The 72,089-nt window shown below is 39.8% G+C and overlaps 5 protein-coding genes across 5 annotated transcripts; 3 read left to right on the top strand and 2 right to left on the bottom strand.

Moving 5' to 3' along the window:
* The first annotated feature begins 7,566 nt into the window (after positions 1 to 7,566).
* LOC138868720 (uncharacterized) lies at positions 7,567 to 8,481 on the top strand. The gene has a single exon (XM_070146287.1). The coding sequence runs from the start codon at positions 7,567 to 7,569 to the stop codon at positions 8,479 to 8,481; it is 915 nt and encodes a 304-aa protein (XP_070002388.1).
* A 2,282-nt stretch (positions 8,482 to 10,763) lies between these two features.
* LOC138868721 (uncharacterized) lies at positions 10,764 to 11,144 on the top strand. Its single transcript, XM_070146288.1, has one exon. The coding sequence runs from the start codon at positions 10,764 to 10,766 to the stop codon at positions 11,142 to 11,144; it is 381 nt and encodes a 126-aa protein (XP_070002389.1).
* An 8,686-nt stretch (positions 11,145 to 19,830) lies between these two features.
* LOC138868722 (uncharacterized) lies at positions 19,831 to 20,406 on the bottom strand. The gene has a single exon (XM_070146289.1). It carries the CDS (start codon positions 20,404 to 20,406, stop codon positions 19,831 to 19,833), a length of 576 nt encoding a protein of 191 aa, XP_070002390.1.
* A 15,940-nt stretch (positions 20,407 to 36,346) lies between these two features.
* Positions 36,347 to 37,781, bottom strand: LOC104239032 (embryo-specific protein ATS3A-like). The gene is made up of 3 exons (XM_009793569.2): positions 37,395 to 37,781; positions 37,176 to 37,292; positions 36,347 to 36,718 (listed from the first exon to the last, which is right to left on the bottom strand). Exons 1-3 carry the CDS (start codon positions 37,536 to 37,538, stop codon positions 36,455 to 36,457), a joined length of 525 nt encoding a protein of 174 aa, XP_009791871.1. The 5' UTR covers positions 37,539 to 37,781; the 3' UTR covers positions 36,347 to 36,454.
* A 1,677-nt stretch (positions 37,782 to 39,458) lies between these two features.
* Positions 39,459 to 40,010, top strand: LOC138868723 (uncharacterized). Its single transcript, XM_070146290.1, has one exon. The coding sequence runs from the start codon at positions 39,459 to 39,461 to the stop codon at positions 40,008 to 40,010; it is 552 nt and encodes a 183-aa protein (XP_070002391.1).
* Positions 40,011 to 72,089: the final 32,079 nt, after the last annotated feature.

Consider the following 72,089-nt stretch of genomic DNA (forward strand, 5'->3'; position numbering starts at 1 on the left):
CTTGAAATTGTGTGATGTATGCTATGATTCATTGTTAGTGTTCTCCATTGAGACAAGATGGATTATTATATGGATCATTCTATCCTTGGCTAGGTGAGTAGTGTAGCCACTATAGAGTCGAAAATCCTTTTTAAAATATTTTTCTCAAAACTCAAAAGTTTTAAAATTGTTGTCTTGTCCTTAATTAACATTGGCGTCCAAGTGGGAGAATGTTAGAATTTGGATTTGCGTTAATTGGTTATAGCCTGAAAGGATAGTGACATGGCCCAAGTGGTGGATAAATAAAAGGCCTAATATTAAATACTATGTGTGTGGATAAGTGATGTCCAATAATAATTGGCCTGTGACTTTATAAATAGAGGCCAACTCCCCTTCCCTAACTATTAGAAAACCCTAGCGTATTCTACCTCTTGAATACGTGGTAAAGGTAGATGTCTCATCGATCAAGTTCTCCGGGCTGTGAGAGCGCGTAGCTAGTGGATCATGGAAGTTGGTCTCAGGCTTACTCGTTGTTTGCTATCGCTGCTAATCGATAGATTTGAACGGTATGCTTCCTTAAACTCTGACTCTAGATTGATTGCATAATTATTTCTTAATCTTTGTTATGGATGCGAATTAATTATATTTTAGATCCCACAAAGCTTTTGCCCCTTATGCTTTTAAGACCACATGTCTCAAAAGTCATTTTTTCTTAAATTTTGTGTCAAGTCAAATAATATCATTTAAATTAAAACAAAGGGAGTAATACTTTAAATTACTTATGATTACAAAAGAAGTTATAATACCAAACCAACATTATCCAAATCCTTCAAGGAGATCATCTAAGAATATTTGATACCTTTATGAAGATGGTTACTGAGTTTATGGTGGTAACGATTTCTTATGGTCGCCTTAGCAAGTTATATCCTTTTAGGAATAGAATGATCCCACATCATAAATTATTACTTTATAGCCGCCCTTAATAATCTATATAAGGTTGTGTTCTCTTCAATTTGCATGATCACAAGTATTATTTCCATGTGCCACATGGATGCTTCAGTGTTATTTGACCCTGATTCCACTTATTCATATCTTTCATCATACTTTGCTCATTATTTGGATATGCCTCATGATTTATTAGATATACCTATTCATGTATCTATATCGGTAGGTGATTCTACTATGGTCGATTGTGTTTATTGGTCGTGTGTGGTTACCATTGGGGGTTGCAAGACAAGAGTTGATCTTTTATTGCTCAGCATGGTTGACTTTTAGGTGATATTGGGTATGGATTGGCTATTTACATATCATGCTATTTTTGATTGTCATGCTAAGACCGTGAAGTTGGCGATACAGGGGTTGCCTAGGGTGGAGTGGAGAGGTTTGGTTGGTCACACTCGCAGTAGAGTGATTCATACTTGAAGGCTCAATGGATGGTTGAGAAGGGGTGTTTGGCATATTTGTCCTTCATGAGGGGTGTTAGTGTTGATACTCCTACTGTTGAGTCAGTTCCAATAATGAGGGAGTTCTCAAATGTGTTTACTGCAGACCTGTTGGGTATGCCACCCGACAGGGATATTGATTTTGGTATTGATTTGGTGTCGGGAACTCAGCCTATCTCTATTTCACCATATCATACGACACTAGTAGAGTTGATGGAATTGAAGGAACAACTTCAAGAATGATTTAGGGTGACCTGTGTTTTTTAGGAAGACGAAAGATGATTTTATGAGGATGTGCATTGACTACACGTAGTTGAACAAGGTTACTATCAGGAGAAAGTATCCACTACCCCGTATTGATGATTAATTTGACCAGCATCAGGGTGCTAGGGTATTCTCGAAGATTGATTTGAGATCGGGGTATCATTAGTTGAAGATCAGAGATTTAGATATTTCTAAGACGACTTTCAGGACCCGTTATAGCCATGATGAGTTCTTGTCATGTCTTTTAGGCTGACCAATACCCTATCAGCTTTCATGCACTTGATGAACAATGTGTTTCAACCTTATCTTGGTTCTTTTGTTATTGTGTTTATTGATAATATATTGGTGTATTCTCGTAGCCGGGAGGATCATGAGCAGCATTTGAGGATCGTGCTCTAGAATTTGAGAGAGATGAAGCTATATGATAAATTCTCCAAGTGCAAGTTTTGATTCGACACAGTGGCCTTCTTGGGTCATGTGGTGTCCAATGAGGGGATTAAGGTGTATCCAAAGAAGATTGAGGTAGTTTAGAGTTGGCCGACACCTTCTACTACTATAGAGATCCGGAGTTTCCTTGGTTGGCTGAGTATTATTGCCATTTTGTGGAGGGATTTTCCTCTATAGAATCCCTATTGGCTAGATTGATGTAGAATAGTGCCCCATTATGGTGGTCTAATAAGTGTGAGGAGAGTTTTTAGAAGCTCAAGACTGCCTTGACTAAAACTCCAGTTTTAGTTTTGCCTTCAGGATCGGGTTCTTATACAATCTACTATGATGCTTCACGGGTTGGCATGGGTGTGTATTAAAGTTGGATGGTAGGGTGATTGCTTATGCTTGGCGTCAGTTAAAGCCCCGTGAGAAAAAACTATCTAGTGTATGATTTGGAACTAGCAGAGATTTGGAGGAACTATTGTTATTGCGTGTCTTGTGAGGTGTACACGGATCATCGGAGTCTCTAGCAACTATTCAAGAAAAGGTATTTGAACTTGAGGCAACAAAGGTGGTTAGAGCTACTAAAAGACTATGTTATCACCATTCTTTATCATCCTGGGAAGGTCAATATGGTGGCTGTGGCTGACGCTTTGAGTAGGAAGGCCAAGAGCATGGGTAGTCCTGCTTGTGTTGGGAGAGAGACCATTAACTTTGGATGTGCAGGCTTTGGACAACAGGTTCGTGAGGTTGGATATTTCGGATCCTAGTAGGGTTCTTGCTTGTGTTGTATCACCGTCATCCTTGTCTTAGCGCATCAAGGTGCATCAGTATAATGATCTCACTTACTTGTCCTTAAGGACACAGTGCAGTATGGTGATGCTAAAAAAGCTACTATTGTAGATGATGGGGTATTAAGGCTTTAGGGTTGGATATGTGTTCTGAATATGGATGGGTTGCGAGAGTTGATTCTTGAGGAGGCCCATAATTTGTGGTATTCCATTCATCCAGGTGCCATGAAGATGTACCATGATTTGAGGCAACACTATTGGTAGCAAAAGATGAAGAAGGATATTGTTAAGTATGTCAATTGGTGTTTGAACTGTCAGTAGGTAAAGTACGAACATCAGAGACTGGGTGGTTTGCCACAAAGGCTTGATATTTTGGAGTGGAAGCAGAAGCATATCACTATGGATTTTGTAGTTGGGCTTCCACAGACCTTGAGGAGATTTGATGCGGTGTGGGTTGTCACGCCCCCTTTTTCCTCGCGGAGTCTGGGTTTCGACATTTTGGGACAACTCCTTTCCTTTTGGGAATTGGGTAAGAAATTTGAAGAGTCGCCATCTAACGGATAGAGAAAATAACTCGTGAACTAGTTTACATTACCAGAGATTGGGTAAGGGCTCGAAATTATCTTAAGGGGAAGGTGTTAGGCACCCCTTGAGGTCCACAATGGTAGGTCCCGACCAAACTCGATTTAAGCAAAGTAGTCTTATAATGAAATAAAGCAATTTAAACAAATAGACATTACTTTTAAAACAAGGAGTAAAGGGGGTCCTAGGTTTTTTAACCTGTAGTATCACTTCTGTGCAATACTTGGTAATCGTCCCCAAGTTGGGGTACTACACATAGCATTAGAGCACAGGTCATCATTTCCTTTTACTACCCAATTACCCCCCCCCCCCTTCAATTATTACCTAGGTGTTCTAACAACATCTAGTACGTACCTTATGCGTGCACTACTCGTCCCTTACCTATGGCCTTGGAGGTGTTTAGGACCTCTATTTAAGGCGGTTCTAGACTCACCTATGTTGTTTAAAAGGAGAAAACTTCGCGTCAAACAAAAGTCAAATATGACTATCACATAAGGAAGCAATTAAATGAGCTCAAGTTAACCTCCAAAATAGACAAACAAATGCACAATGTTCAAACAATAAATTTTAAATGATTTTTAGGATCCTATAGACAGGATATCTAAATGAACACAAACAAAATATGCAGCAGTTTTATTAATGCGAGCGGATGAGTACTGATAATAGGCTATATAGTTGTTATTTAAACCATAATTGACCATGCTTTGTTGTTGTTTTATAATGTAAGTTGCCAATAAAATGCTTTAATTAATGCTATTTGGTTTCTCAGGGAATATAAGATGTGAGGAAGCAACATGAAGTGTTTAGAGGCAATAACGTGAAGAAAACACCCACTCAAGAAGTACCCAAACACAAAAGAGCAAAAAGAGAAGGAACGCGGAGACAAAAAGGCCCAGCACACGCACCGCGGTTGCCACCGCGGTCCGCGCCGCGGTTGGAGGCAGTGTTCTCCGCGGTTAGCACCGCGGTCAAGCCGCGGCCGCGGCGGCATGTTCACAACCCAGAATTTTAGGGGCCAAAGTGTCAAGTCGGGAAAACTTTTATAAAACCCTTATAAGATGTAGGAAACTCGCCCAAGAAGGGAGAGCTGATTTTGAGATTATTTTGGAAAGAAGAACAAGTGTGAGAGATCACCCAAAACATCATAGTTCTTATTCTCTTTTAATTTTCTTGCAATTTTTCCATTATGAATATTTTTGTAGTTTATTCTTACGTTGTCATGAGTAGCTAAATACTTTAATCTAAGGTTTTGGTGAAACCCGTTGGGGATGACTTGGTTGCTATATTAATATAGTTTGAATTGGTTGTTAATCTCTATTTGTTCATCTACGTTTTGATTGTGGTTAGTTGAAAGGGCCCTCAATTATCCGTTCCTATTTATTATGTATCTTCTTGAGAGGAGAGTGCATATTTAGGTAGTTATTTGAACAACATCACTCCCGGAGTATAGACGAGAGTCATAACCGAGGGTTTAGAGATTGGATTAGAGATAACGATATCTCGGGTGCAATCTAAAAGAATGGTAATGTGAATCTAGCTAGCGTAGCTTGAGAGAGTGCGTCTAGTAAATTATCATAATTGCTTGAGAGAGATTTATGATAGTCGGAGAGTTCTTGATTGATAGAGACAACTAAGGCATCGCTATAAGAAACGTACAACCAAGGAAATTACCAACGGGAGAAACCATTACCTTAGACCTTATTCCAACTGTTTATACATCAAGCATAGTTAATTTTCAGCTGTTAATTATTTTCGGACTTTAGTTGTCAGAAATATTATCAATTGTGAATTACAAAGTTTGGGGAAAATTGATTCTGTGAATTTAGTAAATCAGTCAAAAGTATTTGATAGGTTAATTCTCTGTGGTTCGACTCTGGGCAGAATTACTCAGATTATATTTGCTACGTCCGTGTGTGTCTTTGTATAAGGCATAGTTTGGCGTTATTAAATTTTGGCGCCGTTACCGGAGAATTAACGGTGTTATCAGTTACAATTGAGAGAAGTACAAAAATTTTAAGTGTAGTCAGTTTTTTTTATACCCAATCTTTTCATTGAAATTCTAACATTTGAACTCTTGTGGAAAGCAGGTGTATGCCTAGAAGTTCTTCAAGGATTGGAGAACTACTAGAAGGACTCTCAGACCCCGAGAAAACATTCAGGGCATTGAACTGTGCCAACAAAAGACTTCAACAATCTCAACAATCACACCAACTCGATTTTGACATGGGTGACGTAGATAACGTCAACGGAAATGTCAGGAATGAGCTAGTTGACTTAAATGTCAGAAGGGTGGCATCTCTTGCGCCTGAAGCTGCACTTTATGACTGGGCACAGCCCACAGCTGATAATCTGGCTACTGCCATCGTTGTGCCCACAATTCAAGAAGACATTCCAGATCACCAACAACATGCTGCATCTGGTGCAGAATAAAGGACTGTTCTCTAGGTCACACATTGAACACCCGCAACAACACTTGAAGAATTTTCTGTCAATTTGTATGACTCAAAGGCAGCCAAATGCAACTCCAGAAGCTATCAAGCTGCTACTGTTTCCATTCTCGGTAACCGGGGAAGCTCAGACTTAGCTAAATTCACTCCCTATCAACTCTATCACTACCTGGGAGGAATTAGTCAAGCAGTTCCTATACAAGTTCTATCCACCTAACAAGACTGCAAAACAGATTCATGACATATTGCAGTATAGGCAGCTGCCCTCTGAGTCCTTGCAATAAACTTGGGAAAGGTTTAAAGGGATGTTAGTGAAGTGTCCTCACCATGGCATTCCAGACCAGATGCTTGGCCAGAGATTCTACATGGGGCTAGCTGACAATTTGAAAGCAAATGTGGATGCGTCAACTGGAGGTGCATTTTTAAGTAAAACATTCACTGAGTGCAAAATCCTTCTCGATAAGATGTCACAAAATTCGGGGTGGATGACTAGAGGTACAACACTGGCACCCATAGTGCATTCAGTTCCTCTTGACCCAAATAATTCGCATGCAGAGAACATGGCCACACTCATGACCCAGATAAGCATATTGACAAAGAAGATTGATGAGATGGGTACAAAACAGGTGCACATTGTTGATACAACAAATGGTGGATTATGTACACCTTGTATTAATCAGTTTTATGTGTGTTCATGGAGCGGAGAAGGTGAAAATCAAGAGGCAAGGGAAGATATGAATTATGTCAAGAACTATGGGGGTCAGAGGCAAGGAGCACAGTAGTGGATACCGCAGCAAAATCAGCAGTATAAGTCTAATATGCAGTAGCCTGGGGGTATGTACCCTCAAAACCAATTGGTGTCAGTACCATATCAGAAACCACAGGGCTATCCACAACAAAATCAAATTGACATACCAACCACCCCCTCCGCAGCAAGATAACAATATGGTGGAAATCAGGGGTATGCTTCAACAACTCATTGGGACAAATAATAAAGTGCAGGAAAAATTGGCAGTGCATGATTCAGCCATAAAGATTATTTAAACGCAGCTGGGTCAGCTGTCCATGGCTTTGAACAACCGTCCTCAGGGAACTTTGCCTGCAAACACAAACATAAACCCCAAGGACCAAAACCCGAATCTGCTGATGGCAGTAAGTCTCTGGAATGGGAGAGATTTAGACAGAGAGCAGGAAATTGCATAAGCCAGAAAGGACACTACACCAGCCACTCCAGTTCAATTAGAGGTAGAGGAGCCAACAGAACTTACTGAAGTGGTAGTTGAGCAGAGTCAGGAGGAAAAAGGCAAAGATAAGATGAATGAGCAAGTTGCAGAATAGGTGGTACCTCTTGTGCCAGAAAATTCTAATAGAGAGAAGCCAGCAAGCAATGCACAAAGGGTGATACCTGCACCCTTCCCTCAGAGACTGGTCAAACAAAATAAGGCACACCAATATAAGAAATTCATGGAGATACGGCGTCAAATTCAGTTGAATATTCCTTTGATGGATGCCTTGAGGGAGATGCCCGGCTATGCTAAGATGATGAAAGATCTATTGTCATGGAAGTTTGATTTTCAGGATCTATCCACTGTAACTTTGACATAGACCTGCAGCGCAGTGGTGGCAAAACCGATGGCTCAAAAGAGGTCGGACCCAGGTAGCTTCACTATTCCATGCACAATTGGAAGTTATGCCTTTGCAAAGGCGTTGTGTGATTTGGGAGCCAGCATAAATCTGATGTCGCTAGCTGTGTACACCAAACTGGGTATTGGTAGAGATAGGCCAACTTCGATGCTGCTACAGCTGGCTGACTGCACAGTGAAGAGGCCTACTGGTATTCTTGATGATATGTTGGTACAAGTGGGGAAGTTCGTGTTCCCTGTAGACTTTGTAATCTTAGATTGTCAGGTGGATGAGGAGATACCCTTTATTTTAGGGAGACAATTTTTAGCCACGGGGAGAGCACTAATCGACTGTGAAACTGGGGAATTAAAAATGAGATTGAACGATGAAGAAGTCATATTCAATGTTCAGCAATCTATGAGGAGACCCAGTGAATATGCTAATTGCTCTCTAGTCGAAGCAGTGGATGTAATCCTGCAAGAAAATGATATGACCCTAACTGTAAAAGATCCATTGGAGGCATGTCTGACGAATTTAGAAGAAATGGATGGTGAAGGGTTAGCTGAATGGGTCATGGCACTGGAAGGCCGAGGATTTTGGTCAAGGGAACCTCAGTTTGAGTCCCTTGAGCTAGAAAAAAGGGCAACTCCTCCAGCAAAGCCATCAATAGAGGAACCACCCAAGTTGGAACTGAAGCCACTCCCAAATCACCTCAAGTATGTGTTCTTAGGCCCTGATTCGACCTTGCCAGTTATCATATCATCCGGTTTGTTAGATGTGCAGGTAGAACGGCTCGTACAGGTACTGCAGGAAAACAAGACTGCCATTGGCTGGACCATGGCAGACATAAAGGGTATCAGCCCAGCCTTCTGTATGCATAAGATTCTCCTGGAAGAGGGACACAGACCTTCCAGGGAACACTAGCGAAGGCTAAACCCAAACATGAAAGAGGTTGTAAAGAAAGAAGTAATCAAATGGTTAGATGCGGGAATCATTTTCCCCATCTCTGATAGTAATAGGGTCAGCCCTGTCCAATGTGTGCCAAAAAAGGGGGGATGACTGTTGTAAAAAATGAGAACAATGAGTTGATCTCAACTCATACAGTCACAAGGTGGCGTATCTGCATGGATTATAGAAAATTGAACACAGCCACTCAGAAGGACCATTTCCCCCTACCTTTCATTGACCAAATGTTGGACAGGCTGGCTGGGCGATCGCACTTCTGTTTCTTGGATGGATATTCGGGGTACAATCAGATATCAATAGCCCCCGAAGATAGAGAGAAAACATCTTTCACCTGTCCGTATGGCATCTTTGCCTTTCAGAGAATGCCTTTTGGGCTTTGCAATGCACCCGCGACTTTTCAACGGTGCATGTTAGCCATCTTCACATACATGGTGGAGGATATTATGGAGGTCTTTATGGATGATTTCTCCGTGTTGGGAGATTCATTCGAAGACTATCTTCACAACTTAAGGATAGTGCTTAAAAGATGTGTGGAGACAAACTTAGTGCTAAACTGGGAGAAGTGCCATTTTATGGTACAAGAAGGTATAGTCCTGGGGCATCGTGTGTCCAGTAAAGGAATTGAGGTCAACCATGATAAGGTTGACATGATTGAGAAGTTACCAATGCCCACTTCATTCAAGGCGGTGAGAAGTTTTCTTGGACACGCTGGATTCTACCGGCGTTTCATAAAAGATTTTTCCAAAATTGCTAACCCATTATGCAAACTCCTTGAAAAGGATCAGCCCTTTGTGTTTTCTAATGATTGCAAGTTGGCATTTGAGGAACTGAAGAAGAGATTGATCACTGCACCCATCATTGTTGCACCCAACTGGGAGCAATCATTTGAGCTCATGTGTGATGCCAGCGACTATGCTATATGAGCAGTCTTCGGGCAGCGAAAAGATAAACTGATGCACCCGATTTATTACGCAAGCAGAACGCTAAGCAGTGCACAACTCAATTACACAGTGACGGAGAAGGAGATGTTGGCGGTGGTGTTTGCGTTTGACAAGTTCTGATCATATCTGATTGGTTCCAAGGTAATTGTATACACTGACCATGCAGCGCTCAAGTACCTAATTGAGAAAAAGGAGTCTAAGCCGCACCTGATTCATTGGGTGCTACTGTTGCAAGAATTCGACCTCCAAATTTGTGACCGTAAGGACATAGAAAATCAAGTCGCTGATCATCTATCGTGACTTGAAGGAGCTGAAAAATCAGTCGAAGTCGAAGAGATCCTGGAAACCTTTCCAGACGAGCAGTTGCTCGCAGCCAGTCTTGAGGAGGCGGCATGGTATGCAGATTTTGCAAACTACCTGGCCTGCGGTATTGTTCCCTATGACCTTTCATCTATCCAAAAGAAAACATTTTATCGTGATTGCCGCATGTATTATTTGGATGAGCCTTATTTGTTTAGAATCTGTGTTGATAATATGATTCGTAGGTGTGTCCTCGAGATAGAACAATCTTCTATTTTGCAGGCTTGTCACGCATCAACATATGGAGGACATTTTGGAAGAGCCAGGACAGCTGCGAAAGTGCTAGAGGCCGGGTTCTTTTGGCCAACAGTGTTTAGAGATACACACCTATGGGTGAAGGGCTGCGACGAATGTCAGCGAACCGGGAACATTTCCCGTCGCCACGAGATACCCATGAACCCGATTCAAGAGGTAGAGGTGTTTGATGTTTGGGGGATTGACTTCATGGGCCCCTTCGTCAGCTCATTTGGCAATAAATACATACTTGTTGCTGTGGATTACGTGCCTAAATGGGTGGAAGCTGCAATGTTTCCCACTAATGATGCAAGAGTGGTGATAGGTTTTGTGAAAAAGAATATATTCACCCTATTTGGGATACCAGGAGCGATCATCAGTGATGGAGGCACTCACTTCTATAACAGAGCCTTCGAGAAATTGCTTGCAAAGTATGATGTATGCCACAAGGAGGCTACCCCTTACCATCCACAAACCAGTGGACAGGTTGAAGTGTCCAACAGGGAGATAAAAATTGTACTAACCAAGGCAGTGAATGCCACACAAACTGATTGGGCAAAGAAGCTTGATGATGCACTCTAGACCTATAGAACTGCGTTCAAAATACCAATAGGTATGTCACCATACAAGTTGGTATTTGGGAAGGCCTGTCACCTGCCTGTGGAGCTAGAACATAGAGCTTGGTGGCCACTGAAACAATTGAACATGGATCCCCAAGCAGCTGGACAAAATCGACTGACAGAGTTGCATGAGCTGGAAGAATTTAGATATCAAGCCTTTGAGATCATGAGGCTCTACAAGAACAGAATGAAGAAGATACATGATAAGCACATTGTGGACAGAAATTTCAAACCCGGTGACAAGGTATTATTGTACAATTCAAGGTTGAGATTGTTTCCGGGTAAGCTAAAGTCTCGATGGTCAGGACCATTTAGAGTGGTGCAAATGTTCGCAAGTGGATCTATCGAGATTGAGTCAAAAGATGGGACAAACAAGTTCTCAGTAAATGGGCAAAGGTTGAAACATTACCTTGGAATAGCTGAAGAAAAAGGGAATACAGTGGTGATCAATTTGAAAGAACCCTAGTACGCGAATGAGGAGTGAAGGCTCAACCACTTGCATCGTGTCGCGACGTTAAATCAGGCATTGCGTGGGAGGCAACCCACGAATGTGTTGTAAGTGTAGTATGTAACTTCGTGTAAAAAACAAAACAAAACAAAAATGTTTGCCAGCTGCGACCGCGGCCAGGACCGCGGACCGTGGCGTCGACCGCAGAAATCACTGGACGATTCAGTTTTTCACCGCGGCCACGGCTTGAACCACGGCAACGACCGCGGGAGACTCTGTCTCCGACCGCGGCGACGTCCGCTGAATTGTAATTTTTTTTCTTTTCCCACTATTCTTTTTAATTTTAAAACCCTTCCCTATATCAAAATAAACAATCCCCACTTCTCTCTCTCTCTCTCTCTAACCCTCCCCTCCATACTCTCTTCTTTTTCTTCCTCCTTCACAACACCCCTCATCTTCTTCCCCCTAAGGTATGTTTCTGACCCCCCTTATCATTTTCTTCTATTGTTTTTGTTGTATTATGCTAGTTCATGTTGTTCTAATGTAGTATTAGTAATAATATTTTGTTTTGTTTCATTCTTCTTCTTCTTTTTAGTGTAATTTCGTTTTTAGTATATGTCTGGTGAAGGGGTTGTGTTTTGAATGTTTGGAATGGTATTATTGGTGGGTGATGGTTAACAAAGAGTGTGGAATGTGTGGGTGTAGTAGATAGTTGAATTGAGAAAGTTTTCTTGATTCCCTTGGGGCCATGAATATGAAGATAATGCCTTGCCCACAATGTGTTTGAGAAATTGCCTCAATGGTGATATAAGGAGATGTTATGACATGGTTGTGGTGAAGTCTGAGTAACCACCCATAGTCACACATTTTAGGCTCATCCTAATACGTGTTTATCTATTTTGACAAATATTATGAGTTCAGCCCGTAAGAGACAAAACACCGGGTCCTCTGCTAGTGGCGCAGGAGGCTCCTCACGAGATAGGGGCCAAACCAGTGCACCACGGTTTGATAGCACTCGGTTCATCTCTGTAGAAGCAGAGGCAAGGTACAATCAGAAACTTGCCAGGAAGTTACTCCATGAGGTCTATATCGACAGGAAGGCTTTGGTGAGGGAATGCCCCAATATGTTTGATGAGCTACGGAGGTGTCAGCTGGACATCTTCTTTGAGGCTCCCGAGGAAGAAAATATTCAGCTAGTGAGGGAATTCTATGCAAACCTGCCAGAACACGAGGATAAGGTTGTGACTGTGCACAACACCCCGGTTAATGCTGCTATAGAGGTCATCCGCAGAGTGTATCGCCTCCCTGTATTCACGGGTGATGATCATTACATCATGACTAGTCGCTCGATGGTTGACTGGGATAGAATTCTGGAGGTCATCTGTATATCGGGCAGACAGCCCAAATAGGTAGCACAACCGACGACTCTGCATTCCAAGTCTCTTACTTGGGAGGCCAAATGTTGGCTCACTGTCATCACCACTCGGTTCCTACCATCCAGCAATACCACCGATGTAAATGGGCCACAGGCCGCTATGATCTACTGCTTCATGACTCACCAAGGGTTTGATGTCGCCCGAGTCCTTTCTGAAGAAATGTTCATCTGATCTCCCGAACTAAGCAAAGGCCACTACTTCCCTTCGCTTGTCACCCGTATATGCCGCCTTGCTAATGTTCCTGAGAACTCCCAAGTTGATGGGAAATTACCTATAAAAACCCCTTTCCGGGCGAGAAAAATTGGGCAAGAGGGATGAGAGCCAGTACGACACAATGATGACTCGTCTGATGAGTCTGAGTCTGAGGATGATTCTGATGCTGTTGAAGCTGTTGAGATCACAGCCCCTCCTAGAGGGGACGAGGCAGGATCTTCACAGCCACGCCGGAGCACTCGGATGGATGCTTTGGAGCGGGAAATGACTGGACTGCGGACCTCCGTCACTGACTTGGGATCCCGCATGGATGTTGTGGCTGACCGACAGGTGAAGTCGGAAAAGAAATTCATGGGTTGGTTGAGAGCACTGGGTCGCGCTTGCAACGTTAACCCAGACACAGTTTCAGATCAAGAGTGACCCTTTAGGGAAGTTTCTTTACCTCAGTGCTCTTTATACTGTCAAGCCATGGGGACATGTCTTAATTTTAAGTGTGGGGTGGGGGAAACTTCGTTGTATGTTGTACTTGTGAATATTATCTGTTTGTTTTTGTTTTGTGTTAGTTGCTTGAGAAATAGAGTAATAGTTTTTTAGGAAGTTAAAATAGAAGCGACTTGTCCCGACGTTGGATCTCTTTCGGCGGGGTTCTTGAGGGACTAAGTCGAGAAAAAAAAATTGAAATATAAAGACTCTTCCTAATGACGGATTCTTTAGACAAATTTTCTTGAGGGAAGCTAGTCTATAGAAAATACCAAAAAGATTTTTTATTTCTTAGGTAGTGTAGTAACTCCCCCTTGGTTTTTCTTTGGGCCACGGTTCTTTTCCAAGGGTTTAGCTTGAACCGGGTATAGGTAGATTTTTTTTTTATTTTAGGTTAGGATTAATGGGTGACGAGCTTAAAATTGAAGAAGAAAAACCCTTAGCATTCTTACACCCGAACACGATAGACGCTAGAGTGTAGCGCTTAGCTTCAAGGGTTGAATCTTATTTAAGTGCCTTAAAAATTGTATGTTTGTACCTAACTTTAACACTCAAAAGAGAATGTTTTGATAAACTAATCCGGAGTGAGTCATGTGCCATGTGGGTGTGAGTATCATTGTATTCCATGTTATACATTTGATGCCTAGAACTTGCCATGTGTGTTTGCAAAGCGAAATAGTAGCTTCATTCAGTTTTAGAAGTGATATGGGCATTTCTTTGTTGAGACAGACATATAAAGTGAACCCACCTGAATGCATTACATCTTAGTTAACCTCGTTGAGCCTATAAGACTGTTTCTTTGGCAACCACAATGTGAATCTTAACCATTTGTTTTAATAGCCTGCTGTTTGAACCAATTTTCCTCCCTCTCACTAAGCACTAGATTGGTATTGAGATTATGTGAAAACAAAAGTGTGGGTTGGTGGTTTGGTTTTTGAAGTGGAACCATGGAAATAGAGAAAAGGTGCAGAATGTGAAGTGTAAAAAGAAAAACACCACGAAAAAAAAAGTTCATATATATTTTGTAGTGATTAATAAGTGGTAGCTTGTACAAATTGCACCTAATGCATGGGGATGTTTAAATAAATGTGGGGGAGTGTTGGCTTACAAAATGATCATTTTTAAATTCAATGTAATTGTACTAAAAGTGCTTAGGGAGGTTAGTCACTATATCCAAATGTATCCTACCCGTCTCTTAGCCTACATTACAACCAAAAAAAGTCCTATTGATCTTAGACTAAGTGGGGCTCGATTAGTCGAGTACTACACTAGGGGAAAGCCATGGTGCATCTTTGTGGCATGTGAATGTTCTTTTTGGTGAGTGAGTGAATTCTGTCTATTTGAGTTCCTAATTGTTATCACTATCATTATATATATGGAACTACTCTCTTGTGTGATGTTAGGGCATGTGATTCACAAAGGAAAGGTGCATCTTGACTATTGTGTAGAGTGGTTTGAGTAAGTGAAAATGTTACAGGATACGAAAAACTTGATTCTTGAGGTAAAAGTAGTTCACTACTAGGTGTAACTCTTGTGAAATATTCATCGCGTGAGTCATTGAGGGAAAAGCATAGGAAATGTATTTTTATGGAGTGTGGTGAATTGCTCGAGGACTAGCAATAATTTAAGTGTGGGGTGTTGATAATAGGTTGTATAGTTGTTATTTACACTATAATTGCCCATGCTTTATTGTTGTTTTATAATGTAAGTTGCCAATAAAATGCTTTAATTAATGATATGTGGTTTCGCAAGGAATATAAGATGTGAGGAAGCAACATGAAGTGTTTAGAGGCAATAACGTGAAGAAAACACCCACTCAAGAAGTACCCAAACACAAAAGAGCAAAAAGAGAAGGAACGCGAAGACAAAAAGGCCCAGCACACGCACCGCGGTCCGCGCCGCGGTTGGAGGCAGTGTTCTCCGCGGTTAGCGCTGCGTCCGCGACGGCATGTTCACAGCCCAGAATTTAAGGGGCCAAAGTGTCAAGTCGGGAAAACTTTTGTAAAACCCTTATAAGATGTAGGAAACTCGCCCAAGAAGGGAGAGCTGATTTTGAGATTATTTTGGCAAGAAGAACAAGTGTGAGAGATCACCCAAAACATCATAGTTCTTATTCTCTTCTAATTTTCTTGCAATTTTTCCATTATGAATATTTTCGTAGTTTATTCTTACGCTGTCATGAGTAGCTAAATACTTTAATCTAATGTTTTAGTGAAACCAGTTGGGGATTACTTGGTTGTTATATTAATATAGTTTGAATTGGTTGTTAATCTATATTTTTTCATCTACATTTTGATTGTGGTTAGTTGAAAGGGCCCTCAATTATCCGTTCCTATTTATTATGTATCTCCTTGAGAGAGAGTGCATATTTAGGTAGTTATTTGAACAATATCACTCCTAGAGTATAGACGAGAGTCATAACCGAGGGTTTAGAGATTAGATTAGAGATAACGATATCTCGGGTGCAATCTAAAAGAACGGTAATGTGAATCAAGCTAGCGTAGCTTGAGAGAGTGCGTCTAGTAAATTATCATAATTGCCTTAGAGAGATTTATGATAGCCGGAGAGTTCTTGATTGATAGAGACAACTAAGGCATTGCTATAAGAAACGTACAACCAAGGAAATTACCAAGGAGAAACCATTGCCTTAGACTTTATTCCAACTGTTTACACATCAAGCATAGTTAATTTTCAACTGTAAATTATTTTCGGACTTTAGTTGTTAGAAATATCATCAATTGTGAATTACAAAGTTTGGGGAAAATTGATTCTATGAATTTAGTAAATCAGTCAAAAGTAATTGATAGGTTAATTCTCTGTGGTTCGACTCTGGGCAGAATTACTCAGATTATATTTGCTACGTCCGTGTGTGTCTTTGTATAAGGCATAGTTTGAAGTTATCAAGTACCTATCAGTTTGCCTACTGATTTTGTTAATACTCTGAATCCGGGCATATTTCAAACAAGCAACCACAGTTTTAGACCCAGAATTTTAGTTAACCATAGGCTTGCCTAAGTGATAGTCAGGCAGAACCCTATAGACATGGTATCTAAGCTCTAAATCAACTACTAATTTTAAAAGGTAGATTTTATCTTTAAATCCTATAGGCATGCTTTCTAAGTGCTGATTTGAAATCTTATATGCATGATTTCTAAATGCAAAAACTGATTTTGAAATCCTATAGGCATGGTATCTACAATTGTAAACCTATAGGCATGATTCCTATTAATCACAGGTGGGCAGAATTCTTAAGCACATCTCCAGAAAATTTTTTTAATCAAACAGACCGAACCTTATGGACATGGTCACTAGTGCACGCTGACCTGAAAATACATGTAAATCCTACAAGCAGGATTTCTACTGCACAGAATTAAACATAAAGTTCTATAAGCAAGGTTTCTGACATGCATATGTGGAGCACAGAATCAAACAATCATAAAAAACCTACAGGCAGGATCATAGTATAGTATCCACATAGTGCAATCAGTCGTAGTTAAGTCCTATAGACAGGATTTCTACCCAATTTTAACAAAAGATATGAGAATAGACCCCCCTCCCCCAGCTTTTACTAATAACCCCATATTTGTTTATTACAGAGATTATTACAGGCCAATAAGAATAAATTACACAATAAGAATCATTATACTATAGGGAGCCTTAGCAGGGCCAATATAAACCTGAGAGCCAAGCCTTCAGCACAACAGTCTTGAGACAGTAGTAGGGATCCATTCATAGCACATTAAACCAAGCTTCTAGTGTGTCAATGTTCCCAAAGAGCCTCAGGGACCCGAGCAACGCTCACACAAGAACCATGTATTCAACACAGAATTCATAAAGGGTCGGAAATCCAACCCAATGTGTCAGAGTTCAAAGGAGTCTCAGGGACCCTAGGCAGTGCTCACACTGGGGGTGGTAGGAACCTAAAGGACTAATCGTAGCAATTTAAAAATCAGTACATAGAAGGTAAATGGGACAGTTTTAGAAAATAGTTTAGTTTTAAAAGCAAATAGATTCCGACTACAAGGTTGTAAATAGAGTTGTACAGACAGAATCTATACTCAGCACATGATTCAGGAAGAGTGTTTTTTGTTTAGACTAGATACTTATATCAGTGATAACAGAAAATAAGGACACTTGAATTAATAGATAGAGTTAGCCTCATTACATGTTCGCAGTATCCATCCATGTTCAGAAAAGGGAACATACAACTGATTTAGACAGGGTTTCACATAACTTAGTTTATTAACAATCACTATGTAGACTCAGATAAACATATATTGAATAGAAGCATGCTGGAGTTTGGGTATCAACAGCTGCCCCTCTTTACCCAGGAAGGATGAAAGAGTTTTCGGGTAAAGAAATGATAACCGATTTTAACTGAATGGGATGTTTTGAAAAATAGATGCCTCACCTTAGTCTATGAGCTGCTTACATATCCCTGGTTTTACAAGAATTAGGCCATGTGTAGTTCTGGACCCAACAGTGAATAAGGTCAATGGATTTGTTATAGGAATGGTAGCAAGTTTCAGAAAAGGTTCTTTTGTGAAGGATAGTATCAGATGGGTTTGTGCGGAGTTATGAAGGCGAATCTAAATTGTAACGGGTGTGCCATAAGGCAGGTATCTGAATGGTCATAAAGTAAAGGTGGGTAATTGATGGGAGTTGGTTCCATTTGTAATAATGGTAAGGCACAAATGGTATGGTGGAAACCGGAGCAAAAGTTGCTCTTGTTTGAAGAACGGTTACTTCCTGGATTTCCTGCAAAACTTAAAACACAATGCATGCAAGTATATATATTATTGTGAGAATTTAACATGATGCAAATTCCCTTTAGACCATGAAGGTTGTCATTGGATAGAGAGGATGAAGTCTTTAGACCATGACATCCTGGGCCATTAATCATGAGATAAGAGATTCACAAGCCATGAAATGATGTTCTCGGACCATGAAAATGGTGTCTCTGAACCATGACGCCTTTGAATAATGACATGCAGTATTGGGAGATCCTCAGACCATGACATGTTGTCTTCAGGCTATGAGGATGATGCCTTCGGACTATGACGCCTTTGGACAAGTTGGCCATACATCAGCCTATGAAATGCAAAGACATGATACCGAAGGTAATAACAAGGCAATGTTTAGCCTTGCACAGTATTTGGGGGCAGAGCTTAGCCCCAATAGAAGAAGATAATTCAAAGTTTAGTATAGAGCAACACTTATACAAGGGGAGACAATGATTAGTCCCATGAGAAGGAAGTGCTTAGCCTTATGTAGATAGGGAGGCAGGGCTTAGCCTCATGCAAGATTTGAGACAAGGCTTAGTCTTATGCAGGGAGAAGGCAATGCTTAGCTTTTTGCAAATATGGAGGCAGAGAATATCCTCGTGCAAGATTTCAGATGGAGCTTTGTCTCATGCAAAGAGAGGCAATGCTTAGCCTTATGCAAATATGGAGGCAGGGCTTAGCCTCATGCAAGATTTAAGACAAGGCTTAGTCTCATGCAAAGAGAAGGCAATGCTTAGACTTATACAAATATAGAGGCAGGGCTTAGCCTCATGCAAGATTTGAGGCATGGCTTAGTCTTATGCAAAGAGAAGGCAGTGCTTAGCCTTATGCAAATATGGAGGCAAGGCTTAGCCTCATGCAAGATTTGAAATAGGGCTTAGTCTTATGCAAAGAGAAGGCAATGCTTAGCCTTATGAAAATAGAGAGGCAGTGCTTAGCCTCATGCAAGATTTGAGACAGGGCTTAGTCTCATGCAAAGAGAAGGAAATGCTTATCCTTATGCAAATATAAAGGTAGGGCTTAGCCTCATACAATATTTGAGATAGGACTTAGTCTTATTCACTGAGAAGGCAATGCTTAGCCTTATACAGTGAACAAGTAGTAAATAGGAGTAGAATATTTCTTAGCTGGAAATATATTTGCATCTAATGGATTGATTGATAGTGATTTTGACATGTGTATATTTGCGAATACTTCTGTTATGTTCACTATGCCTACATCCAAAGGAAAATCATGAGTTTTGTAGGGGAGGGTGGTTCATGCCCTTGTCTGCTTACTTTGCCCTGTTCTATAGGCCCTGTTCGAGTTACCCTAAGTAACACCTGGCGGCCATAGAAATAAAGTTTTCAAAAATATGTACTTATTAATGAAATAGAGTTATTTAAAAACATAGTGGTATGTAATATCAAGTAAATTAGATAAACTAATTACTGTAGCACTTTTAGAGACATTGCAGCTTCCTTGCAATAGAATTTCAAGGGTCCTCCTCAAAATTTTGCCCCAGTTTGAACCTTCAACCGTTCTGCATGCAACAAAATTTGTTGGATCTGCTCCAGAATTTTGAAAATCCATCTCAAAATTCTGCCCCAGTTAGCATATGATGGTGTCGGCTGGACTTGTTTCGGAATTTTGAGGGTCCTCCTCAAAATTCTGGCCCGGTTTTTGGTTCTGAGGGAAATGAAGATTTTATTAAGATATGACCGAACCCACAGGGCTGCCTACATATCCCTTCTTAAACGGGAATCAGGTCAAGCGTAGTTCAGTTACATCAGATGAATGAATGTAAACAATCTAAACATAATATCTCTTGACTGGATCTGAATTGATAGATTTTGGCCAAACTTCTCCATCCATTTCTGCAAGTATGAGTGCTCTTCCTGTTAGCCCCCTATGAACCATGTAGGGGCCTTGCCAGTTGGGTGAAAATTTTCCTTTGGCTTCATCCTGATGTGGGAAGATCCGCTTCAGCACCAATTGCCCTAGTGCGAATTGTCTGGGTCTGACCCTTTTGTTGAAAGATCTGGACATTCTATTCTGATAAAGCTGACTGTGACATATTGCATTCATTCTTTTTCGATCTATGAGGGCTAGTTGCTCATAGCAGCTCCTTATCCATTTTGCGTCACTGAGTTTGGTTTCTTGTATTATCCTTAAAGAAGGAACTTCTACCTCAGCTGGAATGACAGTTTCGGTACCATAAACCAGTAAATATGGAGTTGCCCTAGTTGATGTGCGAACCGTAGTGCGGTATTCCAATAGGGCAAAGGGTAACTTCTCGTGCCATTGTTTGTGATTTTCTACCATCTTCTTTCGTATCTTCTTGATGTTCTTGTTGGCAGCTTCCACAGCTCCATTTATTTGAGTCATGTATGTTGTAGAGTTTTTATGCCTAATTTTGAAGGTTTCACACATAGCTTTCATCAGATCACTGTTGAGATTAGCGGCATTATCAGTGATAATGGACTCGGGAACCCCGAATCGGCAAATAATATGATCCTTGACAAAATCTGTGATGACTTTCATAGTTATAGCTTTGTAAGATGCAGCCTCTACCCATTTTATGAAATAGTCGATAGCCACTAAAATGAACCGGTATCTATTAGAAGCGGTGGGCTCTATTGGACCGATGACATCCATTCCCCAGGCAGCAAAAGGCCAAGGTGCACTTGTTGCATTGAACTCATTCGGTGACACCTTTATCATGTGGTGGCATTTTTTAATGTACCAGATGCAATCCGTTTCTATGGTCATCCAAATGTATCCAGCTCTAAGTATCTTCTTGGCTAGAACAAAACCGTTCATATGTGTTCCGCAAGTTCCGGCATGTATCTCCTCAAGAAATCTGGAAGCCTCTTTGGCGTCAACACACCTTAACAACCCCAGATCAGGAGTTCTTATATACAAGGTCCCTCCACTTTGGAAGAAGTGATTGGAGAACATCCGCAGTGTGCATTTTTTAGCACGATTTGCCTTTTCTGGATATTCTCTTTTCACCAAATATTCTTTGATGTCGTGGAACCAAGGTTTTCCATTCGTTGCTTCCTCAACATGAGCACAGTAAGCCAGTTGATTATGGATCCTCACCCAGGATGGGATCGATGAAATTCTTATTTGGATGTTGTAACATTGATGAAAAAGTGGCCAGTGCATCTACGAACGCATTTTGAATTCTGGGCACATATTTGAATTCTATCTTTATGAATCTCTTCATCAATTCCTGCACATGATACAAGTATGGTAGTGTCTTGGTGTTCTTCGTAGCCCATTCTCCTTGAACCTGATATACCAGAAGATCTGAATTGCCAATTACCAGCAACTCTTGTATATTCATATTGATGGCCAAATTGAGCCCCATGATGCAAGCCTCGTATTCTGCCATATTGTTGGTGCACAGAAACCTAAGCTTTGCGGATACCATGTAATGTTGGCCTATTTTTATACCAAAACTGCTCCAATGCTCACTCCTTTGAAGTTTGCAGCCCCATCAAAGAACATTCTCCAACCATCGTAGGCTTTAGCAATGTCCTCTCCTACGAATGATACTTTTTCATCAGGAAAATACGTTTTTAAGGGTTCATATTCTCCTCCCATAGGATTTTTAGCAAGATGGTCTGACAATGCTTGTCCTTTGACCGCCTTCTGAGTTACATAGATGATATCGAACTCACTTAACAATATCTGCCACTTGGATAACTTCCCGGTTGCCATGGGCTTCAGAAAGATGTACTTCAGAGGGTGCATCTTGGATATTAGGTATGTGGTATAGGCACAGAAGTAATGCCTCAATTTCTGAGCTATCCATGTCAAAGCACAGCAAGTGCGTTCTAGCAAAGAATATCGTGTTTCGTAAGGTGTGAACTTCTTACTCAAGTATAGGCATGATATCTAAATGTAGAAACTGATTTTGAAATCCTATAGGCATGATATCTAAATGCAAAAAATGATTTTGAAATACTATAGGCATGCTTTCTAAGTGCTGAAACGGGTTTTGAAATCCTATATACATGATTTTTAAATGCAAAAACTGATTTTGAAATCCTATAGGCATGGTATCTACAATTGTAAACATATAGGCATGATTCCTATTAATCATATGTGGGCAGAATTCTTAAGCACATCACCAGGAAAGTTTGTTAATTAAACAGACAAAACCCTATGGACATGGTCACTAGTGCACGCTGAGTTAAAAATACATGTAGATCCTACAAGCAGGATTTCTACTGCACAAAATTGAATATAAAGTCCTATAAGTAGGGTTTCTAACATGTAGTTGTGGAGCACAAAATCGAACGATCATAAAAAACCTACAGGCAGGATCACAGTACAGTATTCACATAGTGCAATCAGCATAGTTAAGTCATATAGACAGGATTTCTACCCAATTTTAACAAAAGATATGAGAATAGACCCCCCAGCTTTTACTAATAACCCCATATCGGTTTATTACAGAGATTATTACAAGCCAATATGAATAAATTACACAATAAGAATCATTATACTATAGGGAGCCTTAGCAGGGCCAATATAAACCTGAGAGCCAAGCCTTTAGCACAACAGTCTTGAGACAGTAGCAGGGATCCATTCATAGCACATTAAACCAAGCTTCTAGTGTGTCAAATTTCCCAAAGAGCCTCAGGGACCCCAGGCAATGCTCACACTAGAACCATGTATTCAACACAGAATTCATAAATGGTTGGAAATCCAACCTAATGTGTCAGAGTGTGACGACCCGGCCAGTTGTCTCATGAGTTACCACTTCGTTTTCCCCAATTCTGCCTTTTATTGTCTTGTTCAGCGGTATTATGTGTTATCGGGTTGATTGGCTCAGGTTCGGAGAGGTTTTGGTAAAGTTTGAGACACTTAGTCTCTTTTGAGTAAGCTTAAGTTGGAAAAGTCAACCGGATATTGACTTACGTGTTAAGTGCTCGGAATTGAGTTTTGATGGTTCGGATAGCTTCAGGAGATGATTTGGGACTTAGGAGTGTGATCGAAATGTGTTTTGAAGGTCCGAAGTAGATTTAGGCTTGAATTGGCGAAATTGGAATTTTGGCATTTTTCGGTTGATAGGTGAGATTTTGATATAGAGGTCGGAATGGAATTCCGGAAGTTGAAGTAGGTTCGTTGTGTCATTTGGGATGTGTGTGCAAAATTTCAGGTCATTCGGACATGGTTTGGCAGACTTTTTGATCGAAAGCGTAATTTGGAAGATTTTGGAACCTTAGGCTTGAATTCGATGTGTTTTGATTGATTTAATGTTGTTTGAGGTGTTTTGAAGATTAGTATAAGTTTGGATGGTGGTATGTGACTTATTTTTGCTTTTGGTTGAGGTCCCAGGGGCCTCGGGCTGATTTCGGATAGTTGACGGAAAGATAGGAATTTGGAAATGGCAGTTGAGGTTGTAGGACTAATATCATAACCACATCTACGTTTGGGAGGCCGTAGGTACGATCTCCACAGATGCGGAAGATCAGTCGCAGAAGCGGAAGGAGCCAAGGAAGGCAAGAACCGCAGAAGTGGTAAAGGAGTCGCACCTGTGATGGCGCGAGTGCGGATTGTGCATCGCAGATGCAAAAATTGAGGACTTAAGTGAAAACCAGAGGTGTGGTCCTCTAGACCGCATAAGCAGGACCATAGGAGCGGGATTTGGGTCGCAGTTGTGAAAAGCCTGGTCTAGAAGGTACAAAAGACTTCCTTCGCGATTTTGAGTTATTTCTTCACCATTTTTATTCGGGTTTGAGCTTGGGGAAGCCATTTTGAAGAGGGATTCAAGGGATAACGTCTGGAGGTAAGATTTTTGAAACTAATAATCGATTCTATGGCATTTTTTCAATGATTTGAATTGAAATTAATGGAAATTAAGGGTTAAAAATTAGGGATTAGGGCTTGGTATTAGAGACTTTAACTTGACGATTTGAGGGGCCATTTGTGGTCGGATTTGTGACTTTTGATATGTATGAACTCGTGGGAAGATAAAGAATCTATTGATGTAAATTTTATCGAATTTTGAGACGTGGGCCCAGGGGTCGGGTTTTGGTTAATTTCGGGATTCATGTTGTAAATTGATTATTTTCACATGGGCTTCGTTCCCTTAGCATATTTTGACGTCATGATTCTGATTTTGGATAGATTCGACGTAAGTTGAGGCCGATCCGAGGGGCAAAGACATCGCGGGCTAGAGTTTAGACCGGATTGAGGTGAGTAATGATTGTAAATGTTGTCCTGAGGGTATGAAACCCCTGATTACATATCGTTGTGCTATGTTGAGGTGACACCCACGTTAGATGACGAGCGTGGGGTCGTACATTGTTGGGGATTGTGACTTAGTTCATCCCTAATGACTATTTTACTGCGTATTTGATTGAAAATTGTCTGCTATCATCATCTTTTGGGCCGAATGCCATATTTGGGCCTTGTGCCAATTGTTTGGACCCTTAGGGGATTTTTATTAATATTTTCTCGATGTTTTGATTTTATATTTGTACTCAGTCATGCTATATTATACTGTTTTCATAACTCAGCCATGTTTACTCTGTTTTAACACTTTAAATGATATTTTGGGTTGAGCATCATATTTTATTGTGCCCGAGTGGCTTTGAGAGATTTCTGACTGAGTAGGGCCGAGGGCCTATGTTGTAAGGATTATTATGTGATTGGGCTACACATTGCAACAGTGTTGTTCTGATTATGATTATGAGGCTGAGGGATTGAGTTGTACGCCACAAGGTGGCTTGATATGAGGCTGAGAGCCTATTAATTATGCCACGAGATGGCTTGATATTGCGATTGGGTCGTAAGGGGCCCCTCCCGGAGTCTGTACACCCCCAGTGAGCACGGGTACCCATTGTGATATGAGATATAGTCTGAGGGGCTATTGTTGTTCCATGTTATTGCCCGAGGGGCTATTTCTATTGATGTTGTGCCCGAGGGGCGGATTTTATGTGTTTATCTTTCCTAGTTACTTTTCATTTACTTGTTTAACTGTTGAAAAGGTGTTTTAAAGAAGCTTATTATGAACCAAGGTGTTTTATAAAATTTCACTATTTTATTGCGATTATCTGGTTTTACTCTGCTTTTTTATAGCATTTTGTTGTGTTTTTACGTGATTTCTTATCGTTCAGTCTTCATTTATTGTTATTACTGACTATGTTGGAGTACTCACTTTACTCCCTACACCCTATGTGCAGATTCAGGAGCTTCAGGTCCTGCTAGTGAGCGTTGATTGCTCAGCAGGCTATTCGGAGTCCACTAGGTAGCTGTTCGACGTTCGTAGCCCAGTATTTCTCCCTCCTATTTCATTTCCCTTGTCCTAGTTATGTAATAGATTGTATAAACTCTTTCATACTCTTAGAATATGTTAGATGCTCATGACTGGTGACACCCCAATGTCAGGTTGTGTTTGGTTTTCCGCAGTTGATATATTTCACTCTATTATGGGATTTATCATTATTAACGACTTAATTATGAATTGTTATTTGTTAATTTTATTGGGGGTTTATGTCGGCTGACCTTGTCTTTACGAGAGGCGCCATCACGATCGGGTCTGGGTTTAGGGCCGTGACATAGAGTTCAAAGGAGTCTCAAGGACCCTAGGCAGTACTCACACTAGGGTTTGTAGGAACCTAAAGAACTAAGAGTAGCAATTTGAAAACTAGTACATAGAAGGTAAAGGGGACAGTTTTAAAAAATAGTTTAGTTTTAGAAGCAAATAGATTCAGGCTACAAGGTTGTAAATAGAGTTGTATAGACAGAATCCATACTCAGCACGTGATTCAAGAAGATTGTTTTTTTGTTTAAACTGGATACTTATATCAATGATCACAAAAAGTAAGGACACTTGAATTAACAGACAGAGTTAGCCACATTACATGCTTGTAGTATCCAGCCATGTTTAGAACAGGGAACATACAACTGATTTAGACAGGGTTTCACATAACTTAGTTTATTAACTATCACTAGGTGGACTCAGATAGATATATATTGAATAGAAGCATGCTGGAGTTTGAAATAACTAACCAAACAAACATATAGTACAGGATAGCAGGAACTAAAGCTCTCTAGTCTAGAAAAAAACAGTAAACAGAAATCAAGGGCCAGACATGCTAAGTTAAGCCCATCACATAACCACATAGAACAAAGCAAATTAATATGATTTGAGGCATACTAGTTAGGGAGAATGCCAGCAGGAAACACATGGCAAACAAAAGCTAATCATATAATCATATGTCAATAATTGAGGCATAACAAGTGAGAACAAGATGACTAGGAATCATGTATCAAACAGGAACATGTTGAGGTCTATAATAGACTGACTACATAGCATAAAAAATAGAACATCGTAACAGGAATTGAGACGTACTAGTTAAGAGAACAGTAAATAGGAAACAGAAGGGCAAACAGAATCATATTGAAGTCTAACTACATAGCATATAGAAGAGAACATGATAACGGAAATGGGGGCATACCAGTTAAGGAGATAGCAAATATGAAGGTGAATACGAATGAAATCCAAGAGTCTAGCCTTGGCTTTCAGCCAGCTAGACAGTGCAACAAATCAAAGAACTGTAAGTGTGTAAGTGTGTATCAGTGTGTGCTTGTAAGTATAGATGTCTGAGTCTGAGTGTGTGTTCGTGTGCTTTTAAAAAAAATTAGAATGGTGAGGTTATATATCATTCAGCAGAGTAGAACAAATAAGGTAAATGAAATTAAGAGTTGACAAATAAGGTAGGCAAATCGTTCAACCAGTTAATTAAGGTTATACTCAATCAATTAACACGATAGGATCCGGAAAGACCCCTTAAATTAGGGAAAATCTCATATGAAATCAATTAGCTGACAAAATTGAGGTTTAAATAAGGCAAGAAATAAGTCAGCGACCATTTATAGGTTGGTCAGAACAAATCAAACCCAGAAATCAGGCCAGTAACATAATTAAGAAAGGCAGTACCGATTATAAGTCACATATAAGGAAAGAATAAATAAAAAATCTCAGAAAGATACTAATTTTAAAAAGAAAAAATATAATTTCAAACCCTAATTAAGCAAGTAAACCAATTAATCTGTTTATTTAACAGAGCCAAAATAAACGGGCAAGGTCAGTAAGGTAAATAATTAAATAGTAGAAAACTGCAACCATGTAGAAGCATAGAGATGAAGCATCAAGCAAAGAAACTAGTCGAATAGTAGAAAAGAAATGTCGGAGTTGAGCCTTTAGGCATTTTAAAGCATTTGCAGAAACTTAAAAAGTTGAAACCCTAGTTTTTTAGGGAAAAACAAAAATCGGCCAACAGTAATAATAAAAAGCAGAATACTAAAAGAAAAGTAATGAATAGACTCAAATCGTTTCAGATCTAAAGAGATCTGAACGATTTAACCAGAAATAGTTAGTTCATGCAAAAAATAGACAGAGGAGAGAAAAATCTGGTTTGAACCAGAGATTTGAAGCCATGAACACGAAGATACCAACACTCACAAACATAGAGATGAATATAGGCAGGTTAATCGAGAAAAAATGAAAAGTTGAAGCCAGGTCTGTGTTGAATATCTTCGAGACCCCATCAAACAATAAGGAAATCGAATAGCCAGTAGAAATATGAGGCCAGATGTAACCTAAAATCAAAAGGAACCCTCTAGATTGAAGGGTTTCCGACGACGGTGGGCTAGGTTTAGAGAAGGGTTTGAGAGAGAAGAGAGGAGGAAGGATTCAAGGGCGGCGGAATTAAGAGAAATGAGGCGTTAGGATTGGGGTTAGATTAAAAAAGAAAAGAGGTAACGTGAATCGTTGATCTCATAGATCAACGACCACGATTAGAGGAGGTGTTGGGTCGGATAAGGGTTATTTAGTTTGGGCTGGGGCGGATTGGGCTAGGATTTTAAGTAATTGGGCTGGTGTAATTGGGTTAGGTCCAAAAGATGATTAAGGAAAAGGAACTATTATTTAAATACCCAACTAACTTAGTAAAAATAATTTTATAAAATAATTTGTAAATAATAAAAATATCATTTGTGCATGAAAATGTTTTAAAATAATTACTTAGTATTATAAAACTATAAGAAGGTTATTTTCTTGTGAAATAATGTAATTATGCACATATGGACTATTATTGCAAAGTTATTGCAATTATAACACCTAACATGTACATATGGCTATTCATGAAATAATTAAAGCTTAATATAAATATAAATGATAAAATTAAGCAATACAATTATCGTAAAATCATTTGTGAGGCAATTAGTAATTATGTGGATAATAAAATGCTAGAATAAATTAATTAAAATCCTTTTAAAATTAGAGAAAATTATGGAAAAATATTGGTTGATGCTCATGCACTATTTTGAAAGTATATATGCATTTTAAAATATATGAGGGAAATATTGGGTATCAACATGGGTCATTGTGGATAGATTGACCAAGTCTGCATACTTCATTCTAGTCATGAATTCCTACACAAATAATAAAGCTAAGGTTTTTAATCAAAATCAGAAAGTCAACCTAAAAAATTAACCGCGGGCCCGCACCCTAGAATCCGTCAAAATTCACAAATTCCAAACACCCATTCAAATGCGAGTCCAGCGATACTAATTTCATCCAATTCCAACCATAAATTGACCCCCAAATGATCAAACCTTACTCTCCTACAACATAGTCTAAAATCCCCAAATTTCACCTTTATTTCACATAAACTAGGTGTCATAATTAATGGATAATCAATTTCTCCCATCCGACTGTGATAGCTCTAAATTGACGATGCACTAATGAGAGATGGAGGTGCATTGTAGGCTAGCAGCTCAGGACAAGATCCATAAGAACTACAGCTGCTCGAAGCACCATTGATGCTTGAAGTACTGACTGTACCAGCCTGCTAGGATGGCCTCTACCAAAGGAACCCCAGCCTCCAGATGAGGCACCACAGAAACCACCGAAATGACGAGACCTCTTTTTAGAGGTCAACTCTCTGCCCTGACCACGAACCCTCTCGATCTGTATAGCAATATCTATAACCTAGTGGAAAAAATATCATTCGTAGTCTCTCTTTCCATCTGTAACCTAATACTCTAAGTAAGGCCATTTATAAATCCTCTCATCCTCTCCATCTCAATAGGAATCAAGATAACTGCATGGCCAGATAGGTCCACAAATTTGGTCTCGTACGGGGTAACAATCATGCTACCCTACTGTAGATGTTCAAATTGGTTGCGGTAGTTCTCTCTCAGAGTAAAAGGGATTAACTTCTCCAAGAATCGCTGTGAGAACTGATCCCAAGTGAGGGGAAGTGAACCTGGTGGTCTGCTTTGAACATAGTCCGGCCACCATCTCTTGGCAGAACCGGTTATCTTAAATACTGCAAAGTTAACTCCATTGGATTCCACAATACCTATATTGTGCGACACCTCGTGGCAATGGTCCAAGTAATCATGTGGATCTTCAGAAGGTGTACCACCAAAATGAATAGGGAAGAGCTTGGTGAACTTGTCCAACCTCTTCAACCCCTCTGACAAAATAGCAGGCCTCTCCCCGTGTTGTATAGCAATAATAGGCTGAACCACTCTAACTGTTAGAACAGCTGGAGTCTGATATATGGGAGCCATCAGCTACGGAGGGTGAGTAGCGGGAGTCTAAGCTCCTCCTCTAATCTGAGAGATGATTGATGTTACAGGCAATGCATCATCTTGGGCCACACTCTCCATAAAGCTCACTAAGCGGAATAGGGTGTCTTGAAGTATGGGAGTGGCTGTGAACCCCTATGATACCTGAGTTGGTCGAACTAGTGCAGTTTGAACAGGGATATCCTCCTCCTGCTTGAACTGAGGCTCTGCAATAGGTGATGCTGCACGTGCTCTATGCTGAGATCTGCCTCTACTTCGGCTCCTACCTCGGCCCCGGCCCCTAACCCAGGTAGTGGCTACAACTTGAGGCTTCGGCTCCGGCTCCGGCTCCTGCTCGATTGTAGATGTTTGATAAGTTGGTATTTTACCAACTTATCTCATCTTTAAGCTTAAATTTGTGCTATATTTGATTGATAAAATCATGTTTTTAATGTCGTTTAATTCTATTTTATAGGCTATATGTTATTTAGAAGTGATCATGAAGAAACAAAGTGAAAACAAGTCAAAAAGAAGTTGAAAAGAAGAAAATCTAGAAAAAGGCTTCAGATGTTGCAATTGTGATATCAACTTGGCAAATGCGAAGCCAAACATTCTACTCAGAGTTCGCAAATGCAAAAAGAGGGTCGCAAATGCGAAGTCAAACCAAACATTCAACATTCAGAAATGCGACGATCTCCATCGCAAATGTGAAACCAAGTGCACAGTGCCAAGTTTGCAATTGCGAACATAAAGATCGCAAATGCAATGTGCAACAGTAATCTCAGGTTTCGCAACTGCGAACTAATATTCGCAATTGCTTATATCGTGCTTCAGTTCTGGGTACTTCTGTAATTTCACATTTTTGGCCCAAACCCTTTAATATATGACCTAGCTTATTGGAAACACATTTTTTGGCTTATTCTTTAGTCTTTGGACTAGAGCACACAAGTTTGGAAGCTAGGGTTGTTGCACACACACTTGAGTCTTGAAGATTTGAAGCTATTGGTTGAGAATTTCTTACCCATTTATATTCATTTCTTCATTTCCTTGCTTTGTATTGTATATCTAAGTGTATAGCATTTATTCCAACACTTGAATCTTGATTATGGGAATATTCCTATTTAAAGTGTGGATTAAATATCTTATTGTGCTTATGTATTGAACGATTTTTATTTATTATGAAGTGAGTTAGTATTTCTTTAATTATTCTTGTTCTTTAATGTTTCCAAAGAGATTAGCTAACCCTAGGGCTCGCCCATTAACTTTGAATTAATTTTGGGAAAGATAATTTGGGGTTGGGAAAGATTAATTAACAAGAACTTGAGGCTTTAACCCTCACTTTATAGATTCTACCTAGGGGTAGGATTGAACTACTTGTAGCAATATTCGGGTGTGCTTAATCTCCTAATTGTTTTAGGGATAGTTCAATTAAAAAGTCTTGTTAGTTTTCAGAAGAAGCTAATATAGAATTATTACCTGAAGCTAATTAACATAAACTCGCTCATTTGTAAAATCATGAAATACATTGGATCGTTACTTGAGTGTAATTCCCAATGCATCCATGCTTGTAGCCATTGATCATTTTACTTTCTTTCTAGGTTAGTTTACATTTTCGCATTTAGACATAAATATTTTCTCAAAATCTTTCAAGTGTTTGTCTTAGCATAATAAGTGATAATTCTCTTACATGCCTAATCGCCTGCATATTGTTCTTTGTAGGATTCGACCCCAACTCATAGTTAGGTAAATTATATTGCATGCGACCGTGTCCATTTACTTTTTCGTAGTGAATTTGGATGTCATCAAAATTGACGTTGTCGGGGAACAATTTGGCATATTTAGGTTGTTTGAGAAGTAAGCGTAAGTGCTTTGGTCCAAACTTGTGAATATTTGCGTAATTAATTTTTCTTATCTTAGTTTATTTTCTTATTTATTTCTTGTTTATTTTTGTAAATTTGAAAAATGACATCGCGTAATGAAAATTGGTCGGATGGTAGTTGTTCATACATTGTTGACCTTTGTCCTTATTGTGGAGGACCACACTCTTGGCAAAGTTGTTTAAATTCTCCCGGGGGCGAATTGTGGGCACAATCTCAAACTCATGAGTGGAGTACTTGTGATAAGTGTGATCATCAAAATGGTCATTGGGATAATTTTGCTTATTTGTCCTTCCCTTCCCCCATCCCCCGCTATGATGAATCTACTTTTTTTGATGAAAATTATAGGGATATGGAAGTGGAAGAAATCGAGCACGGTCACAATGGAGAGTTCAAGCTCTTGTTAGAGTGCCTACTTGAAGAAGGAAACAAAGAGCAAAATGCCATGGAGGAGCTTTTAAAAAATAGTCTCCAAAATGATTGGGTGCTTGAAAAGCTAAACTTAAAATGGGAGAAATGCTTGAAGCTTTAGAGGTCCAAAAAGCCTCGAAAGTGAATGATAGCCAAGAACCTTCCTTAGATGTTGAAGCCAAAATTCCTTCTTTGGCAGTTGATCAAAATCAAGAAGAACTCTCAAATGCTCAAAATGAGAAAATGATGCTCATGTTGGAGGCCATTCTTGAAAATGAGGAGAAGCACAACTTGGCACTCGAGGATATGAAACAAGTTTTGAATCAAAAAGATGAAAATATCCGCACTTTGGATGATCAAATGAAATAATTTATTGAGGGTCACTATGCCTATCGATTTGAAAGTGTGGAAAACGGTCAAGAAGATTCCAACTTCGAGGAAAAAAGTGAGCTTTATTTTGAGAAATCAAGAATTGAACATCCGCCAAATGACTTCATACTTGTTAGTGATGCCAAGAAAAATATGAAATTAGAATTAATAGGTGTAATTTAAAATATGGTTGAAGTTGACTCTAATTCGGGGAAAAAAGAGGATGTCAAAATTCGGAAAAATTTACAATTTGAAGGCTTGAGGTTGCATTCCAAGCATTTTTCAACTTTGGAATTGCATGATGATATGGGAATTGAGCCGCACGAATCCATATGGAAGTAAAAAGAAGAAAAAAAAAAGAGTCATACATTTTGCAATTTTCATATTCAATAAGGCAAAATGACATCCCTCAAAGCCAAGAAATGCAAAATGAAGAGATTAATGTGTGGCTTGATCATCTACTTACTATCCCCCCCTGCTCGTGGTCAGAAGCTTGAGTCCATGTTAGGTACCTAATTCATAACGTCCAAGTAGCAGGAAAATTGGTAAAGTTGATCTGCGTCGTGCCACAATGTTAAATGCGGCGCTTGATGGGAGGCAACCTATCGTTTTTAAATTTTTAGTCGTTTTTGAAATTTTCTTTTTTAGAATAGTTTATTTTATTATTTTTGATCAATCTACCAAGTTTAAGGAAGTTTGGAAGTGTTCGGGACACAAAATAGGGATATTAGGAAGTGAAAAAAATGACGCTCAGGCCTCACAATTGCGAAAAGTGGTTCGCAATTGCGAACTAGAGCCCACAACAAAATCGAAGAAACAATCACAATTGCGAAAATTGCTGACTTTTTATTGTTTGCAATTGCGAATTCTCAGTCGCATTTGCGACCTCTGAGGCACTTAAACTAGGTCTTACTTAACACTTGCCAAAAGTTGCAAGAATCTCAACCAGGCCTTTCATCGAACACATAGTAAGCGCACAAAATCACTCTTATTTTAACAAGGCCATGGGTACTGAGACTTTCCCATTTTTACAGCAAATAAATAAGCTCACACTCTCAACTAACCTCACCCAAAAATTAACATATAATTTGAACATTTTTCAAACAGTTTCTGACAAAAGAAAATAACTCATTTGAAACCTAGCTATTGAGAGATAAAGGAGAGAAGAAGAAAAAGAAAAAGAAGAAGATGATGATGATGCAATAGAACATAAAGAGCCCAAAGATTAAGCCTTCATACCTTGATGCTTGCACCTAGGAGTGAAAATGAGGGAGTTTGATAAGTTGGGAGAGTGAGGAATATTCTTGTCCTCGCCATTTGCGACAAGAATATAATGGCTCAAATTCAATAACAGAATAAAATCGCACGATAGAGAAAGAATGAAGTAAAAATTTTCTAAAGCCCTAGAGCCTCTGGAAGATAAGTACAGATGTCTCCATACCCATCCTCCAAACTCTACTAAGCTTGCTCATGACTCGTGAGACCTACGCAACCTAGCGCTCTGATATCAACTTGTCACGATCCGAAATCCCAACCGTGGGACCATGATAGCGCCTAACATCCACTTGCTAGGAAAGCCAATATTAATACACAACTAATTATTTTAAAACCAATTTGAAAACAATTTAATAAGAAATAAAGCCATAGAAATCCAAAATAAATATAATAACTCAAAACACTGACTAATCTAATCTTGGAATCTTGTGTCACAACTACATGAGCATTCTAACAGTGCTAAAACTAATGTCTAAATGAAAATACAACTGTTTGAAACAAATTAAACAGTAATCTAGATAAGGAAGGGGATTTTAGGGACTACAATTGTCGTGCAGCTTTTCCTCAAGTCTCCGTGAAAAGCTGATCCGAGCGAGTCTCCACTAACCGATGTTGAGACCAATACAAAAATTTGTACAAGAAGTGCAGAAGTGTAACAACCGACCACATGTACTCTATAAGTGTCCAGACTAACCTCGATGAATTAGTGAGAAGGCTAAAACAAGGAACTCACTATAAACCTGAATGAGTATAAAAGAAATAACAACTAATCGAGAAAACAAGTATAACGTGATAACTAGAACCGGAAATATAATACTCTGCCACAAAATAATATTTATGCTCAACTTTTCAATTCAACACGAACACAGAAACAACAATTAAAAGCAATTAAATATGTCTTGTGCGTTACGTCGCACAACCCGATTCATAATTATACATAAGTACCATTGCAGCATGCAACCCAATCCTGCACAGTAATACACAGATCCGTTTTGGTGTGCAATCCGATCTCAAACAATAACAATATAAATCTACAACTACAGCCAACTATGGCGTATCTCAAGTAAAATTCAATACGCGAATTACATGATTAAAGACACAAAGCTGATAATAGTAGCTATCTAATAACACATATGGTCATAAACAAGTAAAGACAATTAATAAATAAAGACACATCCACATGAAATTAATTAGCAATTAATGCATGCAATAGACAAATGCATGAATTTAACAAGTAAGGGCAAGTAACAGTTAGAGCATTTAACAAGTAATAACATGGATTAAATAAAAGAACGGAACAATTGAAAATAATAAATAAATATCTAAATCCGCATGCTTAACCAATGACTATGTATATAAACTCGTCACCTTGCATATATGTCGTTCCCACACATAAATCAAATAGCAATTAAACCAATCAAGTGCTAATTCTCTTAAGTCAAGGTTAACCACGATACTTATATCACTCCGCAACCAAATCGATCAATCAACTACCGCCTTGCCTTTTGAACAATCCTCCATACTAACCGAATCTAGCCAATTATAGATCAAACAATTCAAAATAAGCTTTAGAAACTACGCACGAATGAAAAGGTTCAATTTGATTATTTTTGAAAAAGTCAACAAAAGTCAACACCGGGTTGGCTTAGTCAAAATTCGAGATTCGGACCAAAACCCGATTACCCATTTAACCCCGAGCTCAATTATGTGATTCGTTTCGAAATATTACCTTAATTTGACGTCTAAATATCAATTTTACGAATTCCTAAATTCTACCCAAAACCCCTAATTTCTACCATGGAAATCCTAGATTTGATGTTAAAAACTCATGAAAAGTAATGGGGATAGAAAATAAATTAGAGTTGCTTACAAATGAATTTGGGAAGAAGGGGTTCTTCAAATATTGCCTCTAGAGTGTTTGGGGTTGAGAAATGGTGCAAAATGAGCTAAGTCCCGATTTTCCCCTCTTTTTTACCCAGCTGCAGGTATCGCAAATGTGAAACACTGATCGCAAGTGCAAACAGTACCGCTAGCCTGCTAAAGTCGCAAATGCAAAAAAAAAACGCATTTGATATACACCCCTTTATTGCAAATGTGGTCAAAGGTTCGCAATTGCGAACCTGACTAAGTCCCAGTCGCAAAGGCGATCCAGTGATGTCCACAATTGCGAACAACTTTTCGTAAATGCGAAGACTGCCCTGTCCAGCTCTTTTTTGCAAATGCGAGCTTGACTTCGCAAAAACGGAGTTCGCATTTGCGAACAGGTCCTCGCAAATGCGAGACCTGCACATTAACACCAGAAACTGAAGCACACCAACTATCTCAAATCATCCAAAACTCATCCTATATACACCTGAAACTCGCATGAACCTCTCGGGCTCCAAACCGAGCATACACATAAATGTAGTAATATCATATAAACTTGCTCGTTACCTCAAATCATCAAAATAACATCAAATAACGAGAATCGATCCTCAAAACTCAAGATTTTCAATTTAAAACTCATTTTCACAATTTTTCACATAACGCATCGAAATGCGTCGGGTCACCACGGACCCCAATCAAACGTGCGTATAAGTCCAAAAATATCGTACGAACCTAACGGAATCATCGAAACACCAATCCTAAGTCGTTTACCAAGAATGTTGAACGTGGTCAACTCAAGTTCCATTTTAAACCTAAAATCACTATTTCTTCAAATTTTTTGTACAAAAACTTTTCGGAAAACCAAACGGACCATGCACGCAAATAAAGAAACATCAAATTGATCTAATAGTCTCGAGACACGAAAATAAAGTCGTCACACAAACAATATCTTATTTATAACCTCCATAGTACATCAATCAAATCTGCAAACTCAAATTTGGCCTCATGTTCATGGTTGAGTACCTGCTCTATTCCTATATAACAGAGCCAGAGACTTTACGACAGTGATTAAATCCAAACCACACACCATTAGGTAGAAACTTATTATAGTTAAACGTAATAACAGGACGATTTGGACCATACACCTTCACGCTCTCTGGTTTCCAGCCATCCGATCCAACCCTCAACAAGTTAAGGTAGCAGATCTCATAAGTACATGGGCCGCGTATCTGGAATGTATCCGTCGAGCACCTCTCGAAAATCCTTGACGATGGGTTATCTAGTCTTGGTGCATAGACCTGTAGAGAACATTCACATACAATTTTCAGAAATCTCATTTGGGCAAATTAAGGTCTCTAAGAAAGAAAGTTAATATTACGAGTGTTCAACGTATTCTCTTTAAAAAAAATTGGAGTTAATTTTCAAATGGTCATCCAATTTCAATTGAAGATGCAGTATTCTACAGCAAGATTAAAAAAAAAAAAAAACAAAGAAGAATGGAAGTGGTACTTGATTATTTTCATTCAATTTTCTGAAAAGGGTGGATCTTAAATTTAATCTATATTGTCTGTAAGGTTATTCTGGGTAACTTACTTTACTGCCTCTTAAGGGGAGAATTGCAGTGATCAAGATTTAAGAAAATGAAGGCTGCATATTGCCATTCCCTCAATTGGATTTAACTAAGAGTTTGACCCATCAAGAAGAAGAAGAAGACCCATTACTTTGAGTATAGATTTGGAATTACAAGGCGTTTACCTCAAAGCCATAAGCATCTCCAAAAGCAATACTGACTTTGTCTCTGGTGTATTTAGGTGAAGAACAGCTTGTTTTGATGGTCAATGTGTATGAGCAGCTCCTTGCAGTAGCTGCGCTCTGATTTCTCAAACAAAGACATAGTATTATTAACACGAGATCTTGATGAATTCAATATGAAATCTTGCTTTCTGTAATTGGATGTAAGCTTTAATTAGTTACCTGATTGGTGTTGATGGAGAAGGATCTGAAAACATGGGGTTTTGTTGGAGTTGAAGTAATTGATCTTGCTTGCGAGGAAGTGAAGAAAGAAGCTGCGATGAGGATCAGGAGCAGCAGCAGGACCGCAGAGTTTCTTCCACCCATTTTTTGATCATTGATTCATTACTATGTTGACTTTTAATAACCTCAACAACGCCTTTTTTTTTTTCATTTTTTAATATGGTTATAATATTTTCATGTCTTTTAAATATTTTGAATTACCCATTATTATTGTGATTTATAATAATTTTTATGTAATTTTGAAACATATAAATTTTATCAGAAAAATTTAAATATTCTATGTCTAAATTCACGATCAAAATTAAATGTATGTCTTGAAATCCAAATATAGTGTTATACTAATTTGTTTGGTTTTTAACTCTCTAACCAGTAATGATTTGTAAACAGCCACGTCCTCTGATTATTACTTAGTCATTTGTGATTATGGTCCGATGATGCGACAGACGATGTTGATGAGAAGTTTCTCTTGCCTCGCTGTTTGAACAATAGTTGTGTATACGGTAGAAATTAGGCTATCCGATTTCGTCCCTCGATGGAAAAAGTAATATCACGTCGAAAGAGCAGGACGTCGAGCTCGGGGTCGAAGTACCTTTCCAAGGTCGAGGTCGATCACACGTACCAAAATTAGAAGAAGGCGTGCTTCGAGATGATGCCGGTATGATTCAGTAACAGAAAGAGCGAGATACATGTAATGGGCCGGAGATCACGGCGTGAATTTCGGAATGAATTGGTCTTCGGCGGTTAAACCGTTGTCAAGTATGATTTCCTACTATAATTAGAAGTGTATCTTATTTAGGACTCTCCTATTATGTAAAGGGGAATCCCATTCATTTGTAAGGGCCATTTGTTCACTGATAAGAAAATATACGCACATTATTCTCTTGTTATTTCACTTACTATTCATCAGAGTTGCTTTATTGTTTGTTATTCCCGTTATCATACCTCGAGATTATCACAGATCGAGGTCAATATTTATCTTACACACTGGTTTGATCTATTTTATTCTTTAATTTATCTATTTAATATCTTGTTTATCAATTAGTATTGGATTGAATCACATATCCTTAAAACCACAATATAAGTTTAATTGTTACTCGAATTTTAAGGTAAACAGTTTGGCGCCCACTGTAGGGCTAAGGATAATAGTGATTGTTCCAGTGCTGATTCTGATAACACGCGTTATTTTCACACTTGTTCTTGTCAAGTATTTTTGCTCTTAGATTAAAGCATGTCAAACTCACAAAACGCACCCGTACATGGTGACGATGGTCTCGGATTTCACGGAGAAAACGATAATGTTATTGCTCTAGGAGTCGGGGTGCCACCAGCTAATCTCGGGGGAGCAGCGGTCGCCGATCCCGTCGATATCAGTTCGCACGTTGCGCTAAATGCAGACCTAGGCGCGGACCCCGAAGGGAGTGTACGTAAGGAAGGCCGATCTATTGGCCAAGTTACATAGAGCAAAGAAGACGGGGGAGTTAGCCTCTAGATAATATTCGAGATGCTACAAGCTCAGTAAGCCGCTATTTCTCAATTGCAAAATCAATATAGGACTCCAAGTGTGGTCGAGCTAGAAATCACTCGTCGTACCGAGCCAGTTCCAGAAAGGTCGAATAGTAGCGAATCAATGACTGATCCTGCAATAATGAAAATGCTCTAGGAGCTCACCAAAAGAATTGAGTCCGGAGAGAAGAAAATAGAAGATAATGATAAAAAAAGTGGAAACATACAACTCTTGAGTTGATCAGATACCGGGGGGCACCCCCGATCCTAAAGGATTTGAATTCGAAAAAGTTCGTGCAGAAGCCTTTTCGTCAGAGTGCGGCTCTGAAGCCCATTCCTAAAAAATTCTGTATGCCGGATATACCTAAATGCAGCGGGACCACCGATCCTAATGAACACATCACTTAATACACGTGCGGAATAAAGGGAAATGACTTAGAAGATGATGAGATCAAGTCCATTTTGTTGAAACATTTTGGGGAAACTTTGTGAAAGGGAGCAATGATTTGGTATCACAACCTGCCACCAAATTCCATTGACTCATTTGCCATATTAGCAGATTCTTTCATGAAGGCACGCGCCGTGGCCATAAAAGCCGCAACAAGAAAATCGGACGTTTTCAAGATAAGACAAAGGGATAACGAAATGCTGAGGGAGTTCATATCCCGATTTCAAATGGAACGCATGGAGTTGCCATCGGTCACAGATGATTGGGCTGTTCAAGCTTTCACCCAAGGGTTGAATGAGCGAAGTTCGATAGCATCACGACAGTTGAAACAAAATTTGATCGATTATCCAGTTGTAACTTGGGCAGATGTGCACAATCGATACCAATCAAAGATCAGGGTCGAGGACGACAAATTAGGAGCCCCTTCCGGTTCAGTAAATCCAAACAGGTTGGCACTTAAAACCCCGAGAGACGTCGACAAGGAGCCAGGGTCCAGAGAACGATATCAACCATATACCGTGGATCGAATGAACAATGGTTCAGGAGGCAATCCCTCCCGGAATGATCGAAGAAGCGATCGAGGGAAAAATCTCGGGGACTTATGAGCAAAAGTGGCTTTGATAAGCACGCCGATCATGTGGAGGCACCTCGGTTATCGAAGTATAACTTTAGCATCGACGCATCGGGCATTGTATGGGCAATCAGAAGGATCAAAGATACTAGGTGGCGTAGACCCATACAGACCGATCCTTCCTAAAGAAACCCAAATTTGGTGTGCAAGTATCATGGCACGCATGGTCACAAAACCGAGGATTGCAGGAAATTGAGGAAAAAGGTAGCCCATCTATTCAATAAGGGTCACCTTCGAGAGTTCCTCATCGATCGGGCTAAGAATCATTTCAGAGAAAGGGACACCAACAGGAAAATTGAACAGGAGGAACCCCAGCATGTTATTCATATGATCGTCGGTGGGGTTGATATTCCACAGGGACCCATATTCAAACGCACTAAGGTGTCAATCACTAGGGAATAACAAACCCGAAATTATGTGCCCGGAGGCTCCTTATCATTCAATGACGAAGAAGCATAAGGCATTTCTTAGCCACAGAACAACGTTCTGGTAATTTCTATCTTATTAAATAAAGTTCAAGTTAAGCATGTTTTAGTGGATCCAGGTAGCTTAGAGAATATCATCCAATCGAGAGTCGTGGAGCAACTCGGCCTACAAGATCAAATCGTGCCCGCAACTCGGGTCTTAAACGGCTTCAACATGGCTAGTAAAATAACTAAAGGGGAGATTATTTTACCCGTGAACATGGCTGGAACCATTCAAGATACAAAATTCCACGTGATCGAGGGAGACATGAGGTATAATGCCCTACTCGGAAGGCCTTGGATCCACAACATCAAGGAAGTCCCCTCAACTCTCCACCAAATGAAGAAATTTCCAATGACGAATGGTGTAAAAATAGTATACAGGGAGCAGCATGCCGCAAATGAAATACTTGCGGGCGATGAGGTAACGCCGATATCAGCATTATCAACTTCGTAAAGGTCGAGCATCAAAGGTAAACAAGAAGCCAAATAGAAATCACAGCCACTAGCCTCGACCGAATCGGGAAAGTAGGAGACAGAAGAAGAAGAAGAGGATTTTCTGACCCCTCGAACCTTATTGTTTCCAAAACTCAGACAACACCAAATCAATGGTCGAAAAGCTGGAACAGGTTATACCAATCGAGTACCTACCCGAGTGAAAGGTATACTTGGGAACGAGGTTAACCCCCGAACTCAGGAAAAAGCTGACTCAATTTCTTATTGATAACAATGATTGTTTTGCTTGGTCCCATTTAGACATGATAGGGATCCCACCTGAGATAACAATGCATCTGCTAAGCCTTGACTCTAGGTTCAAACCAGTGAAACAAAAGAGAAGGCCCCAGTCCAAGGTAAAGCACGCATTCATAAAGGACGAGGTAACTAAACTTCTCAAAATAGGGTCCATTCGGGAGGTAAAATATCCCTAATGGCTAGCCAATGTAGTCGTAGTCCCTATAAAAGGGAACAAACTTAGAATGTGTGTAGACTATAAGGATTTAAACAAGGCATGGCCCCAAGATTCTTTTCCACTGCCAAACATCGATCGCATGATCAATGCCACGACTGGCCACTAGATCCTTACCTTTCTCGATGCCTATTCCGGGTATAACCAAATTCAAATGAACTGGAAGACCAGGAAAAGACTTCATTTCAAGTATGGAACACATTGCTATAACATAATGCCCTTCAGGCTAAAAATGCTCGAACTACTTACCAACGCCTAGTAAATAAGATGTTCGAAGAAAAAATAGGTAGGTCAATAGAAGTTTATATTGATGACATGCTAGTTAAGTCCCTGCGCGCAGATGACAATTTGGATCATTTGTAGGAAACATTCGCGATTTTGAGGAAATATAACATGAAGGTCAACCCCGAGAAATGTGCTTTCGGGGTTAGTTCGGGGAAATTCGTAGGCTTTATGGTATCGAACCGGGGGAACGAGATCAAGCCCGATAAAATCAAGTCCATTGAAGACATCACCGTCGTGGATAGTGTCAAGGCCGTAGAGGCTAACTGGACGGATATCTGCTCTAGGCTGATTCATCTCGAGGTCATCGGATTTCTCTTTGCTTCAAAAGAAAAACGATTTCACCTGGACCCCAGAGTACCAATAAGCATTAGGGGAATTAAAGCGATGCCTATCGAGCCCACCACTGCTTTACACTTCAACGGCAGATGAGAAACTCTCCTTGTACTTAGCAGTACCGAAAATCGCGGTAAGTGATGTCCTAGTTCAGGAAGAGCAAGGTACGGAATTTCCCATTTATTATGTAAGTCGACCCTTAGGAGAAACAGGAACTAGGTATCCACACTTAGAGAAATTATTACTTGCACTGCTAAGCACTTCTAGAAAGTTAAAACCATACTTTTAATGTCACCCCATATGCGTATTAACCACTTACCCACTTCGTAATATTTTACACAAGCCTGAACTATCGAGCCGATTGGCCAAATGGGCCGTTGAACTCAGTGGGTACGATATCGAGTATAAACCTTAAAAGGCCACCAAGTCCCAAATTTTGGTGGACTTCGTGGCCGATTTCACGCCAACCCTTATACCCGAAGTTGAAAAATAACTTTTTGTTAAAATCAAGCACATCATCGGGGGTGTGGACCCTTTTTAGAGATGGTGCTTTGAATGTGAAGGTGTCCGAGTTAGGCATCATTCTGAAGCCGCCCACGGGTAGCACTATTAGGCTGTTTATAAAAACTTCTAGGTTGACTAACAATGAGGCCGAGTACGAGGCCATGATTGCAGGCTCAAGCTAGCTAAAAGCTTGGGAGCAAAAGTCATTGAAGCCACGTGTGACCCTTTACTGGTGGTGAACCAAGTAAACAAAACCTTCGAAGTTCGATAGGATAGAATGCAAAGGTATTTGGAGAAGCTGCAGGTAACTATGCACCGTTTCAAGGAATGAACTTTACATTATGTACCTCGAGAAAAAAAACAGAATGGCCGATGCACTTGCAAATTTGGGGTCATCGGTCGAGGAAGATGAGATCAGCCCGGGGACTGTCGTTCAACTCTCGAGATCGGTGATCGAGGAAGGCCATGCCGAGATAAACTCTACAAGCTTGACGTGGTATTGGAGGAATAAATATATTGAATATTTGATGAATAGAAAACTCCCATCGGACCCCAAAGAATCAAGGGCCGTACGAACCAAAGTTGCTCGATTCACATTGGATAAAGACGAAACATTATATAGAAGGACATTCGATGGACCATTAGCAGTGTGTTTAGGACCAAGAGACACCGATTATGTTTTACGAGAGGTCCATGTAGGCACTTGTGGGAACCATTTCGGCGCTGAATCATTGATTCACAAAATCATTAAAGCAGGATACTACTTGGATTGCATGGAAAAGGACATTAAGGAATTTGTTTGAAAATGTGATAAATGTCAAAGGTTTGCGCAGATGATCCATCAGCCTAGAGAGCAACTTCATTCAGTCTTATCCCCATGTCCATTCATGAAATGGGGGATGGATATCGTCGGCCTTCTGCCAACGACCCTAGGTAAAGCTAAGTTCATTTTAATTATGACAGACTATTTCTCTAAATGGGTTGAAGCACAGACATTCGAGAAAGTAAGAGAGAAAGTGGTTATAGACTTCATCTGGGATCACATCGTATGCCAATTTGGGATACCCACCGAAATTTTGTGTGACAATGGAAAATAATTTATCGGCAGCAAGGTAATGAAATTCCTCGAGGAGCACAAAATAAAAAGGATATTATCAATAACATACCATCCTAGCGGGAACGGACAAGCCGAATTGACGAACAAGACTATTATTTAAAACATAAAGAAAAGGTTGAACGATGCTAAGGGAAAGTGGAGAGAAATGTTACCCGAAGTCCTTTGGGCATATCGAACAACATCGAAGTCTAGTACGGGGGCAACCCTGTTCTCCTTAGTATACGGATCCGAGGCCTTGATTTCGGTCAAAGTCGGGGAACCTAGCGGCCAATTTTGAGATACGACGGAAGTGTCAAATCACGAGGCTATGAATACTAGCCTTGAGCTATTGGATGAAAAAGGAGAAGCTACGCTCGTTCGGATGGCTGCGTAAAAGCTAAGAATCGATAGATATTATAATAAAAGAACCAACCTTCGCCACTTCGGAATCGGGGACTTAGTTCTAAGGAAAGTCACCCTCAACACTTGAGACTCAAGCGAAGGAAAACTAGGCCCAAATTGGGAAGGACCATATCGGGTCCTCGGTATCATCGGAAAGGGGTCTTACAAACTCGGCCCAATGGAGGGCGAACAATTGCCCAACAATTGGAATGCATCACTCCTCAAACGATATTATTGCTAAGGTATGACATTTACCCTTTCCGTTCGTATTTGATACTAACTTATTGGAGGTGTTCGAGAAGACGTCGAAAAACTCTTCAACACGAGGACCTTAAGGTTTAAAGCATGTATTGCACTCTTTTTCCCTTAGATCGATTTTTATCCCAAATCGGTTTTTCCGGCGAGGTTTTTAACGAGGAAACAATTATGTGCTACCAGAGGAAAATTTAATAGTACCCAAGTCTTCTTTTCAATCAATCTCAAATACTGGGGGCCATCACCCTTGGAGGTTATATTTTCGAGGAAAATTCTTCATGTTAAAGGGTCTCGATAGGGAAACTTTGTAATAGGCCAAATGGTCGAATGAACCATGTCCATATAGATTAGTCATGCCCCAATGGCATAACATGTACGCATGTATAAATTATTTCAAGAAGCATTCTTTCTTTATCAAACATTTTGTGTCTCAAAGAAAACTTTCTACTGTACGAGCTCCGTACTTATGATTTTGTGAGAAATGGCTCAAGGGCCAAGCACAAATATACCTCGAACACTTAGGGACTCTCATCGACGATCGATGTATTCAAGTTATCTAAACTCGAATTCATAAGACCTCAAAGAGGCACCCCTCGATCTATAGGCCAAGACCATCATCCTTGGGGACTAACACTTTGGACATGTTCGAAGTGTTATTGGGAAATAAGCCCGAGAGGCATACCCAAAGGCTACGGAAAAAGTAATGTAGCTCAGAGACATCTGAATCCCGCAATGACAATAGGCCTTCAAATTCTTTGAAAAACCGGGTAAAAAAAGGCTACCCTCGGCAAATAACCAAAAGGGATTCGATAAAATCAGCTCTAAAAAAAACCTTAAGAGGTATCGAAATATCTTAACACAAACATGCTAAGTCATAAAGACATTTTCGCTAAGTATTTTGAGCCGAAAGAGGGGAATACTAGCCATCTTTTAGAGGCCATATCGGCCAGATCTAAAGAGCCTACACTTAGAGTTGGAGACCTTTTTCTCACTCCATCCGAACCAAAGGGTTTGACTATCCCGAGCCCAAATAAAGAATAACTTGACTATGGCTCGGGGACTCACCATTATCCGATGCAAACCCTAAAGGGCCTATTCCTTGAGTTCAAACCTTATTCAAACTCGACCATGGTGACTTCGAGGAAGTCACCCAAAACCAAAGTCTTGAACGCACTATTTGAAGCATAAGGTTGTGTTGAAAATTAAGGCAAAAAAAATATTTATAAAAATTGAGAAGGCATTCAATAGAAATTTTCTTTTATATATTGATGAAGAAGGATATGTACAAGAGACCGACAAGGGTCTTACAAAAAAGGAAAAGAAAAATAAAATCCTAACTATGCTCGGGCTGGTTTCTCCTCCAAGGGCAGCTTCTTCTTCAGGACCCTCATCGTTATTGGATCCGCTTTGGCTACATTCATCACCGTCGTCATCATCGGAGGAGACAAGCAACCTGGTATCAGCTTCAAGCGCCTTAGCTTGAGCTATCTCTTCAGAGAGGTCAAAACCTCGAGCATGGATTTCCTCGAGGGTCTCCCTACGGGATTGGCACCTTACCAAGTCATTGTTGCATTGCTCTCAAACGGAAGCCTCCCTTAGCTGCGCCTGAGCAGCCTCAGCATCGTCCAAATACACGGCTATTGACTTATCAGCCGTGATTTTTGTCTTCCCGGCCTCCGCCTTTGTCTCAGCAAGCTCGGCTTCGAGCTCCTCGATCCTTTTAGCCTAGGCTGTAATTTTCTCTTTGACCCCCCTAAAATTGGACCTCGGCCGGTGAAAATTTGGCCAATGTAGCCTCTTTCTCGGCAATAAGGTGGTCCATGTTCTCCTTCCACCGATCGTAGTCGACTTTGACTTGATCGACTTCTCCTCGGAGCAGCTCGATCCTTTCCAGCTTTTGTTGCAACTGAGATATTGAAATATTAGCTTTCACAGGTGAGCCGAGACCGTACTCTTTCAAGAGGATAGTTACCTGCACATCTAGCTCAGCCTCTTCTTTACAAGCCTAGGCCAAGTTTGCTCGGACGTCCCTGATCTCCTCTTCTTTCTTCACATAGAGGAATTTGAGGGCATCTCTCTCCTCAGTAAGCCTCTTGAGTTTGGCCTCACACTGGTTCAGCTCGGCCTAGGACTTGTAGAACGCTTCCCGATGAAGCACCATAGCCTAAGGAGAAAGGAAAGAAATCAGCAAGAATAAAATAAAAGCAAACGTAATAACAGGGAATGAAGTTTACCTAGTTCAAGATACGATGGGCCTTGTCAAAAACCATCATCGCATCTAGGTCGGAAACATCATCGACCTCCGCGAGGAAACCACAGAATATATCTTCCCCGTCGCGGGCCGTTCCCATATCGGGGGTCTCCATAGATTCAGCCTCCCAAAATTGCCTTTCAGAAAATTTAGGGCCGGGCGGTGAATCATCAATATGGATTTCCCCAAGCAAGTTACTTGGGGTACTCTTTCCCTTTTGAAGGGACCTAGAATAAGACCCTTCGGGCACATTCGCAGGTTGTTCGTCACGGCAGGAAATATCTTAGGCCCCGATGACTTAAGGACTTTGCTCTGAGTAACTTCCGAGATCTCATCAGTCCGAGGGTAAGTCTCTTCAACCGTCAGCAGCGCAGTTGCCTTAGAAGCTTCGATGCTTCCCCTCTTTTGAGGCACCAGCTCACAACCGGCGTCCTCCCTCTCCTCTTTCTCATCTCGTAGCTTTTGGTCTACGCCGACATACAGAGCAATAAAGTTGTCCTTTGGCGTGCAAGCCCTACTTTTCTTAGGATCCGTGGTATCAGAAGGCGAGGCACTTCTCCTTTTTTTGTCCTTGGCCTGTTTGGGAACCACCTCTTCCTCGGCTTCAATTTAGCAACATCTCTGAGGCCTACGAAAAAGGGAATCAAGTATGAGCGAAAGGAAATGTTTTAATACAGAATGTTGTAAGCATACAGGATAAACTTACCATGATTTTTAGCCTCCCATCTGCCCCTGGCCAAGTCATGCCAGCAGCGCTCGGCATGGGAGGAAGTTAGACCCAGCTTCCGAACCCAGTCTTCAAGGTCGGGGACCGCGTGAAGCATCCATGAAATTGTTGGATAATAGAGGAAAGTGTTACACAAAGCAAAAAATAAAATACGAAGATTAATGGTTGATACTTACGATCAGGGCTCCACTTCTCGGGGAACGACAGTTTTTCCTCGGGGATTAGGTCACAGGTCCTTATCCGCATGAACCGGCTCATCCAACCTCGGTCCTTGTCCTCATCGATACTTGCAAAAAAGGACTTCGTCGATCAGCATTGAAACTTGATTAATCCTCGATAAAGTTTTGGTCGATACAGACGTATAAGATGGCTGAGAGTAAATTCCAACCCCTTGACTTTACCAAAGAAGAAGTGGAGCATAATCACTATGCGCTAGAACGAGGGATGCACCTAGCGGAGGGTAACCTTGTACATATTGAAAAAATCGACGATAATTGGGTCAAGAGGACCCAATTTGAAGGGGTAAGTGTAAACACTTAGAAAACTCTCCACGTGAGCGGTGATACTTTCATCGGGGGAGGGGATTTGTACCACGACTTCGGGCCCGTAGTTGCAGTCTTCCTTCATGACTTTGAGCTATTTTGTCGTTATCGAGCAAATATACCTCGATAAATGTTCACATCAGCTAGGGACCGACAGAGGGTTCTCGACTTTAAAGTTATTTTTTAGGACCCAAGGGCCGGGAACAATCTCGTGAAGGAGTGTCACCAGCCACCAGGGAAAAAGAAGAAGAGGCTTTCTCCTTTTGAGGGACGGTTTTGGAGGTTTTTGCCATTGATTCAGATGAGATGAAGCAGAAAGAGGTAAAGTTTTGTATTTTTGGTCCTAAAAGATCGAATCAACGGGCGGTGGAAGAGAAGAGATGGAGAGAGGAAGAGACTTAGAGAAATTGGTGAAGATGAAAGTAAAATTTTGATTCAAATGGTAAACCTGTATTTATAGGTTCACGATGACGGTTTGGTGGCGCGAGTGGGCCGACCGTCACTGGCAAGCATTTAATATTTTGGTGAACCAAACCGACGGGACGTTTCGGTCACCTCGAGCACTTACGTCACGGGGATGACGTCATTATCGGGGCCTCCAGAAAATTGAGGCTCAAGTCGTTTCTTATAATTTTATTCTAAAAAATGAGGGACTATCTGTGTACCATGGAAATGGGGACTACCCGACTTCGTCCCTCGATGGAAAAAATGATACTACGTCGGAAGACCAGAACGTCGAGCTCGGGGTCGAAGTTCCTTTCCAAGGTTGAGGTCGATAACACTTACCGAGGTCAGAAGAAGGCGTGCTTCGAGATGATGCCAGTATGAATCAGTAACGGAAAGAGTGAGATATCCACAATGGGCCGGAGATCATGACGTGAATTTCGGAATGGATTGGTCTTCGGCGGTCGAACAGTTGTAAAATATAATTTCCTGCTATAATTAGAAGTGTACCTTATTTAGGACTCCCCTATTGTATAAAGGGGAATCCCATTCATTTGTAAGGGCCATTTGTTCACTGATAAAAAAATATACGCGCATTATTCTCTTGTTATTTCACTTACTATTCATCAAAGTTGTTTTATCGTTTGTTATTCCCATTATCATACCTCGAGATTATCACAGATCGAGGTCGAGATTTAGCTTACACACTAGTTTGATCTATTTTATTCTTTAATTTATCTATTTAATTCATTATTTATCAATTAGTATTGAATTGAATCACATATCCTTAAAACCACAATATAAGTTTAATTGTTACTCGAATTTTAGGGTAAACAAGTTTAAAATATTCAATCATTTCTAGCAAATTCTCATGTCAAAAATTTAAAATAAAGAGACGAAGAAGGATATAATATCAAACTTTAATGTCTATTTACATAAGTCAAAGCTAAAAGAGAATGAAAATCTTATAAGCATATTTCACTGCAAGTAATACATAAAAAAATAGTAAAAATTTCATAAAAAATCTTATAAGCATATTTATAAGAAATTTCTACAATATTATTTATTTAAATTATAAATGAATTTTAACATATAATTTAGAAAAAATTCCAATAATAACAAACAAACCCATTTATATATATAGATGTATTATAGGTAATAAGAGAGAAGTGAAACTTTAGTATAGACATATGCACGTTGTCACGCCCCAATCTCGTGGAACAGATGCAACACTCGATACCTTAACATGATCTAGAAGAACAACCGATCATGACTTGTTTTTCATACATCATGCATGATTTAGAATGTAAAAGTTTTCTGAAAGCGATTTCCTTTCGTAAACTTGTAAACAATTGATAACAAAAATAGTTATTCATAATACCATATGAGACTTCGACAGAGATAACTAAAGACATAACATAACTCACATGTATTATGGAGCCTCTTGGATAATATGAATAAAAGAAATATCAGTAACAATTGACAAGGCCCTGAGTATACCCAAAAGAATGTCAATTTCTCTATCCTCAATAAAAGTACCCCAATATAGAACGAAGCTCACCAAAAGATTGTAGGAATGAGGGAGGTGCATATCAATGGTCCATGTCATTTAAAGCATCAAAACCTGCTTCCACGAAGAAATGCAGCGCCTCGACAAAGGGACGTGATACGCATAAAAAAGGTACTCATATGCATCATCAACTTACTCACATAAAATAAAACAAGACATATAAAGTTTAGGTTTAGGCTCGATAGCCACATATCAAACTCTTTTATTGGTGGTTAAATCTAATTTTATTACCAACTGTGAAAGTTATAGCTCAACAGAAAAAAAATCAAACAATTCAATCCAAAATGGAGATAAAGCAACAATTTTGATATTCTCCTCTCCACACCAACATCTGATAACTCTCACAATTCCAAGATCTAACAATGATAGAAATCAAAATTATGAAGATACACTACGTACTAACTAGGCTTTAGACTGGCTCGATAGACTATATCCTGGATAGAGTCTCTCATGTTCTGCTAGTCTCGCCTTCTGAAAATTACCTTGCAGCATACCATACATCTTCTTGATAGAAAAGTTGTCCATATGCAAGAATTTAGCTTCAATGCTCCCTGCTTTTTCAATTTATTCCTTTGTGTTGACATTCTTTTTTATTATCTATGCAGCCTGTTTAGGTTCTATATTCCAAATAGAACTTCCTTTACCATAATATACTTGAATCCTTTTACACAAAGTTTATATTTCTTTTTCCAAAAGTTCCACAAAAGCGTACATATAGATGCCTTGTTCCACTGGATTAGATTAATAAAATTCATACTACCTGTTGATTGTAGATAGCACAACTTATCCTCAACAATGCCTTCTTTTAATCCTCAACTTTCTAAGTCCATAAGAATCTTCTACATATCTTCTCAACAGTCAAAATGACTCTCTTAGGCAGTATAAAAATTTGCCCAAAGTTTTGCATTGAGAATAAGATACTTTTGATTAACTGAGTTGTTCCTACATAAGAACGAAACCTGGTTGTCCAGGTAGTAACTCTTCCCAATATCTTTTTACATAATGGATCATATTGCAAAATGGATAGTCTTTTGGTGCTTCGAGGGACCCAAGGTATCTGATTGGTAGTATTCCCTTCTCAAAACCAACCGATCAATTATTTGTTATTAAAAACAGGTTGTACTCCACCAAAAAAGACAGAACTCTTACCCTTGTTGGTTATCAACCTAGATCAATGGCCACATTATGACTTCTGGGGGTTATAACGATGTGCATGGCGTCTTTGGCTTTTGATATGGAAACATAGGAGAAATTTCACTATTGGATTGGGATAAAGTCTTTGATTTGGTTATTGCTAACTTATACTTTCCGAAGAGGGAGGAGTACTTGGTCACCTTCTAGAGTTCGGTGGGCAAGACTCAAATTGATTACCCACTCTTTAGGAAGTTTAATAGTTGTTTGCAAGATTACCCACTATACGCTTTGCAAGATTATCCTAAGTGAGAATCTCAGGACCCAACATAGGTTATTGGTTATGGACTTAAAGCTCAAGAAGGAGAGGAAAAAGATGGTTGTGTATAGTCGATCGAGGGTTAGGTGTGGAGCCTTGACTAAGGACAAAGCTAAGGAGATGAGGGAGAAGTGTCTGTCTATGGGGCCTGGAGGAGCAGTGAGGACGCAAATAGTACGTGGACCATCACAGCGAACAATATTAGATAAGCTTTGACAGAGGTGTTAGGGGTCTCAAAGGATTATTCTATCGACCTCAAAAGGGACTAGTGGCGGAGTGAGGAGGTCCAAAAAAAAGTGAAAGCCAAGTAAGTGGCATATTAAAAGCTAGCGGAGAATGGATGAGGAGGAGAAGAGCAAGAACATGGAGTGGTATAGGGAGGCTAAGAAGGAGGAGAAGTTAGCGATTTCTGCGGCTAAGACCGCGGCATTTGGACGTTGTATTATTAACTTGGGGTCAAAGACGGGGACAAGAAGCTATACAAGCTAGCCAAGGTTAGAGAAAGGAAGGCCCGTGATCTGGATCAGGTAAAGTGAATCAAGGATGCATAAAGAAAAGCTTTGATGGGGGAATCACAATTTAAGCGAAGATAGCAGACATAGTTTCATAGACCCTTGAATGATGAGGGGGATAGGGACATTGAGCTGGATGATTTGGAGTACTCCGAGAGTCATCGTCACTTTAGGTATTACAGGCGTATAAGAGTTGAGGAGGTCTTAGGGGCTATGCGCAAGATGAGCAGGGGTAAAGCGACAGGGCCATATGAGATCAATGTGGAGTTTTGGAAAAACATAGGTAGGGTAGGCTTGAAGTAGCTCACTAGGTTGTTTAATATTATTTTTAGGACGAAGAGGATGCTCGAAGAATGAAGGTGGAGTAAAATGGTTTCGTTGTGCAAGAAAAAGGGTGATATCAATAATTACAACAACTATAGGGGTATCAAGCTACTTAGCCATACTATGAAAGCTCAGGAGAGGATGGTAAAAGTGAGGGTGCAGATGAGCGTGTCTATTTCTAAGAACCAGTTAGGATTCATGACGAAATGTCCGACTATGGAATCCATTCACCTGGTAAGGTGATTGGTATAGCAATATAGGAAGATAAAGAAGGACTTGCATATGATGTTCATTAACTTGGAGAAAGTATACGATAATGTCCCGAGAGAGGTCATATGAAGGTGTTTGGAGGCTAAAGGTGTGCCAGTAGCATACATTAGGGTTGAGGACATGTATGATAGATCTAAGACCCGTATAAGGACAGTTGGGGAGACTCGAAACACTCTAGTTGTGATGAGGTTGCACCAAGGATCACCCCCTTTCCCATTTTCTATTTTCCATAGAGATAGATGCATTGATGCGTCACATTTAACTAGGGTTCCATGGTGTATGTTATTTGTAGATTACATAGTGTCGTGCCCCCTTTTTCCTCACGGAGTCCGGGTTTCGACATTTTAGGTACAACTCCTTTCCTTTTAGGAATTGAGTATGAGATTTGAAGAGTCGCCACCTAACGAATTAATGTGCGTTAGGGAACCTAGAACAAATAACTCGTGTACTAGTTTACATCACCAGAGATTGGGGTAAGAGCTAGAAATTACCTTGAGGGAAAGGTGTTAGGCATCCCTCGAGGTCCACAATGGTGGATCCCGGCCAAACTCAATTTAAGCAAATTAGTCATAAAGCAGTTTAAACAAATAGAGATTAATTTAAAAAAGGAGTAAAGGGGGTCCTAGGTTTTTTAGACTATAGGACCACTTCTGTGCAATACTTGGTAATCATCCCCAAATTGGGGTGCTACACATAGCATTAGCGCACAAGTCATCTTCCTTTACTACCTGATTACCTTCCCCTTAATTATTACCTAAGCGTTCTAACAGCATCGAATACGTATCCTATGCGTGCACTACCCATCACTTACCTGTGGTCCTAGAGGTGTTTAGGACCTCTATTTAAGGTGGTTGTAGACTCACCTATGGTGCTTAAAAGGAGAAAACAAAGCGAAAAACAAAACAAGTAGGACTGGAACATAAAAAGATCACTTAAGGGGGCTCATATTTACCTCCACAAATAGGCAAACAAATGAATGCTATTCAAACAAGCAGTTTTAAAAGAATTAGGGTCCTATAGGCAGGATATTTAAATGAGCACAAAATATGCAACAAATTTATTAAGGCGAGGCAGTGAATACTTATCAGTTTGCCTACTGATTTTTATCTCTTACTGAAGCTGGGCCCATTTATAAGCAGCAAGAAAATCACAATTTTAAACCCAGGATTTAATTGCCCTACAGGCTTGCCTAAGTGATAACTGGCAAAACCCTCTAGACATGGTATCTAAACGTTAACAAGACCATAATTTTATAAACCAGTGATTAATTTAACAGGCGGGTTTATATCTTTTAGACCCTATAAGTATGCTTTCTAGGTGCTGAAACTGATTACAAGCGTTATTTCACGGCAAAGAAACTAATTTTATATACGTTCCCTATAGGCATGATATCTAAGTTGTCAAAACAGATTTTAAATATGACTTTCTATGGACATGATATTTAAATGAGCAGAATGTTATACGAGTTGATAATTCCTAAAACAAATCCTATAGGCATGGTTTCTAATGCACATTGAAACTCAAGAATATTCATGAACATGAATTTTGACACAGAATTGGTAGATGTCCTATAACAGGATTTCTAGGATGTAAAGTGGAAATTAAGGACAAATATGAAGATAAGGCCTATATGCATGGTTTCTAATGCATATAAATAATCACAATCATCCTATAGGCATGATTTCTACCCGATCCCAACAAAGATATATTAAAATCACTCCCAGCTTTACTAATAACCCCAATATATGTTTTTACAAATATTATTATTACAGACCAATATGATTAAATTACATAATGAAAGAATCATTATACTATAGGGAGCCTTCATTGACCCAATATCAACCTGGGAACCAGGCCTTCAAACATAACATCTCTGAGCATAGTGGTAGCCCATCCATAACACATAAAACTAGTTCCTAGTGTGTCAAAGTTCCCAAGGGCCTCAGGGACCCCGGACGATGCTCACACCAAAATCAGATGTTCAACACAAATTTCATAAAGGATTGAAAAATCAACCCCAATGTGTCAGAGTTCAGAGGAGCCTCACGGACCCTAAGCAGCGCTCACACTGGGGTGGCAGGACCCTAGTTAACTAAAAGTAAGAGTTGGAAAACAGTATACAAGGGTAGGGGATAGTTTTATCAAAAAACAATTTATTTTCAGAATTGAATAGAAACAGGTTGCAAACAGAACAGGACCATGTTTCAGCAGATTGATTTAGATTTAGTTACCAGTAGTTAAACAAAATAGGAATACTGGAATAATAGACAGAACAGAGTCACAAACAAGGTTTCACATTGCGGGAGTTATATTAGTCTATTAACTATGTCACGCCCCAAGCCTAGGGGCGATACCGGCACTCACTACCTTAACTATCCTTGCGTATTACTTGCGACTAAGAGTCTCTGAACATGTAATGTCATACTTTGGACATGAGCCACATTACAAGATAAAGGGCGATGCAAAATATAAAAAAACTGAATAGTGACTAACGCTGACTAAATGTCAACATAAGGCTGGGCCGACAAGGACGTCATAATTACTACAACTGACAAGCTAACAAAATATACATACATGTCCTACAGGCCCAACATACTACACTAACTGACAGGATATATCTACAAGCCTCTACAAATAGATGTACTGTGATCGGTACAAGGCCCCGACCTACCCATAACCTATCTACATATATACACAGATGTATACCACACTACTAGACCCGGCAACTCTGAAAAGAGGGGAGATTATAGATAAAGCTGAACTCGGGCAACACCTACTGATAATGTCTGCCCGTCTGTCTGTCTGAACCTGCACGCATGAAATACAGCGCCCCCAGAAAGGGATGTTAGTACGAAATAATATACCGAGTATGTAAGGTAATATACTGAAAGCTGAAACAGAACTGATGATATAATAACTGAAAGCAACTGGGGATCAAAGATAATCTGAGGAGATGCTTATCAGTTGATACTGACTCAACTCTCTCAATATAATGAGTAAAATAGTTGCCCGGCCCTATAAGGCTCGGTATACATATACATCTGCTCTGCCATAGTAAGCTCGCTCATAAGTGCTCGGCCATACTAGGCTTTGTATCTCGACCAACTGGGCTCATTCATAGGCGCTCGGCCACAACAGGCTTGGTATAGAACTTACCATCTGATCAAAGGTTGCCCAATAGGGGCCTGCCCATCGATTATAGCTCGATGGTAATGAAAATACTTTTAATATTATATATATGTAAATTCTCTGCTTTGTTGACTAGAAGAAGGAAATACTCAACTGAATATGAAGTCCCGATAAGGAGAATATTATAACTTACAAAACTAGGAAAATATACGCAAAAAACTTAGAAAGCTAATCTAATTCACCTCCGTTGAAAACATAACTTCGTCAATATTAAAGATTTTAAAAATACAAAAGTAAATGCTGAACTAGAATTTCCGGATATTATAAAGTAATAAATAAAGTAAACAGAAATAACAAAAAGGTTTATCACTACCTTTCAGACAAAAATCCAAGATAAGCATTAGCATTACTCTCAAATCTCTCATTATCACTTAAAAACATCAGCTAATATTAGGCAGTAAACGAACAATTGAAAAATAACTAATTGCCTTTTCATGGGTTTTCCATTTTGGTTTCACCAGACCTTATCTTGAATTGGCCTAAAGTTAAGCATACACATAGTCACGAGAAATGGACCGCAACACTACACGTATAATATACATAAATTTCGGGATATGAATTTTTCTTTATGCCTCGTTATCAAACTTGTATAATGACGAGATCATTCCAAAATAAAGGAAGAACTTAGCCTTACTATACCTGTTCCTGGAATTATTTGAACGAATCTGCTTTTGCGTAATATAGATGAAAATCTGCTTGAAATTCTTGAAATTCAAAAACGAAATTGGTTTTCTGCTCTTTAACGTTTTTTAAGACAAGATGTCTTTGAATTTGAGCTAAGGATCAGATTTTTTAAGACCAAGTGACTACTATTTTCCCAAGTGATTTTTTTAAACCAAGAAATATGGTTATCACTTTACTTTAGGATAGTAAAGTTTGAAGTCTTGATTTTCAGAAAAGCAAAAGCAACATTTTTGGTTCTTCAGGCTTTTTTTATAAAGTCTTCAAACTAATCATCACAAGTCTTGTTTTCTAAGACTTAAAGCTTAGTCATTTCCATGATTTAGCCATTTGGCAAAAGTGACTATTAGTCACTTCCAATTTTGTGGCTTCTTGCCACGTGGGGTGGGGGTGGGATGTTAATTTTTGTATCCACTTATTAGTTAACTGAGTAACGTCCTGTTACCCGGTAATTAATTAATTACCCGCATAATTTAAAAATTACCATAATATACTTAAAATTGTACTTATTTATAATATACTTTATATAAACTTTATAAATTATACTACCATGGTCATATGGTACCTTGCATGGTACTAGTTTATAATTATCGAGTATTATTACTTGATCCGTATTTTATTCCAAATTGGTCATTTTCAACGAAACTCGTTTTTTCTAATCCGTGCATACTTTATCCTTCATGATACTTATTTATCACTTGTTATAAATAGCATAAATGTGCTAACCTCCAGATAATATCATCCCCGAGTTTACGTCAATTTACTGAAGACGAAACTTTAACGTACGCAAGAAATGCGAGATGTAACATCCTTCCCCCTTAGAAATATTCGTCCTCGAATGTCTATTCTTAGATACTTTGGGAACATTTTTGCTGGAGTCTCTTCCGTAAATCTGACTTAAACCAACCTGTACGCAGCCAGAAAATGTACTAAACCTGCGACACATGGCCAATGTCTATAAATAGCAACACTTGGCTCTACACACCTGTCCATTATAAATTCTGAGAGTTAAAAATGAGAGTTTACCTGATGACCTACTAGCCTAAGAGTTTATACCCTCGAGTCATATTTTCAGTTTGAAATAGGTGGGGGTATTTAGACTTCATTTTTTCTTCTACTTCCCACGTCATCTCTTCCATCTTCTTACTTCTCCATAAAACCTTCACAGATGCTATCTCCTTATTTCGTAGATTGCGGATTTGTCGGTCTAGGATGGCAACCGGAATTTCCTCATATGACAAATTCTCTGTAATTGGTACATCATCTGTGGGCACCACTTGGGTAGGATCGCCAATGCATTTTTGTAACATAGATATATGAAAACACGGATGAATAGACTCCAATTCCGAGGGCAATTTTAACTCATAAGCTACTTGGCCCACTCTCTGAATGATCCTATAAGGCCCAATATACCGTGGGCTAAACTTGCCTTTCTTGCCAAACCTCATCACGCCTTTCATAGGTGACACCTTTAAGAATACCCAATCATTAACCCCGAACTCTAGATCTCATCGTCGCACGTCAGAATATGATTTTTGATGACTTTGAGCTGTCAACAGTCGCTCCTTGATAAGCTTTACTTTTTCTATGGCCTACTGAACCAGGTCTGTCCCATGTAACCCAGATTCTTCAACATCAAACCATCATATAGGAGATCTGCACCTACGCCCATGCAAAGCCTCATACGGAGCCATCTGGATACTGGAGTGGTAACTGTTATTATATGCAAACTCGATAAAAGGTAGATGTTCATCCCAACTTCTTTTAAAATCCAGAACACATGCTCGCAACATATCCTCGAGCATTTGAATCGTGCGCTCGGCTTGTCTATCTGTTTGTGGATGAAAAGTTGTGCTGAGATTCACCTGAGTTCCTAGACCTTTATGAAATGACCTCCAAAAATATGCTGTAAACTGGGCCCTATGGTCAGATATAACAGATATTGGCACTCCGTGTAGTTGCACTATTTCTTTAATATATAACTTTGCATAATCTTCTGATGTTTAAGTAGATTTGATCGGTAGGAAATGAGCTGATTTTGTGAGCCTGTCGAGTATCACCCATATGGAATCAAACTTACAATGGGAACGAGGTAAACCCATGATAAAGTCCATGTTTATTGCCTACCATTTCCATGTCGGGATCTCTATAGTCTGCATTAGCCCTCTGGACTTCTGGTGTTTTTTCTTCGCCTGCTGGCAACTAGGGCATTGAGTGACATACTCAGCAATGTTCTTCTTCATATCGTTCCACCAATACACCTCCTTAATGTCATGATACATCTTTGTCGACCCAGGGTGAATGGAGTACCATGAATAATGTGCCTCTGACATAATCCTATCTCATAGCCCTGCTACATCTGGAACACACAAATGACCCCTATATTTGAGAACCCCATCTCATTTGAGTTCTAACAACGGCTTCTTCTGTTGGGGAACCTGCTCTCTCAATTTGACTAACTCTGGGTCCTCGTACTGCCTCTCCTTTACTTCAGCTATGAGAGATGATTTTGCAGTATTTTGGAGTACAGCCCCTCCATTACTAGAGTCAACTAACCGAACCCCCAAACAAGCCGATTTATGAATATCTCTAGCTAATTGTCTTTTTTCGGCCTCTACATGTGCTAAGCTACCCATAGATCGGCGACTTAAGGCATCTACTACAACATTATCTTTCCCTGGATGGTAGAGAATGCTAACATCGTAGTCTTGTAATAACGCAGACACCACCTCTGTCGCAAATTCAACTCTTTTTGTTTGAAGATATATTGCAGGCTTTTATGATCTGTGAACACATCAATATGAACACTACATAAATAATGCCGCCATATCTTAAGTGCATGGACAACCACATCTAATTCGAGGTCGTGGGTCGGATAATTCTGCTCATGCTTCTTTAACTGTCGTGAAGCATACACAATTACTTTCCCATGTTGCATCAAGACACATCCTAACCCGACACCAAACTATTTGGACTTTCTGGAAGTGCTAGAACTGGTGCTGAGGTCAACCTGTTCTTAAGCTATTGGAAACTCTGCTCACAGGCCTCTGTCCACTGAAACTTAGTCGCTTTCTGCGTCAGCTTTGTTAATGTTGCTGAAAGAGAAGAAAAACCCACTACGAACCTCCGGTAATATCCTGCTAAGCCTAGAAAGCTACAAATCACTGTCGGAGTGGTAGGTCTAGGCCAGGATTTCACAGCCTCAATCTTCTGAGTGTCTACATTTATACCTCTGTCGGATACAATATGCCCCAAGAATGCTACGGACTTTAACCATAACTCACACTTAGAAAACTTAGCATACTATTTATTATCACGGAGGGTTTGGAGTACTGCTCGCAGGTGATCCACATGCTCATCCTCTGAATGTGAATAAACGTGAATATCATCAATAAAGAATAATAGATCCAAATATGGCCGAAATAGGCTATTCATCAAGTCCATAAATATGGTAGGTTTATTCATCAACCCGAAGGACATAACAAGGAACTCAAAGTGGCCATATCGGGTCCTAAAGGCTGTCTTGGGAATATCTTTCTCCCAAACTCTGACCTGGTGGTACCCCGACCTCAAATCTATCTTTGAAAAGCATCTAGCTCCCTGCAACTGATCAAACAAGTCGTCTATCCTTGGAAGGGGATACTTATTCTTAATAGTTACCTTGTTTAATTGCCTATGATCGATACACATCCTTAGAGAGCCGTCTTTCTTCCGCACAAACAGTACTGGTACACCCCAAGGTGAAATACTGGGCCTGATGAAACCTTTTTCCAGCAAATCTTTTAACTGCTCCTTTAACTCCTTCAGTTCGGTAGGTGCCATTCTATACGGAGGGATGGATATTGGTTGCATTCCTGGAAGCAAATCGATGCGAAAATCAATCTATCGCTCTGGAGGAATACCTGGAAGTTCATCTGGAAATACATCTGCGTACTCATTTACTATTGGAATAGACTGAAGGGTAGGTATTTCAACATCTGCATCTTTAACTCGCACAATATGATAAATGCACCCTTTTGCGATCATTTTCCTCGTCTTCAAATAGGAAATAAACCTACCTCTAGGTGTCGCTGTATTACTTACCCATTCAAGGACTGGCTCACCCGGAAAATGAAATCTGGCTGTCTTTGCTTGACAATCAACTGTGGTATAACAAGTTGCCAACCAGTCCATGCCCATGATAGCATCAAAATCCATCATCTCTAACTCAACTAGGTCGGCTGAGGTTCGACGACCACAAACTGATATCGTACAAACTCGGTAAACGCGTCTAGATATTATCGATTCTCCGATAGGTGTAGATACTGCAAAAGGATCACTTAGTATTTCAGGCACTATACCAAATTTCCGCGCGACAAATGAGGTAATACATGATAAAGTAGATCCTGGGTCTATCAAGGCATAAACATCGTGAGAACAAATGGTCAATATACCACTCACAACGTCTGGTGAGGACCCTTGGTCCTGTCGACCTTCTAACTCATAGATACGATTCTGGCTACCACCTGAACTAGACCCTCTACCTCTGCCTCAACCTCTACCAGCCGAAGACTGAGACTCGCACCTCTGAAGGATGCATAGACATAGCTGATCCTGATGCTGAATTCACTGGTTGCGCCATTCCCCCAAAATCTCTATTTAGGCATTATCGTATCATATGCCCCGGATGCCCACATGTATAGAAAGCACCAGATGCCGATGTCTACCCCTAAACCTCGTTGTCGCTGCAGACTTGATGTTTGGGAGCTCTCACCTGGTCCTGACTGAGTATAACAGTCATACTTGTAACCCTATAGCTGAGGTGGTGGAGGTCTATGTAGCCGTTCGAAGTACTGGGGTCTGTAACTACCCTAAGACTGCTCCTGAGACCTCGCAAATCTCATCTTCTTATGCTGCCCTGACTCAGTCCTCTCCATACTCTCCTGCCGATGCCTACCCCTCTCTATATCCTGGGCAAATGCCTGAATCCACGAGATATCCATACTATCCTGTAATGCAGCGGTGGCCCACGCCTCGGTCAACTCTGGGGCCAACCCTGCTATAAACATGTGGATTCTATACCGCATAGTAGAAACTATGGATGGTGCATATCTGGCCAATGAGTCAAAACGGAGACTATATTCTCGAACACTTATATTGCCCTACTTGAGAGCTAGAAACTAATTGAGTCAGGCCTGTCGGATCTCTCGTGGTAAGTACGGGTCAAGGAAGGCATCTGAAAAATTCTCCCAAATAGCAGGAGGTGCATTACGTCCCTTGGACCTTTCCCATCCCTCATACCAAAGGATGGCTATATCTCAGAGTCGAAAAGCTGCTAACTCAACTGCCTCTTTCTCCATGGCATGCATAACCCTAAAGATCCTATGAAGCTGATCTATGAAATCCTGCGGGTCCTCCCTCTGATCTGTCCCCGTGAACTTTGGGGGATTCAAAGCAATAAACTCTCGAACCCTTGAACTCCCAAATCCCTCAAAAGGTACTACACTAGCGGATGCCCTAGCCTGTTGGTGGGTAGCTACCAACTATACCAACAAATGCACCACACTTCTTGGTCGCAAGTAATATGCAAGGATAGTTGAGGCATTGAGTGCCGGTCTCGCCCCTAAAGAGATGCTTATCAGCTGATACTGACACAACTCTCTCAATATAGAGAGTAAAATAGTTGTCCGGCCCTATAAGGCTCGATATACACTTATATCTGCTCTGTCGTAGTAAGCTCGCTCATAAGCGCTCGGCCATACTAGGCTCTGTATCTCGACCAACTAGACTCGCTCATAGGCGCTCGACCATAGGAGTCTCGGTATAGAGCTTACCATCTGATCAAAGGTTGCCTAACAGGTGAATCACTACCTTTCAGACAAAAATCCAAGATAAGCATTAGCATTACTCTCAAATCTCTCATTATCACTTAAAAACATCAGCTAATATTAGGCAGTAAACGAACAATTGAAAAATAACTAATTGCCTTTTCATGGGTTTTCCATTTTGGTTTCACCAGACCTTATCTTGAATTGGCCTAAAGTTAAGCATACACATAGTTATGAGAAATGGACCGCAACACTACACGTATAATATACATAAATTTCGGGATATGAATTTTTCTTTATGCCTCGTTATCAAACTTGTATAATGACGAGATCATTCCAAAATAAAGGAAGAACTTAGCCTTACTATACCTGTTCCTGGAATTATTTGAACGAATCTGCTTTTGCGTAATATAGATGAAAATCTGCTTGAAATTCTTGAAATTCAAAAACGAAATTGGTTTTCTGCTCTTTAACGTTTTTAAAGACAATATGTCTTTGAATTTGAGCCAAGGATCAGATTTTTTTAAAACCAAGTGACTACTATTTTCCCAAGTGATTTTTTTAATCCAAGAAAGATGGTTATCACTTTACTTTAGGATAGTAAAGCTTGAAGTCTTGATTTTCAGAAAAGCAAAAGCAGCATTTTTGGTTCTTCAGGCTTTTTTTATAAAGTCTTCAAACTAATCATCACAATTCTTGTTTTCTAAGACTTAAAGCTTAGTCATTTCCATGATTTAGCCATTTGGCAAAAGTGACTATTAGTCACTTCCAATTTCGTGGCTTCTTGCCACGGGAGGTGGGGGTGGGATGTTAATATTTATTATCCACTTGTTAGTTAACTGGGTAATATTCTGTTACCCGATAAATAATCAATTACGTGCCTAATTTAAAAATTACCATAATTTACTTAAATTTCTACTTATTTTTAATATACTTTCTACATTATACTACCATGGTCATATGGTACCTTGCATTGTACTAGTTTATAATTATCGGGTATTATTACTTGATCCGTATGTTATCCCAAATTGGCCATTTTCAACGAAACTCGTATTCTCTAATTCCTGCATCCTTTATCCTTCATAATACTTATTCATTGCTTGTTATAAATAGCATAAATATGCTAACCTCCAGATGATATCATCCCCGAGTTTACGCCAATTTGCTGAAGACGAAACTTTAACGTACGAAAAAAATGCGAGACGTAACAAACTATTACCAAATGGAATCATATAGATATGTATTTAACAGATAGAAGCATGCTGAAGTCAAATGGCTAATCAGACAGCCATACAGAAAAGATAGTAATAATCTAAAGCACATTATTCTTGAAAGAAGTACACGAAAACCATGAGTTGATCGGGAACATGCTAAGGCAGACTATCAACACATAAAATAGGACAGGAATTGTGGCATGCTAGTTGAGAAATGGGTAAATAAGTATCATAGATAAAATAGGATCATGCTATCATGTAGGACAGGACAGGACCTAAGTCATGCTAGATAAGAGAAACATAGGGCAGAGCAGAAGCATATTGGAACACTAACCACACAACCACATGGGACACATAGGTAACAAGACTAAAGTATACTGGTTAAAATAAATAAGAAGCATATAATAAACATGCACATATTGAGGTTCAGAGTGAACTAATCATATAAGTCATAGAGAATAGGAACTGGAGCATAGTAGTTGAGAAGGAGATGGCTAAGAGGCAAGTATCAAAGCAGAAGTATACTGAGACACATAGCATATAGAAGAGATTATGATAACAGAAATAGGGGCATACCAGTTAAGAGATAGCAAACTGGAAGGTGAAGGCAAGTTGAATCCAATAGCCTAGCCTTGGCTTTCAGCTGGCTAGACAGTGCAGTAAACACAAGTAATAGAAAGAATTACAATGGAGAGTGTGTGTGAATAAGAGTTTGTGTGTGTGTTTCTGTATCTTTCTAAGTGTGTTCGTGTGTCTGAAAAGAAGTCAGAATGGGGGAATTATATAACACTTAGTAGGGTGAAGCAAGTAAGGCAGAGAATAATTCAGAGTTCACAAATAAGGTATACAAATAAAATTAATCAGTTAATTGGGGCTAAACTAAATCAAATAACTCAACAAAATCTAGGAAAGACCCCTTAAAATAGGGGAAATCAATTGACAACCCAGATTAGAGGTTAAACAAGGCAATAAAATAAATCAAAGACCATCTAGGAGTCGGCTAAAGCAATCAAATCCCACAAATCCGATTAATAGAATAATTAAGGCAAGTAGTACCAATTAGGAGTCACAAAATAAGGAAAATAGGTAAAAAATCACAGAGAAGTATCAATATCGGCAGAAAAATATAATTTGAACCCTAATAAAATAAGTCAATCTCTTCTAATTGACAGAGGTGAAAATAACAGGCAAATATTGAAATAATCAGTGAAATAAGCAGAAACTCTAGGGTTTAGAACATAGATAGTCAAGCAAAAAAAGAGTAACGGAATCAACCACTCAAACTTCTTTAGAAACGTTTTGCAGAAACGCAAAGAAATGAAACCTTAGTTTTAGAGAAATATTAAAATTGATTAATAATAAGGAAGAATAAAAGGTTTTGAAGAAAATACTAGATAAACTTTGAAATCTTCTCAGATCTACATGGATCTGAACAGACTCAAGTAGAAAGAGATTAGGGTTTTGAAAAAATGGAACGAGGTGAGAAAAATTCAGTTAAGAACCAGAGTTTCAAACATAATCATAAAGATAATAATACTCACAAATAGAGAGATGAACACAAGGCAGGTTCATCGAAGAAACGAAGAGTTTAGGGCGATTCTGAGTTGAATCTCTTCGAGATTCCTTCAGATAACAGCAAAATCGAACAACCAGTGAAGATAAGAGGCCGGTTGGGGCCTAAAATTACAGGGAAATCCCATGGAACAGAGGGTTTTCCGGTGACGACGGCTAGGGTTAGGGGAGCGTCTGAGAGAGAAGAGAGGAGGGAAGGGATTCAAGGGGCGGTGGACTTTGTCAAATGAGGTAGGGTTTGGGGGTTAGGGATATTAAAAAAGGAAAGAGTATTCTGGAGCGTTGATCTCTTGAGATCAACGTCCAGGATTGAATTTGGGGTTGGGCGGGTTATAATAATTGGTTATTGGGTTTGGATTTAATTAGGGTATTGGGATAAGGTTTAATTGGGCTGGGGTAGAAAATTAGGCCACGGTCCGAAATTTATTAAGAAAAAGAGGCTATTATTTAATACCCAATTAACTTAATGAAATAATTTTATAAAATAATTTATAAATGATAAAAATATCATTTGTGCATGAAAATGATTTACAATAATCACTTAGTATTATAAAAAATATAAATGGCTATTTGCTTGTGAAATAAGGTAATTATTCACACATGGTGCCATTATTGCAAAATTATTGCAATTATAACCCTAACATGTACATATGACTATTCATGAAATAATTAAAGCTTAGTATAAATATAAGTGATATTATTAGGCAATAAAATTATCATAAAACCATTCGTGATGCAATTAGTAATTATTTATATAATAAAATGCTAGAATAAATAAATTAAAATCCTTTTAAAATTACAGAAAATTATGGAAAAATATTGGTTGATGCTCATGCACTATTTTGAGAGTATACATGCATTTTAAAAATATATGAAGAAAATATTGGGTATCAACAACTGCCCCTCTTTACCCGGGAAGGATAAAAGAGTTGTCGGGTTAAGAAAATGATGATCGATTTTGACCGAATGGGTGTTTTGAAAAACAAAGGACGCACCCTAGTCTCTAAACTTCCTACATATCTCTGGTTTTACAGGAATCAGGCCATGTGTAGTTCTGGACCCAACGGTAAATGGAGCTGATGGAATTGTTATAGGAATGGTAGTATGTTTCGGAAAGGTTCCATCTTTGGGGAGGATAGTATCAGAAGGGTTTATGCTGAGTTATGAGTATGAGTCTGAAGTGTAACAGATGTACCATAGGGCAGATATTTGAACGGTCACAGAGTAAAGGTGGGTAATTGACGAGAGTCGATTACGTTCGAAATAATGGCAAGGTATAAGTGGCACGAGCGGAAACCGGAGCGAAAGTTGCTCCTGTTTGAAGAACGGTTACTTCCTGGGTTACTTGCAAAACTTAAAACACAATGCATGCGATTATATAGAGTATTGAGAGAATTTAAACATGATGCAAGTTTCCTTTGGACCATGAAGGTTGTCTTTGGATAGTGAAGATGACGTCCTTAGACCATGACGTCCCGGGCCATGAATCATGAGATAAGAGATTTGCAGGCCATGAAATTATGTTCTCGAGCCATGAAAATGGTGCCTCTGAACCATTACGCTTTGAATAATGATGTGCAGTATTAAGAGATCCTCAGGCCATGACATGGTGTCATCAGGCTATGAGGATGATGCCTCCGGACTGTGACGCCTTTGGACAAATTGGCTATACATCAACCCATGAAGTACATAGGCATGATACCAAAGGTAATAACAAGGCAACACTTAGCCTCGTGCAGAGTTTGGGGCAAAGCTTATCCCCGAGAGAAGAAGATAATACAAAATTTAGAATAGAACAACACTTAAGCAAGGGAAGGCAATGCTTGGTCCCATGAGAAGGTAGTGCTTAGCCTTATGCAAATATGGAGGCAGGGAATAGCCTCATGCAAGACTGCAGACAAGGCTTAGTATCATGCAAAGAGAAGGCATTGCTTATCCTTATACAAGTTTGGAGGCAGGGTTTAGCCTCATGCAAGATTTGGGACAGGGCTTAGTCTCATGCAGGGAGAAGGTAATGCTTAGCCTTATGCAAGTGTAGAGGCAGGGCTTAACCTCATGCACAATTTGAGGTAGGGCTTAGTCTCATGCAGGGAGAAGTCAGTGCTTAGCCTTATGCAAGTGTGGAGGAAGGGCTTAGCCTCATGCAAGATTTGAGACAGGACTTAGTCTCATGTAGGGAGAAGGTAGTGCTTAGCCTTATGCAAGAAGAGAAGACAATGCTTAACCTTATGCAGGTATGGAGGCAGGGTTTAGCCTCATGTAGAATTCGAGACTGGGCTTAGTATCATGCAAAGAGAAGGCAATGCTTAGCCTTATGCGGGTAGGGAGGCAGGGCTTAGCCTCATGCATGATTCGAGATAGGGCTTAGTCTCATGCAAAGAGAAGGCAATGCTTAGCCTTATAAAGGTAGGGAGGCAGGGCTTAGCCTCATGCAAGATTTGAGACAGGGCTTAGTCTCATGCAAAGAGAAGGCAATGCTTAGCTTTATGCAGTGAACAAGTGGAAAATAGAAGTAGAATATTTCTTAGCTGGAGAGACATTTGCGTCTGGTGACCTGATTGATAGTGATTTTGATATGTGTATATTTGCGAATACTCCTATTATGTTCATTGTGCCTGCATCCAAAGAAAAATTGTGAGTTTTATATGGGGGAAGGTTGGTTCGTACCTTTGTCTGCTTGCTTTGCTTTGCTTTTGCTCTGGAGGCCCTATTCGAGTTACCCTGGGTAACACCTGGCTATCACAGAAATAAGGTTTTCGAAAATATGCACTTATTGATGAAATAGAATCATTTTACAAAATATAGTGATATGTAATATCAAGTAAATTAGATGAACTAATGACTGTAACACTTTTATAGACATTGCGGCTTCTTTTCGTTAGAATTTTGAGGGTCCTCCTCAAAATTCTGCCCCAATTTAGTAAGTGATCCTTCGGCCGTTCTGCATGTACAAAGTTTGTTGGGATCTGTTCCGGAATTTTGAGAATCCTTCTCAAAATTTTACCCCAGTTACTTAACTGATTTTTGACTGTCTTGCATATGACGACATCGGCTGGACTTGCTCCGGAATTTAGAGAATCCTTCTCAAAATTCTGTCCCAGTTTCTGGTTCTGGGGAAATGAAAATTTTATTAAGATATGATCGAACCCACAAGGGTGCCTACGTATCCCCTCTTAAACGGGAATCAGGTCAAGCGTAGTTCAGTTACATCAGATGAAGGAATGTAGACAATCTAGCCATAGTATCTCTTGACTGCATCTGAATTGATAGGTTTTGGCCAAACTTCTCCGTCCATTTCTGCAAGTGTGAGTGCCCCTCCTATTAGAACCTGGTGAACCATGTAAGGATCTCGACAGTTGGGTGAAATGTTCCCTTTGGCTTCATTCTGATAAAGCTGATCGTGACATATTGCATTTATTCTTTTTCTGTCTATGAGGGCTAGTTGCTTATAGTGTCTCCTTATCCATTCCGCATCACTGAGTTCGACTTCTTGTATGATCCTTAATGAAGGAATTTCTACCTCAGCTGGAATGACAGCTTCGATACCATAAACCAGTAAATAGGGAGTTTCCCCAGTTGATGTGCGGATCATAGTACGACACCCCAATAGGGCAAAGGGTAACTTCTCATGCCATTGTCTGTGATTTTCTACCATCTTCCTCAACATCTTCTTGATATTTTTATTGGCGGCTTCCACGACTCCATTCATTTGAGGCCTGTATGTTGTAGAGTTTTTGTGCTTGATTTTAAAGGTTTTACACAAGGCTTTCACAAGATCACTATTGAGATTGGCGGTATTATCAGTGATAATGGACTCGGGAACCTCGAATCGACAAACAATACAATCCTTGAAAAAATCTGCGACGACTTTCTTAATTACAGCTTTGTAGGATGCATCATCTACCCATTTTGTGAAATAGTCAATAGCCACTAAAATAAACCGATGCCCGTTGGAAGAGGTGGGCTCGATCAGACCGATGACATCCATTCCCCAGGCGGCAAAAGGCCAAGGTGCACTTGTTGCATTGAGCTCATTTGATTGTACCTTTATCATGTCTGCATGTACCTGGCATTGGTGGCATTTTTGGACGTACCTGATGCAATCCGTTTCCATGGTCATCCAAAAATATCCAGCTCTGAGTATCTTTTTGGCTAGAACAAAACCGTTCATATGTGTTCCGCAAGTTCAGACATGTATTTCTTCAAGCAATTTTGAAGCCTCCTTTGCGTCAACACACATTAACAACCCCAGATTAGGAGTTCTTTTATACAAGGTCCCTCCACTTTGGAAGAAGTGATTGGACAGCCTCCGTAGTGTGCGTTTCTAAATATGGTTTGCCTGTTCTAGGTATTCTCCTTTTGCCAAATATTCCTTGATGTCGTGGAACCAAGGTTTTCCGTCCATTTCTTCTTCAATATGAGCACAGTAAGTCGGTTGATTATGGATCCTCATCAAGATTGGGTCATTGAAATTCTTATCTGGGTGTTGTATCATTGATGACAAGGTGGCCAGTGCGTCTGTAAATTCATTTTAAATTCTAGGTACATGTTTGAATTCTATCTTTGTGAACCTCTTCATCAATTCTTGCACATGATACAAGTATGATAGTATTTTGGTGTTTTTTGTAGCCCATTATCGTTGAACTTGATATACCAGAAGATCTGAATCACCAATTACCATCAACTCTTGTATACTCATATCGATGGCCAAATTGAGCCCCATGATGCAAGCGTATTCTGCCATATTGTTGGTGTACAAAAACCTAAGCTTTGCGGATTCCGGGTAATATTGGCCTATTTCTAATACCAAAACCGCTCCAATGCCCATTCCTCTAAAGTTTGCAGCCCCATTGAAGAACATTCTCCAACCATCGTAGGCTTCAGCAATGTCCTTTCCTAGGAATGATACTTCTTCATCGGAAAAATACTTTCTTAATGGTTCGTATTCTCCTCCCATAGGATTTTCAACAAGATGGTCTGCAAATGCTTGTCCTTTGACCGCCTTTTGATTTACATAGATGATATCGAACTCACTTAACAATATCTGCCACTTGGCTAACTTCCCGGTTGGCATGGGCTTCTGAAAAATGTACTTCAAAGGGTCCATCCTATATATGAGGTATGTGGTGTAGGCACGGAAGTTATACCTCAATTTCTGGGATATCCAGGTCAACGCGCAGCAAGTGCATTCTAGCAGAGAGTATCGTGCTTCATATGGTGTGAACTTCTTACTCAAGTAGTATATGGCTTGCTCCTTTCTTCCTGTCTCATCATGTTGTCCCAAAATACATCCAAAAGCTCCATCTAATACGGATAAATAGAGTAACAAAGGTTTCCAGGTTCTGGCGGTGTAGACATGTATTCCTTAATTTTGTCGAAAGCCTTCTAACAATCCTTGGTCCAACTGGTTTCAACATCTTTCCTCAACATTTTGAAGATAGGTTCATATATTACTATGGATTGAGCTATAAAGCGGCTGATGTAGTTGAGGCATCCTAGGAAGCTCATCACGTCCTTATTGCTTTTTGGTGGTGGTAACTCTTGGATATCCTTAACTTTGGATGGATCCAACCTGATTCCTCGGCGGCTGACGATGAATCCCAACAGCTTTCTTGCAGGAACCCCGAATGCACATTTTGCGGGGTTCAATTTTAGATTGTACCTCCTTAGCCTGTCAAAGAATTTTCTCAAGTCTGCTATGTGATCTGCGGCCCTCTTGGATTTGATGATGACATCGTCAACATACACCTCTATGTCCTTATGTATCATATCATGGAAGATGGTTGTTATAGCTCTTATGTAGGTAGCCCCATCATTTTTTAGACCGAACGATATTATTTTGTAGCAGTACACTCCCCATGGTGTAAGGAAAGTTGTTTTCTCTACGTGTTCCTCGTCCATCCAGATCTGATGATAACCTGCGAAGCAATCTACAGAGGATTGGAGTTCATGCTTGGCGCAATTGTCGATCAGGATGTGTATATTTGGTAGTGGGAAATCGTCCTTGGGACTTGCTCTATTTAAATCATGATAGTCAACACACACTCTGACTTTCCCATCTTTTTTCGAAACTGGTACAATGTTGGCTAACCAGGTTGGGTACTCAACTACCCGGAGTACTTTGGCTTTGATATGCTTAGTGACTTCCTCCTTGATTTTCAGACTCATGTCTGGTTTGGACTTTCTGAGTTTCTGCTTCACCGACAGGCATATTGGATTGGTAGGCAACTTATGAGCCACTATGAATGTGCTCAGACCAGTCATGTCATCACATGACCATGCGAAGATATCCTCATATTCCTTCAGGAAACGAATGTACTCTTCCTTCTCTGACGATGATAAATGAATGCTTATGCGATTCTCCTTGACGGTTTCGGCGTCTCTCAAATTGATTGCTTCGATTTCGTCTAGGTTGGACTTAGGTTTGTTCTCAAAGTTCTCAAACTCTCTGACAACTTCCTTAGGTATTTCATCCTCTTCTTCTGAGTCACTATCCTTATGTTGCGTTGTCTTGTTACATGTCATAGTCATTGGTTCATCAGAAAAAGTAATAACAACACTATAGAAGAAAGATGTGAAAGATAATAATGAATATTAATGGCAGGGCATTGATTAAATTGGAAAATATCGAAAACAAGTGCGGCTCGACCGCTCGAGCAATTATTTCAAAACAAAATGTGTCTTTAAAACAAAAATTTCTGAAAATATCTTAAATGCCTAGCATGGCTATAAAACAAATCAGACTAATTGCTAAGCTACCTAGGAACTCAGTGGGCCCGGGATGGTGTGGCCGTCCAATTCTTGAGAACATCTCCCTTCTTCATAGTTTGAATGGTGACACCTTCTTCCTCCTCCTCCTCAATTATCACATTGCAATCCATATTTTTGTCTTCCCGGAACAAGTTTCTTAACCCAGCCAAAGCTTCATCCTCTGCAGACCCCCATATTGTATCGGCCTGGTGAAACGACCACACCATGGTGGCGACCAATCATCATGTTCTTGCCAGATGTATGGATATCCCAGACTGAAAGTTGTGCCGTGACTTTTCAACTGTATCAATTTGGTAATGCCCTGGATATCCTTCCCAAGCCCTTTGCCGGGTTCATACCCAGACCATGCTAATATGCTTTCTATTTTGTTACTCAACCACTTGTCCTTCTCAATTGCGTTGACATGTTCAATATGGTGATAAG

Source organism: Nicotiana sylvestris, chromosome 5 (assembly GCF_000393655.2).
Source record: "Nicotiana sylvestris chromosome 5, ASM39365v2, whole genome shotgun sequence".
Lineage (NCBI taxonomy): Eukaryota > Viridiplantae > Streptophyta > Magnoliopsida > Solanales > Solanaceae > Nicotiana > Nicotiana sylvestris.

Coding starts and splice junctions, on each gene's coding strand:
- LOC138868720 (XM_070146287.1), top strand. CDS start 7,567: ATGGCTCAAAAGAGGTCGGACCCAGGTAGCTTCACTATTCCATGCACA.
- LOC138868722 (XM_070146289.1), bottom strand. CDS start 20,406: ATGACTCAAATAAATGGAGCTGTGGAAGCTGCCAACAAGAACATCAAG.
- LOC104239032 (XM_009793569.2), bottom strand. CDS start 37,538: ATGGGTGGAAGAAACTCTGCGGTCCTGCTGCTGCTCCTGATCCTCATC. Junction 37,293..37,394: donor TCTCCATCAACACCAATCAG/GTAACTAATTAA, acceptor TTGAGAAATCAG/AGCGCAGCTACTGCAAGGAG. Junction 36,719..37,175: donor GAGATGCTTATGGCTTTGAG/GTAAACGCCTTG, acceptor TGTTCTCTACAG/GTCTATGCACCAAGACTAGA.
- LOC138868721 (XM_070146288.1), top strand. CDS start 10,764: ATGGATCCCCAAGCAGCTGGACAAAATCGACTGACAGAGTTGCATGAG.
- LOC138868723 (XM_070146290.1), top strand. CDS start 39,459: ATGATTTGGTATCACAACCTGCCACCAAATTCCATTGACTCATTTGCC.